Here is a 56,030-nt window from a genome sequence, read left to right on the forward strand (position 1 = left end):
AGTGATCGACTGATTCCTGTCATCTGGGATAGTTTTTAGTACAACATGCATGACAAATGTTCCCATCACTTCCATATACACATCTGTATGAAATCATCACCTCCGAAAACACACTGCTTCTACAGCATGGTACCATGATAGGATGCCACCTTCTTCAGAACTAAATATAACAGTACTACTTGTCAGTAGTACTACAGCAAAGCAATTTGGGAATAACAGCAACCCAGCCACAAAGTGGCAGAACATATAAATGGACAGAGTAATGTCAACAGATGCCTAGAAACCTAGTGTGCACATTTGGCCAGTTTCTCCAGAACACCTACAGACCTGCACATTTTATGTGCCCTTAAAATTAGCTTAAGATCAGCTTCATGAAGTGTGTTTCTATGTCTGAACAGCCACATTAAAGTAGAAGTGAAGCATTTAGATGAGTGGATCTATTTTGATTAATTGGTTATGTTTTGTTTTTAATTTCATGTTTAGTTTTTTGTTAAAAAGAGCAATCCAAGGCATTTGTACAATGGAGCATCAGTAAAAAAAAAATATCCGTTTTCCAAATGAATTTTTTTTAAATCCGTTTTCCGAAATAATTTTTTTTTTATTCGTTTTCCGAATTAATTATTTTTTTTTAAAATCCGTTTTTCGAATTAATTTTTTTTAAAATCCGTTTTTTGAATTAATTTTTTTATATCCGTTTTCCGAATTAATATTTTTTTTTAATCCGTTTTTTTTTTTCCTGTGGGGATTATCTCGTAATGCTTTTTTTTTTTTAAACACAGACTGGTTCCGGGTCAGAGTTCATCACAATGGCGTCATCCACAGCGCTGGATATTCATCCATTTATTGATTTTTACTTTTCGAGTTAGAATATAAAGATATTAAGGTCGGCACAACTTTAACATTAGTGACTGACAGGTAAACAGGATTCTTTAGTTCAAAAGGACACAGTCGTCGTAAAGCATACTCGGAGCTTGGAGTCCTGGTTGAATTCATTAGCAACCAACTACAATACTACAGGCAACTTCACAGATACTGATGGATAATAATATATATAACTATAACATAGTGTGTATGTGAGCTAATGATGGTGAACAGCTACAGGACAATAACCAGTGTTTATTACACAAAAAATTTATTCGGAATACGGGGTTAAAAATAAATAAATAATTCGAAAAACGGATTTTAAAAAAATATTATTTCAGAAAACGGATTAAAAAAAAATTTGAAAAATGGATTAAAAAAAATATTATTTTGGAAAACGGATTTGAAAAAAAAACTTAATTCGGAAAACGGATTAAAAATGTTTTTTTTCGGAAAACGGATTTAAAAAAAAATTATTTCGGAAAACGAATACTGACTACAATGCTCCATCCAAAGGTTTTAGAGAGAATATTACGAGACAGATTGTCTATATCTGTGCACCTCTAATAACCAGTTTGGCTTTAAGGCTAAACATAATACTGATTTATGTATCTATGCACTGAAGAAGATGGTGGAAAACTATAGAAGACAGAACTCTACTATATTTATTGGTTTCATTGATTCATCAAAGGCATTTGACCGTATAAATCATTCTAAATTGTTTTTAAACTTACATCAGAGATTAGTACCTGACACTTTTATAAGGATCCTGTCTTATTGGTACTGTAACCAGAGCATGCAGATTAAATAGGGAGATGTTGTCTCTGCTCCATTGGGGACAAGTAATGGCGTTAGACGGGAGGACTTTTATCACTGTGCCTTTTTAACTTCACAGAACACTCCCAACAAGTGTAATGTGAAGTGCAGCTCGTCCACCTGCCATGATCAATCTCCGCCAGCCGGGAAATAACCAGCCATACATATCACCCAGGCAGGCATCGGTGAAGAGGCGTGTGGGAGCGGCTGTGTGTGTCTCTGCTTGTGTATTGGTTGAGGTTACAAGAGGTGAGGTCAATTAGCATATGTGCGAAACATTTAAGGTCAACATTTAGATTTAAATTTACCATTTAGATTTCATTTTTAGATTTAGATTTAACATTTAGATTTAGATTTAAACATTTAGATTTAGATTTGACATTTAGATTTAGATTTATATTTAGATTTAACATTTAGATATAAGATGAAGCATTTAGATATGCTACATAACATTTAGATTTAGATTTAAACATTTAGTTTTGGATTTAAACATTTAGTTTTGGATTAAACATTTAGATTTAGATTTAAACATTTAGATTTAACATATAATATTTACATTTAGATTTAAGCATTTAGATTTAATATTTCGATATAAGATTTAGCATTTAGATATGATATACAACATTTGGATTTAGATTAAATATTTAGACTTAGATTTAACATTTAGATATAACATATAACATTTAGATTTAAAATTTAGATTTAGATTAGATATTTAGATGCTTTTTTACCTCTATATATGTGGTTAAATATTGTGTTAAATGTAGGACAATGTGCTAAATATGAGAAAAGTGAATAGTAAATAATGAAAATGTGTTAGCTACAACTTTTATACAAAATTTTTACACTTGGCACCCCATATCTATCTATCTAATGATCCTAATTATTTATCTATCATCTAATAATTTATTAATCTATCTATCTAATTATTAATATAACTATTTGATTATCAATCTAATTATTTATATCTACATCTATCTATCGTTCTATATAATAATCTTAATTATTTATCTATCATTTATTTTTTTTATCTATCATCTAATTATCTATTCATCTTCCTTCTTGGGCTTTTATTTTGACGCTTTTACTTTTACTTCGTGGTCATGTGACAGTCCTTATTCACGTCTTAAACAATCACAGTAAAACAAAGCAGAAAAAAAAAACAATATATGCATATTTATATATTACTACCTTAATTATTGTCACAAACATAGAGTACAAAAAAAAAAAAAAAAAACCACCATTACGTTTGTGTGCTAATATTTCAATCATTGAGTGTGAGGGCTGCAGTTTGCAGTTTCTATCTTTGTGTGCTTGAGTTTTCTCCAGCTCATACAAGTCTGGAAGATGTAGTATCTGTTAGTGTCCCAAGTTCTCTAATCTCACGTCATCCTTTATACCAGGACCACTGTCAGTGCACATCAGGACCAACACAAGACAATCCTAGCCCTTGTTCACTTCTGTGGAACTGCAGAGTCTCAACTAGACTGAAAATGATGAAAAACTTATTATTGCATATCATCATCATGTATGTTGCACTGCACTGCAACATCTTTGCTTTCCAGGACTGGAGGTGGAAAAACTTGATACATGGACTCAAGCCACTTCATTCTTCATATACATTCAAATGAATAATTTCCTACAGCAACTTCCTTTCTACAAGTTTATTTAACTTTTTACTACAACACAATGTTTCACATACATTACAGTATATTGATGAGTTTATAGAATATAAAAAGAACGTTGGTACAGTGGTTCTTCATATATCTATGTGGACGCTACAATTTAGGCATACAGAAATAAATAAAACTAACATTCCTCTGAACAGTCAGCGTGCATCTCTTCTTCCTTCCATATGGCACGCTTGTTTACTTACAGATTAACAATATACAGCACATGTAATCTAGATATGTTGAAATTATATTCTGTGACAGTAAATTGTCTACACACTTCACCCCTAAATAAGCTCTACTCACATGAATGAGGATGTCAGGTGTAAGACCTGACTAGGTTTGTTATGGATGCTTTAATGATACATATATACAATTGTTTTGGATTTACAATTCCATTATTTCATTTAATATTCAGGAGAACTGTCTACCTGAAGTTAAGTCTTCAAGAAAGTGGGTGGTAGTGATGTTTCCATGGTTACAAATGACTGTGAGAAAAAAACCCCTTAAATGTCAGCAACATAAATAACATGATCACATCCACTGGTGCAGAAATTAATAAGATACAAACTTTGACAGAGAGTTGGCCCAGTTTTGCAAACGTCAAAAAATGACGTTTGTGATACTTACACATCCATCATTTGACAGTGAATCCAATCAAATTGTTCTGAATAATTACTTCCATGAAAAATATTAAGAAGAATTGAACAGTACAAGATTTGTTTTTCATATTTTGTAGCACAGTTACCTCTCAATTCACTGTATACAGTATGTATTGATTCCCCTTTGTATATTGTGATCTCATCTACTCTTCAAGGAGTGCTGCAGTTTTCTATCCTGATTGGCTGATGAGGATTTTACAGAAAAATAACAGCAAGCCCAAAACCTGCCAATGTATCCTATACTGGTGGCTTTTCAGCAGCAATATCACCAAAGGAACTCAGGAACCCAAAACTCCTGATACAGTGCATCTCAGAGGAGGATATTTTAGGCTGTAGCTTACAAAGGTTCCCTGACACATATGGGGCAGTTATCACACTGTTGCATTCCCAATTTTGAGTCTACATTTGCTTGAGAGGGTTAGGGTTAGGTCACCAAGATCTTATCTCTAATCATGTACTGTTTTACAAGGATACAAGTTTAAAATAAATTGTAGAATAAAATCAAAGCTTTAAAAAGTATTTAAGTCTATCCTTCAGGTTGTCTCATTTCTGTAAACATCTAAAACCTGCTGTTAATCTGCATTTACCAGGACAATATCATCGTATATTGTATGCAGTGCAAAAATCACTCTAGAGGTAGTGATTAAATGTGTGTAAATATAAGGTTAGGTTTATTGTGAGAAAAAATCTCCAGTTACTGTTCAGTAAGAGGACTCACATCTTGATATTGCATGGTTAGAGAAGCTAAATTGATAATCGAAATTGCACAACAGTATCCTAGCTGCGACATCACAACAAAGCAAAAAAATGGCTTGACTGCAGGTAAATGCTGTATTTCTTGAAATATTTTTCCACGATTTAGGATCAATTGTACAATTGAAAAAATAAAAAATAAAAGCACTAAAATGGTTATCAATTCAATTTAACCATCTCTCTCTTGCTGCTTTAATCTGTTGGAATCTATCAGACTTAGCTCACAGCATACCAGCTCCAGACACATGCAATGATTTGAAAGCTTACCCACTTGGCAACATGCACGCAAACCATCTCTGGCAAGGTGGCGTTATGCACTCAACTACTATTTAAGACAGAGGAAAAGGGTTACGTCTGCCTATGGTGCCCTTAGAAAGATCAGTGTGAGCAGTAAGGAATGTTGTGGATTCACACTGATGGTCAAAAACCTTGACTGGAGTTTACTGCACAAGTATTTACATCGTATCTGTATGAGCCTTGTTTTAGTAGCATCGGCAGGAGAAACAATGTCTGTTTTGCTTACAAAAATGATGAAATCCAAGTGTAAAGGGGCTTGTAGACAATCTTGTAGGCAAGAGTCTTCCCGAATAGAGCAAAAAGGCATTTTTATCTAATCTGAATGGTAATGGAGCAACAGATATTAATCAATAATACAGTGAAGTGACCAGGAAACAGGTTGCATGCAACAGGAGTGAGGGGTCCTTGGGTGGGTACAGTGTTCGGTCGAGCTCTGCAAAAGAAAAGATAGACATATCACCCAGGGTTTGGTTTTGGGATCGACTGCTGTGAAATGCATGTCTTCACATCTAGTCTTCACTACACCTGATTGTGGTTCGCTGTGTATTTGTGATTTACCATTGAATTAACTTGCAGCAGTCTCATGCTGAATGGTGTACTGCCTGTTTGAATCATCCACCTTGCTGCTGCAGTGACCATCACTCCTGTCAAAGCACACACACAATCAGAACGCTGTACATAACCAACCACAGTAGATCTTTAATCCTGATTTCACAACAATAAGCTTCAAGAAAAAACATACCTGTCAAGTATCCCGTTTTAGCCGGGAAACTCCCGTATTTTACCCCTCATTCCCGCCATCTTCCTGTATTAGTATTTTCCCATAAATACAGTATTCCGCATTTTAATGTAATAATAATTAAAACATGCCTTACTAAACTGAACGGCATCACTGGCCTCACGAGAACTTCCACCTGAAATGGCCTGAGTGACAGTTCTCACGAGATTAGTGCTGACAGCGGCAACAAACCCAGAATCAACTCAGAAAAGAGATGATGAATGAAGACGTTCCGGCGAAAAAAACAAAGAACTGGTGTAAATACGTTGTGAAACGTGACACAGAGTTTATCTTCATAAAGAGCAGCAGGATGTGACACAGTTACACGTTCTGTAAGATTAATAACTGAGATTTTAACGTCTCCCACAGCGGAAGGAACGACGTAAGTCACCATGAAAAATCAGCCAATCACAAGCGCCACAAATATACACTGCTTTAAAAAGTGTTGAAGAGTAGTGTAAAGTCAGCAACAAATGTGTTTAATAAGTCATTAGTGAATACCAGAGAACCACATGAGTGAGCATGAGAAATTAAAATAAAATATATAATGAAAATAAAATGTTAATGTCTAACTTAAAGACAAGCAATGTGAAATTAACAGTAAATATACAATGTGTTGACTTGTATATAAACTGTAAGTATATTAAATAAACACATGTGCTTCATATACACATTTATGTTTTTATTTAGGCTGTTTTATAATTGAGGAAGTAGGGCTGAGTGATATATCGAGATTCAAGATGTATCGAGTTTTCTATTTTGGCGATATAGAAAACTATAATTTTTTATATATATATATATATATATATATATACAGTATATATATATATATATATATATATATAAGTTGCTGCTTTTAATTCTCAGAACAACATGTAAAGCTCAGTTAGATGGATTATTGAGTGGCACATATTGTGCAGCCGTTTGTTAATAAATGTCCCTGTGTGTCATTTTGCATCAGCAAATTTAACCCAGAATTGTTTTTCTGGTCAGACTTTATTTGATGAAATTATCTAGATTTATATCATATATCACCATTTTGAGAAAATATATTGAGATATAAGTTTTGGTCCATATTGCTCAGCCCTAGTAGGATTGTTCACAGCATTCCAATGTTATTAAAGGTCGACCTACCAGATTCTAATCACACAATTGTATTTAGTAAGTGGTTGACAAGTGGCTGTTTTAGATTTCTTGTACACTTGTCTTAAAATATAAGTGATATTGGAGCTTGGTTGGGTGGGTGGGACGGATCGTAGTTGGCGCCATAAAATTTCCCTTATTTTCAAATCCAAAACTTGTATGAGAAAAAATGTACAAAGGGTAAAACATTTTTAGGTTTAAACCTGTAAATCAAGGGTGTATTCACACCAATACTTGGTCCGTATTTATCACATTGGTTTGGCTCAGTTTGCGTTCAGAGAGCAACTTCTGATCAACTCCAAACAGCCTCTAGTGCAGTTGCATGAGCTAACCGCTAACCATTACTTGAGTTATATAGGCAGAAAACCAGAAACCTGAAGAAGAGGCTCTCAACAATAGGTAAAAGCAAGCGCTTAAAAGTGCGCAGAAACTTCTGCCTTCTCTGTTGGTTCTTTAACAACATTCAACAATGGAGATGTGCTTTGGGGGGTTTTAAAGCTCTGTTTTGCACCATCACCAGCTCTTCCACCATCCTGTGCTGATACTTCCTGTGTTTAATGCACTCTAGAGAGTGGTTGTGTTCACGGTGCTCCAAATCGCTCAAAGCTTTGATTGGAAACACTCCAAGAGCGACAAAAACAACTGATCCAGAATTTGCCTCTTTGATCAGCTCTCGACTTTGTTTGCGTATTCACACCGCTCAAACAAGGCGCTCTATCTGAGCAAACAAATCCTAGAGCGTTTTAATCACTCTAGGATTCGTCAGTGTGAATGCACCCTAACAGTTGGTGAATTAATTTATTAACCAACATCTATGAGTTGCTTATTTATAAATGTACTGGTCCAAGTTATCTTCAACTGTACCATTGGTGCTTATCCCAGTTTATTGATCATTATTTTAATAAGTTATCTTACCTGTTATCATTGATATCTCTGGTTTCACTGACATTGTTACCTGTTGAAAATAGAGGGATTGCAAGTCATTGATGCATAGTGGTTGGTCATTTTATGCATGTAGCAGATGGTTTGAATCAATTGATGAAAAACACTAAGACACTAAATTATGTTAACAGAATAACATACACTGTAGGCAGACACTTGTGCATATGTGTTCCTGTACTCACCATTGTCAATGTTGAGTGGGTAGGATTCCAGGGTGTCTCCATTATATCTTCCTGCTCTGTAGCCCAGAGCTGTAGAAACCCTGGGAGAAACAAAATAAATATCCTCACAGTGTCAGAAGCCATTTGATGCATCTCTTTTGCTCTTGGATCAAATTTGATCCAGTCATTAAAATAATGAGGGAATGATTTCCAAGTATTTTCTAGAACAAAAAAGTTATAAAAAATCTAGAGGATTTTAAGTTGAAGATAAGCACATCAATTAAAATGAATTAATAAATCCATCCAAACACCCATCAATCCATCCAATAACACCACCAGGCCGAGTCTACCTCTTTGCCAAGTTTAGTCAGTACAGATTAACACAGGCAGGGGCGGGTCCACCGGGGTGGCATATGGTGGCAAATGCCACCAGACAACAAAGCCTTGCCATTACTACTGCCACCCTATTTTGTACACACTGGCACGCAGCTATGCGGCCACGGTTCGCCGACCGGTAATGCCCCGCTGCCACTTCCTGACTGTGGAGCCAACATTCTAAAACACCAACAAAGAAGACGTGGAAGTATCGCGAGAGCAGAACGGAAGTGTGTTGTTTACATTGGCGCACAAGAATAAAGAGGTAAAAACATAGCTGCCAACTCTTATGCATTTGATGTGAGCACACTTTGTTTCACTCCAAAAGAAAAAAAGCCGTTCCAAAAGGGAGTAACGGCCCCGAACTCTCTCTCCCCTCCCTCCCTCCCTCCCTCCGTGACTGACGTTCCGCTGCCTTCAGACATCGGTGAGTGTTTGTGCACAGGTTTTGCTCGTTTGAGTGTGTTTTGTGCGCTGCAGCTTGTGTGTTGACGGATTGTGTAGTGTGTGTGAGTCAATGTGCACTGACGTGAGTGTGTCCAGCATGTGCTGAATGTGCACATGTTTGGGGAGCATATGTATATGTAGCACCATAGTCCATGTACCCTTTGTTCTTTGGTTTTTTTTGTTTTAAAACCAAATCAAAAAAACAATTAAATGGTGTGGTTATTTTTGTTTTACACAAATTCATCATATGCCCATTAAAGTACATTTTTATACTTAGTTATATAACAGTGCATCATTAACATGTCAATCTTAAAATAATATCAATAACATGCCAGTGACAATTTTCCCCATCTGGTTACAGTTTGTTACAGTGAAAACAACTGATTTAAAGCCATATTTTTGTAAAATTAAAAACATATTGCGCCTTAGTTATTTAAAAAAAACTACTAGACACTTTTTATCACTCACACAATTCCAAGTCTTACACTTTGTTAAATGTTACAGGTTCTTCAATGTGATGGATGTGACAATTATCCTGTTTATTTTCATGGACAGAAGCTGTTTTTCTGTGTGGATGTTAGTCTCCACTCCAGTAAATATCAACAGTGTCAAGTGTTAGCACTAATAAAAACTGGCTGAGATATCTTATATTCTAACTTTATTGTACTTTTTATATGCCCTTCCCACCATAAATGCATACGACCCAGCACTGCTCCCTGGTGCAGACACTTCAATTTATTAGTGGTATTTGCTTTTTGTTTAAACAATTAACAATCTTATTTTAGGCACAGAAAATAAAAACAAATATTCAACAGATGTACAGCTTCTGCTGTAACCCTTCGCAATTTCCCTCCACTAGGGCACTGTCCTGCACTTGGACCACAACGCATCTGTCTTGTTATTAAAGCTTTGAGAGCTCTCCTTTTTCCACCATTATGCAAAGCTCGTTTTTGAACGTTCAGTTCACCGTGATGATCAGTGGTTGTTATAGTTCAGTCATTTCAATGTAGGGGTGACTGTCAGTAATATTCTGCCTCCTGACAGAGTGTACTCATGGTTAGAACAGGATGTCTTATTTCAATATCTTAGTGTGACCTTCATGTGAACTTCATCCTGAAGCAATTTGACATTTGACATCTGAGTGGAATTAGCGCCCCCAGAAGGCTATAAGCCGTGTGGCATACAAACGAGCCGTCCGGCATGACCACATCCGACCACACACCTCCTTTCTCGCCGTGCAGGCGGTGTTCTGTCCTAAACTCTCCTCTGGACTCAGTGGAGGAGGTGGGTGAGAGGAGCATGTTAGCTAAACTGGGTGCTATCAGGGACAATCCCTCTCACCCTCTATACCAGATTGTAGGGGCTCTGAGACCTTCACTCGGCAGGATGGAGTGCTACCACGGGTCCTCATCTCATCATTAAAAACGACTCTATAATAGCACCTTGTGACATCCATCAAATCAGCGACCTGCATTACAGCCACACCAGACTTAACACGTGCAGCCACGGGTGTCCTGCATTTTCTCTCCCTCACACACACTTTACTCTACATTTTCTTATTCTGTGGCTGTAAATATTGACTATTGTTTATTTGAAATTATTTTCTTATACTAAAAAGGTTTACTTGAGCCATTTTCTTCTCCACTGTGTTTTGTGTCAACATTCAGTGCAGCAATGATCTGTGTGTGAGTTTGCACCTGCCTGTGGGTTGTACTAGGGCGACCGTGGCTCAAGTGGTAGTGGGTCGTCTTCTGATCGAGAGGTTGGGGGTTCGATCCCAGTACCTGACTATGTGTCGAAGTGTCCTTGGGCAAGACACTGAACCCTAAGTTGCTCCCAGTGGTCGACTAGCGCCTTACATGGCAGTGCTGTCCCACTGGTGTGTAAATGTGAGAGTGATTGGGTGAATGAGCTGATATGTAAAGCGCTTTGAGACTGCTTCAGTGTGGTGATGTAGCGCTATATAAATCAAGTCCATTTACCATTTACCATTTTACTACTTTCGGCGTATAAAACAGTCAGCGCAAACAGTTCCTGGTTTGATAATTTGCATTGCGTCCACTGCATTTACCCCTCCAATTTTTTGGTAACCGTTGTGAGATCTGCCTATTTTACATATTCATCAGCGGGAAATGCGCTAAATGGATTGTGGGCACATTGGGACACGCAGTCCTGATTTCCTGGGGTTTGTACCCCTTATTAGCACGTAGAGTGATGTTTGCACACGTTTTAATACCCCTAAACATTTAGCGAATCAGCCCCTGAGTGTGCCCAACCGAGACACAGTGCACACAGCTGATGCGCACCATGTCACCATGTTTGTCCTTGTGAGATGGCTGACTGCACTTTTTCTGTGGAACACTACTGGCTCCATTTTTGCCTCTTTCATCTGCCAGGTTCATCTTACTGAGCCACATCCCTGAATAATGAGAATGTTTGAGAAGTTTGAGGAAGCAAGAAAGTCCCGGGATGCAGCATATGCTGATATGCTGCACTTATAGCACTGCATTTAAATGAGGGAGAGAGTGAGAGAGGATGAAGGTGAAATTACGCAGATTTAATACACAGGTCTCTCAGGCGGTAACTGCGCTCTTCTAACTAACATGTGGCAAATATGGTGTTCGTGGATTAGGTGCTATTTGCTACTGGTGGTGGCAGCGAAGTTTACGTCCATATCACACATGCTCTGTAGATCGCACAATGTTATTTTTTCTCTCATTTGCCCCAGTTTAATAGTGCAAACTCAGCGCAATCTTTTTGAGGATCTGGAACAAAATGTTTGAACTCACGTGTTACTCTGAACAGAGTTGGGGGTGGTGTTGGTGCTAGAGGACCTTTGCGGTGTCATATTGCCATGGAAGAGAGCGTTGCTGTAAGTGTTGCCATGCTCAGTTGCACGGATGTAGGTGTAGAATGGGTTGGTTGGAGAGCAAATAGGCAGCTGCCTCGGTCTGATTGGTTTCGCTGTCAGGAACATACAGTCTTGCTTTAGATTAAACAAGAATTTTTAAATGACAGCAACTTAATAATTTGGGTTTTTGACCGCAGTATGCCAAACAATCAATGAAACAATACCAATCTGTGCTGCATGAGGGCGTCTCAGTGCATTCTTTGCCCTCATGGCATCTTTAATGCGGTCAACCTCCTGCTGGTAGCGGCGGCGGTCCATCATTGCACCCTCCTTGGCATCCCTCAGTGCAGTCTCCAAGGCCTTAACTCTCTCAGCAGTAGACCGAAGACGTTTCTCCAACTTTGGAAGCTCACAGCGCAGATCTGCATTGTCACGAACCAGCTAAGGTGACAGAGAAAATGAGAAAGTACAAGGTTGCACACTGAAATACATCCAAACAAACAACGTTAATATAGTACTTCAGCCTTTCAATCAACCCGCAGACCTAGTCAACACCGTATGGTAGGGAAGCTCATGTTATCATTAGCTCCTCACCTGTTTGTGAACCTTTGTAAGTTGGTCCAAGTTATTCTCAAGAAAGGAAATCTTCTGCTTCTGGGTGCAAGACCCCCCACTATCATCAGGTTCCATTTCGGAACTCTGCAGAGAAATGACAGATTACAAGATTATGAAGATAGCTGGTGGCCCCCATTCTTGTTAAGTAGAAATCATAGAATAAATGCATGCTTCTTGTGCTGTAAAACATGTTCTTCATCATCAGTTTTAAATATCAGGCTTTGGGAAGTTGGTTTCAATGCAAAGATACTCATGTAACAGGGTCTTACTTTTTTAACCCGCGACGTAAGGTCTTGAACGAACAGCTTGCGCAGGTTGTGGAGGGTCTGGAGTTCGCGGGCCTGAAAGAGAGAGGAAGCAGATTTGTCTGTTAAAGGAATGAGGAAGACAATAATGTTGGTTTAATTGAATCTGATGAAAATATATCATTACTGAAAAGGAGTATGTTTATAATGACGAGAATAAAAATCAAAATGTGACGTGCCATGGGAAATGGTGAACTTGTTTTATTGCCGAGCGCGTCCTTGTTTCGGGGTGTGGAATTCCAACAGCTGATCAACCTATTGATTGTCTTCGCCTATCCACACACTGTTATTGTTTATGGCCAATAAACAGCATGTTGTAGTAAAACACATGGCTGCTTATAGTATAGGCTCACTTGTGATTTTGTGTGAGTTTTTTTTTTTTGGTGAAAGCAAAAACTCAATTGATTTGGAAAAAAGATAAGTACGTTTAAAAAAAAAAAACTGGGTGCCATTTTTTCTTCACATTTTGCTGCCGTGTACCAGGACAGATACTGTACATATGTAGAATGATTGACACTGAACATATCTCCTCCTTTGAATCTCAAATGTTAAAGGTGGTTTACTCAGACACTTTTTATGGTATCTTAATTTACTATGCTCCTGGCCCTGCTGGTGTTTTTCTAAATAAGCTTAATAACTTTTTATACTCTCCTATAAAACTGGAAAGAGTTTTAATCATTGGTGATTTTAACCTGCATGTAGAGGATGATAGGTCTAGCCCAGCAGTGGATCATTTATCTATGTTTGAAAGGTAGGCCGCACCCACAGTAAAGGTCACACCCTGGACCTGGAGTTCTCTCTTGATCTAAACGTTGCCAACGTACAGTATGTGTCAAGGACGTCCACCTGAGTGATCATAGTTACATTTGCTTTGATCTAAATGTCCCCTCCATGCCTAGGTCTGCCCCCAAAAGGGCAATGAGGAGGATCAACACAAAGTCCACGACTGGCAAATTTCGTGCCTTGTTTGATCATCATGCTTTACTGGAATGCACCAATGTGGATACATTCTTGCACTGTTTTAGCACTCAATGTATCACAATCTTGGACCGAGTTGCTCCTTTTAAATCCATTAATGGACATAACGGGACCTAGTGGCCCCCATGGATCACGGGATGATGAGTCACGCACCCTGCACAGCCCCACAGTGTCTAAGCTTGGGAGAGAGGAGGAAGGTGTGAAAATCGCCTCCTTCGGAGAGGCGACAAAGGCGGCAGGCCTTTGGTAGCCCCAGCTGAGGCCACGGGCAGCAGCAGAGTCCATAAGGGCCGTGTCCTCTTCGCTCAATGAGACAGAAGCATCGTGAGGAGGAAGAAGGGGGGCCTGGGTGGACATCAGACGTGCCGGCCTACGACGGAGGCTGAGTGCGTTGAACGCCGTGCAGCAAGCCCCAGTGCATCCTGTCCCCTCGGTTCCCATCGCCACTTGAGGCAAGCAAGAAGAGCAGGTGGATTCGCTTTTATGCTACCACGTGGTGGCTAACACAGGTGCTAACAGGATGCAGGACAACGTGTGTCGGACATCCAAGACGTCGGGGACAGCGTTGACTCTTTTTGAATGGCAGCTGGGTAGCTGGATTTTGGCAGCTCGGGTACCATGGTACGGAGCTGGAACCGGGCCTTACACGGTGGTGAAGGCTTGGGAGAGAGACCCACGTGCGCCTGACCTGGAGGGCGTCGAGAGCCGTGATCTGGGACAGCATCAGATGTGCTGGGGTCCGTGAGCTCTGGCCGTGTGGCACAGAGCTAGCAGCAGAACTGTCACCGGGGTCGTACCGGAGTGAAAGGCCTCTGGAGGCTAACATGCACACCGGGGCAGAGTCAAGTGGTGATGTCCGGGAGCTCTGGACCTGTTGGTGCAGAGTTCAGAGCGCCTAACAGACACCGTGAGTGAGAGAGCCGCTCGAGGACCAACGTGCGCCGAAGCGACAACGCTGAAGGAGAGCCGACAGCCAGAGCTGGGGCTCTGAATTTCACTTATCTGTGAAGGAGCAGCACTTACCGAGCAGAGCAAGCTAAGTGCTGGTTGCTTCTCGACCTGTTGTGGTCCACGCAATGCGTTTATACTTCCCAGCACCCGGCGACTGGAAAACCCGAAGGAATCCGCCCGTGGACAGTTTAGCTGACAAGAACGCGAAATCCGACCCCAGAAGACAATTTCTACAGACTAAACTTCAAGAGGAAACTAAATATGCCATAAATGTTCATGATTGTTGGTTTGTGTTGTTAGAAGTTAAAAACAAGTAACCACATCTTTTATATCCTACAAACATTCCTGTTTATATATTAATTTAGATTACACCATCCAAATGTTAAACATGTTTATTTTACGTGGAAAGTTTCAAAATGTAATTATGTATATTTTTAAATGACTGAGTGTTCTGTCTTTCTTCCTGCATGTGAATTTGAACTATTCAAAAAGATCTTCCCATACACACACACACACACACGATGTTGATGATTTTGATGAAGGTATCTTAAGTATGTTGGTGAATATGACCAGGACTATAATAAACTCACGACAGTCTCCTCCAGACCCTTTAAGTCCTGTTTGGTCTGCTCATGGCGTTCGTGAAGGAATCTAACGGGAAAAACAATTATAATCAGTGTAGATCAGATAATTCTGGGTACAACTTCAAAGCAGCCTGTTGTTATGAGCACCCACCTACATGGAACTACAGGTTCTTGCAACATCAAAAATATATATACATTCTTTTCTCAACTGTTTATCTGCTTCACATTAAAGATTCAAACCAGTGAAGGCTTGACACTCCTCCCACTTACGAGAGCTCCTCCAGCCGCTCACTCTTGGTGCTATCCTGACTCTTCAGGTGCTCGAAGTCAGCTCGGACCTGGGCGAGCTCCAGCTCCATCTTAGAGTTATGACTAAAGAGGCAATACAAACATATTCAGAGACCAACTCTCACCCTGAATAAATTATAATTAAAAAAAAAATCAAATTTGAGTGATCACAAACTCTGTGAGTTCATCGATAAGTCTTTGCTTCTCATTGATCTCATCCCGCAGACGGGACAGCTGCTTGTGGTGGAGGCCACGGTGAGACTCTCCCTGATGACGAATGGAATTCTGCGAATAAGAGAAAGACATGATGATAAATAAAATGTTCACAGTTAAAAGGCAATGTCACAGGAGACTTAAAACCAAGATAAATAATAAAGATAATAATCAAATCTTTAATCAAGTCTTTAATAGGCCAAACAACCATTACCATCCATCACTATTCATTACGAGACTTCACGTACAAAGCCAAATTGCTGCCTTTAACTGCTCAGAAACGGCCTGATTTGTTTAAAAAAAAAAAAAAAAAAAAAGGTTTCTAATTTTCTTTAATGTATCATTTTAGAAATTTCTTCATCAGTCAGTACCTTTGTAGTTCCATCCTCCATCTCGCCCTTCTCTCCCTCCTTCTCCTCATTCATGGAGTTGTCTGGAGAGAACAGATGAGAGAAAACTTCCAGGGAACACTACACTCAGTGGTTTGTAACATTTTTTGTCCCGTGTAATTCCTTTGCATTTTTGTCAAATCATGTGTACCCCCTCTTCATATCATAAGTATGTCCTCCATAATTTCATTTGCTTTTTCATTTGTGCATTAGAGAGCTCTCCTAAACACTTTCCTGTGTCTTAACATTGGGTCCCTAAGGCTTAATCCACAAACTTTCACATGATTTACTTTGATAGTAAGTAAATCCTGTCTCGTTTGTGCAATCTAGCGAACTAATTATTGTTGCCTAACGTCAGAAGTGTGATTAAGGGTGTACTCACCCTGCCGACTCAGACAGTTCCAAGCTCACAGCAGGAGTCCCCCCATCCCCTATCCCTCCGCTGGCACAGTGCAGCGACGCACTCAGTGCACTCGTTCCACCCAGACAAAAACATCATCACGTTCGTTTACAACATTTGCAGGGCATTACGCCATCATTAAGAGACTCTAGCGGTGTCCATAGCGGTTAATATCTTTAGGGTGACCATACGACCGGATTTACACAGACATGTCCTCTTTTCACGTCTTGTCCGGACGCATTTTATGACCAGACCGGGTTTCCCAGGGACCCTGAATGCATCTTGGGGTTTAAAATACCGTAACCCCGCTCATATTTGCTCTGTCTGAGAAAGATTCTGAAAGCTAAGGAGTTGCTCTTTACAGCTAGTGTCATGTAATTATGGTAATTTTACTCACACATGACAGAATTATTGAAGATGCCGCTTTGTTTTAACAAAAATGTCACACACGAGGAAAAGAGAAGGAGCAGCAAAGTCCAAGAGAGAGAGAGAGATTAAAAAAGACCAAATACCGGTGGATCCAAGGGTGTAGGTATGATTTTGACATAGGTGAGGACATAGCCCCCCGCCACCCCCACCCGGTGCCGCCAGGGGAGAAAAATTGTATGCGTTATTAAGCGGTATTTTGACACTGTGTTATAACGATATCAAAATTTTACTTCATAGTGCAAACCACTGCATTAATCTTTGCAATAAACATAGTACATGAAGGACATTGCTAACTGACTATTATCCTTGTTGACTATACTGATGTTTCCTTATCGACTAGTCTATTACATGTACCCCAGAACAGTTCAACTTAAGCACAAAAATAATTTACAAGGTCAAAACACTGTCTTTAATAATATTGTGTGTATGTGGTTAATATTTATCTGAAAAGCATTAAATACTAGTTAGTATATCCTCAGGATTAATCAGTGTGGGATAACCTCCTGTTACTGTATGCAAAATAAAACTTTGACTACTTCGTGATACAAACGGAGCAGCCATGAAATCATTAGCAGGTAGTAAAACATCACGTTAAAAACACCTGCAATAAAATAAACTAGTACACACGAACAGCGCGCACGCACACAAACACGCGCAAGTGACCCGTCTCACCTGTACTTGGGAGGCGGTGCTGAAGTGAAAAATGATTTAACCTGCCTTTTTTCCCCCTTTAACCTTAATATTGGAAGGGACATTTTTATGGGGCCATTATTGTAACAAAACTATTTGTGTATGCGTAATAGAATCTGTGTCTGAACATTGATCAATGTGTATGTAAAATTAGGATTTGCAAACAAAGTTGTCTGTGAGTAATCCAATCTGTGTGTCTGTACCTTGATCTGTGTACGTGTGTTTCAATCTGTGTGTTTGTACCTTGATCTGTGTATGTGTGTTTCAATCTGTGTGTTTGTACCTTGATCTGTGTGTACTGTCTGTGTACTGTCAACAACAAACCCAGAGTCGCTTAATGGGGTCGTAATGCGACGCGTAAAATGTAAATGCACGTGATGACATCTCTGTCTGTGGAAACCAGGTAGAACAAGTGAGCTGCTGAGCACATCCTAGCACCATGCCAGCGGAGGGACAGGAGAGGGGGGATTCCTGTTCCTGCTGTGAGCTTGGAACGGTCCGAGCCTGTAGTGTGAATACACCCTAAGTATGCGTGCATGTGTGCGTGCGTGTAAATGGTTCATGTTACCCTGGTCCTGCAGCTTGGCCAGCTCCTCGCTCAATGAGTCATGGCTCTCCTCAAGCAGTCGTTTCTTCAACTCTATGCTCTGCATGTACTCTGTCAGGGAGCGGATCTTAGCCTCATGCTGCATGAACACAAGGGAAAACACTTGAATCATTATTTATTTAGAGTGAGATGTGAGGGTGAGTTGAGAAAGATTAGATGAGTAGCAAAATCAGACGAAATTGGATGATTATCTACGAATCATTGCTCAAAGGGGCAGTATTATGAACAAATGACTTTATAATGGTTTTGCTACAGTGATATACAGTACATTCCTTTAGCCTCAGTGAGAGGGCATAAGTTGAAAAAGTTTCCTTCTTCCCTCGTGTAACCCAGGTAGAAAAACACACTATTTAGTTTATGTTAATATAAGAGAGTATTTATTTTATTAGTTTCAGTTGTATATGTCAGCAAACATTAAATGTCCTATTGCACTTGAATGCATCACTCAGTTCACATGACCCCACGTGGAGGGTACCAAGCCTTCAACAGCCAATCAGGGGCTACGCAGATAACGTTCAGCCTATCAGCTCGAAGGTGAGACGCATGTGTGTTGTCCTCAGCCCTTTCTGGCCTCAACAGCAGCTAGAAAATACCCAAGTTAAACGGTGAAAAGAGAAGGATAGTGTCAGCACACTGACCTACTGGAAGTCTGGAGCCAAGACCAGACAAAGGAGAGACGGGAAACGTCGGTAAGACGAGTCAATACCAGATGAAAAAAGAGTTAGCTGATAGTTAGCATCATCGTCAATGCCCATGCTAGCTCTGTGTCTCGCAGGCTAAAGCCACGTGCCTTCCCTGCAGCAGCAGTTGTGAGAAAGACAGATCAATGGTCAGGTTTTTTGAGTGGACGAGAAAGTCCAAGGACAAGTAAGACATCCCGGTTGAGACTGATGGCGAGCTAGGAACCTTGAAGAGAAGACACCGACAAGGAGATCTACACGTACAGACTCACACGCACATACATTCACATCACACTTCCATGAAGCTTTAAGAACAGGTGCACCTGCAACGATTTAAATTTTAAGGGCCCAACGGACAATCCTATTTTGTTTGTTTTTTGTGTGCACACTTTTTCTTTTATTTTGATATTATGGGTAAATTGTGTATTTTTATATAAATATCAATTTTCCCAATTCATTGTAACAATACAAGAGTTGCTACTCAAAAGTTACTCCTTGTCTGACCCATTATTGCTGCTCATCCACATAGCTCCTCACAAATCTGGGTTTTCTGATAGTAGTCCAACTTGTTATTATACTGTAATCCCTTTTATCATCGGTAAATTGGTTACAGAAGTGGCGAGCTAGCCAGGAGCTATTTCGGTTGAGCACCAATATTGAAGTATGAATTTCATACAAAAATCTGGTGTCAAAATTCCAACCGCAGTTATTGTCAGTGGAATAACTCAAGTATCTGAAAAAGATGAACAGGTGATTGACTTTCTAAAAGAGTATGGTAAAATTGAGAGGATCCTTCTTGTCAATGATTCACAGTCCGATTTTCATAAAAACCTGATCATTGAATATTCCAGTGGTTCATCCTTAGAAAGTTTGGAACCTCTCTTACCGTACACGAGCAAAGCACAAGATGACCCCACCATTGTCTATGAAGTTAAGACATTGAGTAGCGCTTTTGCTATCAAGGTAAGAGGTAGTGTTACTAAGTCATACTTAGCTGAGCTTAAGGAACTAGCCGTTGAGTGGCAAAGACTATAGTGAGGTGTTGAAAGAGATGATGTTTCAGATTGGGGAAGATGTTTAAGCCATCCAACTCACAACTGAAGAACTCTCCCCCGCACATGTCGAAACCACTGTCGTATCTCCTCCCACAGCTAAAGAGAAACAGGCTGAACCCTCATTCTCAGATGTCACACCCAACAACTATGGTGCCACTGACCATGTCCCCCTAACAAATGGAAAGAGAGTACCGTCCCTGTCAGTAAGTGATATGAATCCACCTGACATCCAGAAGGTCATGGTTGAGCACATAGTAAGGAGGCAAGATGTCATCCCATACATGCAATCCCAGGTGAGACTACGTTCCTTCTCCGGAAAGACTCCCAGACCTAACAATGAAACAGATTATGACACATGGCGCACACATTGAACTGGTCCAAAATGATCCCAGCATGTCCCCCCTGCAAATATCCAGAAGGATCCTTGAGAGCTTGCTCCCACCAGCAACTGATGTAGTCAAGGGTTTATGACCGGAGTCACTACCTACAGCCTACCTACAGCTCTTAGACTCTGCCTTTGGTACCGTGGAAGATGGGGGGGAACTCTTTGCTCAATTCCTGAACACCCTCCAGGATCCAGGCTCCAACTAGCCTTAAACCTGGCTACAAAAAGAGGAGGAGTTTCATGTGAAGAAGTAGACAAACATCTCCTTAAGCAGTTCTGCAGGGGATGTTGGGATAACACCCTGCTCAGTGCCCTGAAACTTGAACAAAAGAAGAGCAGCCCACCCCAGTTCCCAGACCTCTTGTTAATGATTAGCTCTGAGGAAGATCGACAGCAAGCAAAAACCAGCTGCATGAAGAAACATTGGCATCACAAAACAAAGAGTTCAGTTGCAGTTCCATGGTGCAGATGTTTGTGAAACAGAGGGGAAACATGAGAGTAGTACTAGTGACATCGAGGACCTGAGAAAGCAGGTGGCAAGTCTGCAAAGCCAACAAACTACATTCATGTCACAGAAAAAGACAAGAGGGGCTAGTAGCAGTAACTCTACAGCAAATCAGCAGGGCAGAAAATCAAAACCAGCTGACACAAGGTAGGGTGACCGTGGCTCAGGTGGTAGTGGGTCGTCTTCTGATCGAGAGGTTGGGGGTTCGATCCCAGTACCTGACTATGTGTCGAAGTGTCCTTGGGCAAGACACTAAGTTGCTCCCAGTGGTCGACTAGCGCCTTGCATGGCAGTCCTGTCCCACTGGTGTGTGAATGTAAGAGTGATTGGGTGAATGAGCTGATATGTAAAGCGCTTTGAGACTGCTTCAGTGTGGTTATAAAGCGCTATACAAAATCAAGTCCATTTACCAAAGATGCATTGGTCTTTCTTGACGATGTCATAGTATTCTCCAGAACCCTTGAGGAGCACGAAGAAAGACTCATGACAGTGCTCACTCATCTTAAAGAGTTTGGATTAAAGTTATCCCCAGAAAAATGCGTCTACTTCCAGACATCAGTTTGTTATCTGGGTCATGTAGTCTCCAGAAATAGCGTTGAAACCGATCCCGAGAAGATTTCAGCTCTTAAAACATGGCCTGTCCCCCAACATCGTAAAACCTCTCCGCAACTTAACTTCAATACCATGACCCAAAAGAGCCCCTCGGAGGTCGCTGGACACCAGCTTGCCAGCATGCTTTCAAGACAGTCATCCAAAGCCTCACTACAGCCCCTGTACTAGTCTTTGCTGACCCCGAGAAACCCTATATACTGCCCACCGACGCCAGTACCACTGGACTCGGTGCTGTGTTGTATCAGGAGCAAGAGGGCCAACTTAGAGTCATAGGTTATGCAAGTAGAGGGCTGTCACGAAGCGAGAGCCGCTACCCAGCACACAAGTTGGGGTTTTTGGCGCTCAAGTGGTCAGTTACAGAAAAGTTCAGCGATTAACTTTACAGCAACCACTTCACCGTTGTAACAGATAGCAATCCGCTGACATACATTCTGACCTTGATGCGACCAGCTATAGGTGACTAGCAGCACTGTCCACATTCTCATTCAAACTCCTCTATTGTCCAGGAAGGCAGAACGGATATGCGGATAGATTATCCCACAGACCACATGGAATGCAAGCAGACAATCAGAAATCACAAAAAGAGACAGAACGCATACAACAGGTTCACTCAATATCACCTTCCCGATCCAAAGAACATCAACGCAGTAGATCAGTTTGTTGTGAAAGCAAGCTTACCTACGGTGTTAGTCCGGATGGTGAGAGAGAGGGAGATCCAGACCGTGTTGCTTTAGTTGAGGTTCTTGCCATGTCTACTAGTGCTGTGCCCAATAGCTATGAGCAAGAAGAACAGTTTGGAGGTCTGCCAACCATCCCTCATCTAACTGAAGAGGAGCTAGCAGATAAGCAAAGAGCCAATCAATGTATAAAGCATGTTATCTCCCAGATTGAACATGGAGACACACCACCCCCCACTTTACGCACCCAACTTCCGGACCTTCCACTCCTCCTCCGAGAACTAAACCGTCTCGAGTTCCATAACAATATCCTGTACAGGCGACGCCAAGTGGGTTCCCATGTGGCAGGTGCGTGCTGAGGAACGCTCAATCCGAAAGAGCAGCTCCCTTAGTCAACATTAGAACTACTCGACCCCTTGAACTTCTCTGTATGGACTTCCTGTCACTTAAAGCTGACCAATGAGGGACCAAAGATATCCTGGCAATCACAGATTGCTTCACTTTGCAGTTGCCATCCCAACACCCAATCAAAGGCCCGCACACTAGAAAAGTGTCTGTGGGAGAACTTTGTGGAATGAAATAACATAATAATTTATCGCTGCAGTGCAGGCAATTTTAGGCAATTCGGAGAATACGGTAAATGGACTTGATTTATACAGTCAACCATTTAAAGCTACTTAGGCGATCGGAAATAAAGAGTGGTAAACTAGATGCATCCCTAAATCCTTTGATGATACAGTTTCCTCACCTGCTGCGAGGAATTCACTAAGATTGCAGCAATGATTACTGCATGTGCAGAAGTGGTGGAGACCGCCCTATTTAAATGAGCATTTTGCTCGTTGAATGTGAAGACGTGAGTGCACAGAAACACACAATGACATTTGAGGAAGTTAAATTGAAGGCAGATGGACTTCTCTGCCTGCTTCACAAACATTCAATAATGTAGAAAACTAAATAAACAAATAATTCTTCTTTTTAAAACAAATTTAAAACCTAATGATATTTTTTCCCCCCGAATTTAATGTGGCTGCTCCGTCAGGTCCTGTAACTATGCTGTGATCAGCAACAGGCAGATTTGGGCAGAAACCGTCCTATTGATGTGCCATTGATCTGAGGTAAAGCAGCAACTTAGTCTGTCAATCAGTCTGCTCCATTTGAAGATGATCTACTGACCATCATATAGCAGGTCTGAGCTCCTGAGTAGCGCTGTGTCACCAGACTCTCATATGTGAGCATTGTGCACATATGAGATCAGATGCATAAAGTACGCATCTGATCAGCTGATTTTGGCCTGATGCTCCAGCTTCCATCAACGCAACACAAGAGTTTGACGGTCAAAACATCACTGGAGCGGTGCGTCCATAACGCGCACAGCATCCACTCCTCACCACAGCCACACCAGACTCCACACACCGGGTGTGCAGCTTTTTATTTCCCTCAAACACTTTACTCTGATTTTTCTTATTCCGCGGCTGTTAAATATTGACTATTGTTTTATTTAAATTATTTTCTTATACTATAAAGGTTAACTGGAGCATTTTTTCCATCTCCACTGTGATTTGTGTCAACGTTTACCTCAGCGGATTATTTTTCGGTGCTAAAACAATCACCACAAACAGTTTCAGATTTGATTAATTGCAATGCGCCCACTGCGTTCATTTATTTGCATTTCCTGCTCCCATTTTTTTTGCGCCCCTTATGAGATCAGACTACTTTACATATTCATCAGAGGGAAACGCGCTAAATGGATTGAGGGCGCATTGTGATGCGCAGAAGATGTGCAGTCCTGATTCCCTTATTAGAGCGTGGAGTAATGTTTGCACACCTTTTAATACCCTAAAACTTTAGTGAATCCGCCCCTTAGAATTAAGTATCCAGGGCACATACACATACAGTATAGCCTTGGTTTCAAATGTAACAATAGATTCCCGACAGCGTATGGTGCCTGGCCCCATTTTTTAAATTTTTTTAAACGTAATACCGCAAAGTAGTCTACATCATTGACACCCCCTGTGGTGCCTGTCATTTGCATTACCTGGGAGATGAGCAGCTGGCAGGAGGAGAGCTCCCTCCCGGTCTCTTCCATCTTGCGGTGACACTCCAGCTGCATGTTCTCCAGCTGCCTGCAACGCTTCACCATGCTCTTCACCTCTGACTTGATCTTGCTGATGTAGAGGCGTGCCACTGTGAACTCCTCCTCGATTGCACCACTGATCTCCACCGGCTGAGAATTGCATTATTCAGAAGTTTCAAAACCAACAGGATACTCCCATGGGTACGTAAATTGTCATAGAGAGTACATGAATAGAAATTTAAAACAGTGTGACAACATTGTAAACTACAATACAAATAGAGTAGCAGTGAGGAGCTTCCATTCACAAATTACATATTGGCCCTGTTTACACGACAACGTTTTGCTGCTGTTTCAGTTTTTGTTTCCCAAAAGTTCAGCATTCACATGGCAACGTTTTCAAAATGATCTCTGTTTACATGAGACTGCTACACGCATAAAAAATTATGTACTATACATGCCAGGCCAATAGATTGCGATATGAACCAAATGAAGCGCATGCGCTGTGATACTTTCGCCGAAAACAAGTAAGAGTGTTCGTGATACTCTTTGAAATTTAAACTGTGCTCAGATTTGAACAGAATGAGGCAGCAATAGGTTCAGGCTTAAAGAGAGATCGGCCTTTTTGCTGTTCGGGATGTATTCTGTTGGCTATGGGCAGGGTCAGGTCAAACTTTGTAGATCTGATTAAAACTAGCATCTGAGACACTGCAGCCTCAGTGAACATGCCCGTGACACAGAAATTGTTTACACGGACACGGAGCGGTAAGCGTTTTCAAAAACTTCCACACTGGAGCCTGTTTTTAAGCACCAAAACACTGTTACCGTGTAAATGCGCCACCAAAACGCAAACTTTTGTGTTTTCATGAGAAAACATTCTCGTGTAAACGGGCCCTAAGACTACCCTTTAATGGTGAGCAAATTCATTACATGGCATGTCGCCCTGCTCTCACACACTTAAATGTATCTCCTTTATTGATTATCCTACTTTCCTGTCTCTAATTTTCATTCAAGCGCAGCTAACCGATGAAAATGAACTAGATAAATGTCCTTCCACATCAGCTGAAAATGCCAGTAAGCTAATTATGTGCTCACAGATTATTGTTTTTATTTAATATATATTATTCCTCAACAGGCTATGTACAATTCTGAGACAAATTTCACTATAAGGCTACATATGACATCACATTATGATGTTTTTAAGTGTGCAGGAGTAGGGAATACATGGCTTCAAATTAAATGTCTAAAGGGGTACGGGACTGTGAAAAGTTTAGGAACCACTGTTCTGTGTGAAACTCTTTCCAACAGTGTAATTCTTCTCACCAGCTTAATCTCGCCATTGCCCACGATGGTGCTGAACTCGCTAAGGTCCCTCATGAGTCCATTGAGGACATCGGCGATACGTTTCCTCTGCTGACTGCTCACCTCCTGCATCCGAGACAGCTCTGCCTCCAGCTCCATCAGACTAGCCTGTAGGGAAAAGGAAAAAAGTGGATTCAGCTTTGTGTATGAATGAAACACAAGGTGTCCGTAAGCTCATCGATGTGACCACTTATCTACTGTATGAATATTCCTATCACCATTGTAATTAGAGCCACCCACACCATTAGGATTATTAGCCAAGTATTATTTTAGTCACTGATAATACCACACATGGAACAAGCTGTGGAACACTTTGTAAATTGCCTTCTTGCTATCAGAACCAGTCTTTGCTCCATCACCAGTCTGAACTACTGGGAAATACTGATTGTGGGTTCGACTCTCACTGGTGATCTCATCATTTATTTGTCTGATAAACTGGCATCCTATCATAATTAACTCTGTCTTGGACCCTAAGTCAGCTGGGATATAATACATCCCTGCAATTGCATAACCTTAATAAGTTTTTCACAGTATATTGGTTTGTACAAAGCACTTTAAATTGTCCTTTACTGAAATATGTTATACAAACAAAGTTTTAACATGCCAACAATCTCGTATTATTGGAAACTGTGGTGTTTGTCTCAATCTAAAATTCCTCCAACTCAAACGTACCATCTTCTGAGCCAGCTGGTTAGCCAGTAGCTGGTTCTGCAGACCCTTCTCCTCCACCTCCTGGCTCTTGTGGTCATAGTTAATGGCCAACTCCTCCAAAGCCTGCAGTACCTCCTTCACCTCAGCCTTGGCACAGTCGCTCTCCACCTGAAGCCTGCTGAGTTCTGCCTGGACCTTGTCTCCGTCACCTCTGGAAGAGGCCAGGAGCTGAAGAGCAACAGAGAGAGAGGAGACATTGATAAGATGAAACCGGTTTGGAGGCAGTGAGAAGAAACAGTTTGTGTCACTGAGTTTTTCTCCTCTCACCTCATCCTGGTCCAGCATCTGCTGCTTCAATTTCTCCACCAGCTGGCACTGCAAATTAATCTCATCATCCTAGACAAAACATGCATATTTACAATTACTCTCTACAACAGTGCAGCGCTCACACTTATTCAATTATCTGTGATGATTGACCATTAATAAAATTTAATTCATAGGGATAGATCTACTAAGACCTCAAATAAACATGCAGAGAGACAGCTGAGTGGGCAAAAAGCGCAAAATTTGATTTGAAGCCGTTGAATCGGAGATGAGCAGCAGATCACTCTGCTATTAGCAGATAACTGCATAAAAACTTGTTTCTTTTAGTGGATAAATTGAATTTAGTGACTTATGTAGGCTACAAAAGTATAAATGAAGGTGTTGTGATATGAATGGAGTTAGAAAAACAATTTTATTGTCTATATCCATTTGTGTCTGTAAGGATTTTAATGGCTGCTCAAATCTGTCCCAAAACCAACACCTTGGCAAAGGCCTAAAACTGTCCTATTGTTGATACTGATCATGAGTTGCTGTAGCAACAAAAAAGCATTCTTCAGCATTGGAAGATGGGCTGCAGGAGGTGTGGTGCTGTGTCACACACACTCAGACGGGAAACTCGCTGTGCAAATTACACAGCTGCTCAATGCTGTTTCTGAGCCGATACTCACCGTCAATACACTAGCAAGAGCAGTTGTTGTTGGTCTAAACCCCAGAATGTCATCTGAGGGAGAGCAGAGCACACGGCTGCAGGTGCACAGTGCAGCTAAAGAGAAACGAAAGCTCTGGTACCCGCTATGACTAAAAAGAAGCAGCGCCACACAGGCTATTAAACTTTTAATTATACGTACCTCACACACAATTTACACTGCCTTTTTGTTTGATATCAATTATCTTTCATCAATTATTTTTTTACCACACTTCGTTGCCTTTCATTTCCCCTCCATCAGGCATAAGCCAACGCACCCATCTAATAATAATAATAATAATAATGCACTGGATTTTATATAGCACTTTTCATAGACACTCAAAGGTGTGGTGGTAAGCTACTATTGTAGCCACAGCTGCCCCTGGGGTAGATTGAGTGATGTGGACGTCCCATAGTGTTACATAAACATCTGCATTACCAAAAGACAAAAAATGTATAGCATTAATTTCCAGGCCATAGATATCACATAATAAAGGCTAGATGTCTTACAGCGGAGTCTGTAACGTCATCACCGTCGGCTATCTTAACTCGGGCAGCTCTCTGATGGAGTCTGCGGTAACTTTGGGAAGGTGAGTGATCTGCAAAAACCAAAATACTCTTATCTCGCTGAAATCTGGACGGATTTACAAACGTTATTAATGCGGCTACAATTGTGGATGTTTGAACATTGTAAAATAGCAGCTTTTCTCTTCAAAAAATGACATAATCATGCAGCATAGTTTTGTAAGACTGAGACCACCAGATTTAACTTGTTAAACAAGTTTGTTAAAAAAATCTTACAATATTATTCCTACAGATATTTACTGAATGAAGATGCCAGACTTTTGCACAGCTATGGATGCTCTAATCACCGTTGTGTTGAAACCAAAGCCCGTGGGGTCACCTGTAACATAACATATTACAATACTATGACTATATTTAGGTTAATAAGTATGATCAGCATTAGACAAGTGAAGGTTGCAGTGATTTTGGTGAAACTGTGTATCAGTGATGGATTTAGATATTTTTGTATTATTCGTTTTTGTTGTTGCTGCAGTGTTGATATTTGTAGACGCTCCCTGTTTCTCCAAATACAGCTGCTTTTGATAAAAATGATCTTGTAGCATGTTGTCCACCTCACACCAATGGTAAAGAAGCGTAATTTGTGTGTTGATGATGTTTCCTTAAAGAGTTATTGATGCTGGAAGTCCAAATATTGTCTGAATATCGTCGTGAATATCCTGCCAACTTTACCAAACTCCGGTCTGTGGATCTTCCCTGTGTGGTGAGCTTAAAACATCAAGCTCTCGTCCACAAGAACAAGACTTAATTATAGAACAGAAAAATGCTGCTTTTCTGGTTTTTGATTTTTCTGTATTTTTGTTTTGGTTTTAAGTCAGTAAAACCAAATAACCACACCATTTATTTGTTATTTTGATTTGGTTTAAAAACAGAATAACCAAAGAACAAAGGGTACATGGATTGTGATATTTAAGGGAAACTATGGACAAGAGCTTCATGCTTTAAGCTCACCAAAGAGCAACGCATTAATCACATTACTAATAAACTAGTGAATTGATACATTATTAATACACAAATAAATCAAAACAAAAAAAACGGATGTCACAAAAAGCACACATGATGTGTGATGTGTAAAGGAACCAGAGGTGGTGTAATGAATCTACTAGTACTCCTTGTTTCTTGTGATCAATTTTTGTGTGTGTTGACTTGTGGTATTCCATCCATCTTCATACCCGCTTATTCCCATTTATCAAGGTCGCAGGGGTCTGCCGGTGCCAATCTCCGGCTGACTTGTGGTATTATAACATGTAAAATGAATATTTTTACTGCCCTCAAAAAAGCTGTGTAATTCTTTTTGCAAAAGTGTCAAATTGCGGAAATTCTAACATCTATTGTTCCTCACACCAGCCTCAGAGTCGATAATCAGTAACCTGTTTATTTGTACTATATGGGCCATAACACCGCAAAACAAAACGTAAGTGCGAGCAGTTTTTTACGAGCTGAAACATGAGCAACAAAAAAATGGCGAAAATGTAATTTGGACCAATAACCTAAATCCAACAGGAAGTCTGCAATTTTTAACTATTTGTATTTTTATTACTGGATTAGAGTGAGGTTTGTTTGGTCTGTACAATAGTATGTATCAGTTTATACTGATTCTTCTTAACTTATTCAGTGCCAGCCATTTTCAGAATTTCTACCCCCCTCAGTGCCAGCCGTCTTTGAGCATTTTGACTGATTTTTAAAGACCCCCAGAATATTTTGTACTATGACAATCTGAATTCTGATAGCCAGATCTGAAAGATTAAAGTCTTTAATTTCATCACAAAAATTAATTTTGTTTCTAACTTGTTTCGTTCTTCTGTAATCCGCAGTTGAATAGAGGCAAGTGTCACACAAATCGCCAGTTTGTGACAAAAAGCCGAGAAAAACGGCTTTTTCTGAAAAATCCTATTAGTGACTTGGAAGCAATTTTTTTTTTTTGCTTTAGGGACACCGCAACATTGATTTCCATCTATAAAACTACAAAAACAACACTGAAACCGGGCTTTTGATGGCAACAATATTATTATTTTGCTTTCTATGTCAGAGTGAAATAGTTTGCTTATTGTATTTTGGCATTCCTCCAAGTCTCTCCCCCTGTCATTCTCCACATGCGCAACTTCCTCCTTCTCCCGGACATGTCGCGAGAAGGAGGACTCTCAATTGTCCACTTAGTTCCACACATGCTCTGGTCGAGTATGCGCTGCTGTTAGCTGCTGGGAACTTCAGCATCAACTCTTGTAGCACCATTTTCTCTCCCGTAAACTCCTTTCCTCTTCCTCTGAGCTCTGCCCATCACAGGTGATCTCTCATCCAAAGGTGCGCTGCAACCACCTCCATGTCACCTATTATTTTGCTATCTGGCTCACAGTTGAATGTTTTGCTTACTGTATTATGTATCTCCTCACCCCGTCAATCACATAGATGTAACTTCCTCTTCCTCCCGACATGCAAAGATGACCCGTTTGGCCGGTTAGTTGACGGTTTTATCTCACGATCGCAGCATAATCAATAATCCACTCAGATCCACACATGTTCTGCGTTGGTATGTGGTTAGCTGCTGGATACTTTACAATATCACTCCGTAGCACCATAATCTCCCTTGTTCCTGCTTCTTCCTCCTTAGCTAATGGTAGCATCAGTGGCTAATCTCTCATCTAAAGGTGAGCTGCTGCCACCTTCAGGCCACAGTTCGTCACTTGACTTAAACAAATGAATAATAAATGTCATTCCCTGTCCTTAGGCCCTCCTTCGGCAAGGAAAAACTCAAAAAACCCAGTGGGAAAATGAATTACACACAAACATGTCATGTACATCCAAGGTGCGCATTAGGTTATAAACACGTGGTAAAAATATAAGCATTTAAAATGCCATGTTCGCTGAGAAATGCGCATGTTTTGCTGTTTGCTTTGAGCACAACCGCTGGCATTACCCGCCAATAACTTCCGGGAACTATTTGAGTCTATTCCGAACTTCCGTTGGCGCAACTCTCTCTCTAAACGGCTCGGTGTGTGTGCGGCATGTACATCCAAGTTGTGCATTATGTTATAAACACGTGGTGAAAATATCAGTGTTTATAATGCTGTGTTTGCAGAGAAATGTGCATGTTTACACAGACTTGGCAGGCATGTGTTCACAGTACAGAGCCAGAGAATATCCGGACACCTCTCTCCCCTCTTATGTCCGGTCTAACCAACGTTCAAATAATATTAAAATAAACGTTTTGCAACATAATCACCAAATAAGTCCAAAATAATAGATGCACACACTCGGGCTGTTCAAAAAGTTTTAGCTCGATTAGATACTGCGTCAGGGAGATACTGTATGCGCTCCACTCACACACACACACACGCACAGAAACATTCCTTGTATTTATAGATAGATAGATACCTAATACACATTTTGATATATGATATGTATGTTTGGGGCGCACAGTGGAATGGAGGTTAGCAAGAAAGTAAGAAGATCCTGGGTTCAAGTCCTGGGATTGACATTTTGGTCCTTTCTGTGTGGAGTTTGATTCTCCTTTGTGCTTGCGTGGGTTTTCTCCGGGTACTCCGGCTTCCTCCCACAGTCTAAAAACATGACTGTAAGATTCATTGGATTGTCTGAATTCCGAGTGAATGTCAGTGCTTGTCTGTGTGTGTGTTGCCCTGTCCAGGGTGTACCCCACCTAACGCTGAATAAGAGCTAGAGGTAGGCACCAGCAGACCCCCACAATACTGAAAAAAGGAGCAAGCGTGTCAAAAAATGGATGGATGGATGGATGGATATGTATGGTAAATTTTTTCTAGTATAAGTGAAAAATGACAATAAAACCAACAATTCCGAGTCTCAACCTGCAATCAAATTCAGCTTTTTTCCGTTGTGACGTCATAGGAGGGACTGTTTCTGAGACGCAATAATTTAACATTCAGAGCTCGGATTGGGCTGTGCCTGTATCTGTGGATAGGTCTGGTCCTCCTAAGTCCGAAAATGTAGGGCAGAGTCTAAATTGGCCCTGCTGGAGAACCTGGAAGTCACGCTCAGAGTCCAACCTAATGGGAGAAACAAAGTCGAGGTAGCGGACCTTCCTTGCTTCAACACGGTTTCTATACTTGTGCCTGTATGCACACAGAAGCTGTGGATAGAGGCGTGAATACAAAAGTTCCTCCTGTGTCTGCATCTTAATCAGGTGCCCGAGCCACCTCATCTGGCTCTTCTCAATGCGGAGGAGCAACGGCTCTACTCCAAGCTCCTCCCGGATGACTGAGCTTTTTACTCTATCTCTAAGGGAGAACCCAGCCACTCATGACGACTTTTTGTACCCGCGATCATTTAGTTTATGAAGTTCACTATTTAAGTTTTGGAAATATAACAAAAACAACAAAGAAAATAGTTGAACAGTTTTTGTGCTGAGATTTTAGGGTTGAAACAGAGGGGGCTGTTTTCCTTTTCTACCTTGTCGTCCAGGTGTTTGTACAGCTTGCGTATCTCCTCCTCGTACTTCTTCCTTTCCTCCTCAGAGATACGGACCACAATAGAGGATGTGTCATTATCCAGCACAAGACGCTCATCCACATTCTCGATGCGGTTCACCACATCCGATGTAATACGCTCGGTTTCAGGAACGTCCTCACCTTCACAGAGGAGAGATGTTGCAGTTGTGTTTCTGAGGTAAATGGAATTCAGATATGTTGACTCTCACCGTTTCTCCAGCGATTGAGCTCAGCCTCCAACTTCTGAATGTTCTCCTTCAAGGTCTTGTTCTTCTCCTTCTCCTTCTCGTACTTCCTCTTCCATTGCTCAGCCGTCAGCTCCAGGTTAATGGAGGCAGTGTTCCTGATAGTCTTGGCACTGAGACAAAGGAAAGGATAGAGAAATATAAATTAATTAAAACCTTCCTATAATTTAGACAAAGTGAGTTACTTTTTTACTTAAATGTTTCTTTTTATCGGACAGTGTATTTTGTCCGGTAAGGATGTCTTCTTACCTTGCTGTTGCTAACAGTAATGGCTGCAAATGCAGCTTTCCTCGGAGCTGTCAAAGCTGTCACTTGCTTCCTTGTGTAAGCATTAAAAAGAGCTGATCTGGCCGAGACAATTTCAAAACAAAAGTTCCCGACCCGGCACTGTCAGTCCTCTGTTCTCGCGCAGCCGGCCAAAAATGATGTCCCAGGTGTATCAACCATAATAGACCATTGCAGAAGACATGGGAACCTCATCTTTGTTAATGATGTTGCTCACACGACTCTTTTTTTTTTTTTGGCTTATTTAATCCAACTTTTGTATTCCTTGTGAGTAATTGTTTTGGGTATGATAGCAAAGTTTAAACCTGTTGATAAGATTGCCTTATCTGTGTCTGTGAGTGTGCGTTTTAACAAGTTAAATATACTGTATATTTGTCATTTGTGCTGTGTGCTTGTTTTTTCAATTTTTTCTTTTTTATGAGAAATGTGTTATTATCTCCTCCAGGTTATGGTCCAATGTCTATTGTAATCTGAATGTGTCTATTTGCTCCTTTATTTCCATGTTGATGATGACTACTTTTATTTGCTGTTATCCTTTGTTCTATGATAAGGCCCTTCTTTGCTTTTTTTTAATAATGTTTTCCGTGTTCCGCTTGAGATAAAGCTCTTGATGTTTAGACCAATGCCAAATTATTGCTTCGTCTTTGCATCTGAGGTTGAGCCTCAAGTGGTTTTTCTGGCGTGCCAGCTTCTTTTTTTAACTTTCCAGATAACGGAGGAGATGACGCTGTCATATCCGAATCGTCCTCGTAATTACTTTTCTCTGACTTTCAGCACTCGAAAAAAAGAACATCATAAAGAACGCGAGGAGACAGAAAGAAAGTTCACCAGGACACAAAAACAGACAGCAGAACAAGAAAACAAAAATATCTGCCATAACAGACCACTACAGAAGACATAACCACATAATGGACTGGGACAAGGGGAATGTTCTCTCATCTAAGAGGTACAAATTTAAAAGGTGGATTAAGGAGGCCACAGAAAAAAGAGGCGTGGGAGCAACATCATTAACAGAGATGTGGGGTCATACATGCTCCCACACACCTGGGACACCATTCTTGGCTGGCGAAGCAAGGATGGAGAACTGACATACCTTGGTCGAGGACATTTATTTTGAAATTCTCCCGGCTCAATCAGCTGTTTTTAACGTGTTAAAGCTGCAGTATGTAGAATAATTTTTTAATCAAGACTAGTTAAAAATCTAGGGACTTTATCTTGTGTTATTGGAGAGTTGTGGAGACTCTGACATGAAAACACGTATCAGTCTCTAATTACTGTCCTCGATTAGCAGTGGCTGCTGCCATGAGCCCCTACCCAACCCCAGGCTCAAAGGTGGCCACAACAATCCCAGCTGCAGGTCAGAGTGAATCTGTTATCACTTTCCTTCTGACACCAGTACGTGATCACGAACGTCCGCTTTGAGTCTGTGCGAACCTACGTGAAGTCCATTCTGCTTGAGTATGTTTCGGCCTTTAGACTGTTGCTTCTCCACGTCTGTCTTCCTTTTTGGCTTACTTTGCCATGTAACCATTGTGCCTAACGCCACAATAGGGACAGTACCTGCTGGCACGTCCGCCATTGCACTTTTACTACTGTGGGACGTGAATGCACATCAACATTAGTCAAGCAGCCAATAGTAATGCCCAAAACAGCTAATGGAGCACTTTGTAAAAAAAATATCTCATTGACTAAAAAAGTGCGTCATGCTCCTTGTTTTCTAAAGCCTAAATACAAAGCCAAGAGAACGAGCAGTGTCCTCTCAGAACACATTGAATTACAATATGCTGAAAGATTATTTAGATTTTTTTTTTTTTTTTTTAATAAAGATTAAAAAAAACTTACATACTGCAGCTTTAACACGTCACACGAGGAAACAAGTGACAGCATTGACAGCTCTGAGGAAGGTTGCAGTGACAGCCAAGACTGTTAGCAACAGTAAAGTAAAAAGATACCATCACACCAAGCCCCGACACGTTCCAAACTCCAGGAATCTATATTCGTAACAGAGTGCCTCACATTTGAAGTTAATGTACGAAAAATGGAACGGGTCAGTGGCAACTTGCCAGGCTCTGTGACGCTCAGTCACGAATGTTGCTGAATGGGCATATACTGTACATGTACTGCATTTGGCACCACACACATCAAAATGCATTACTTCAATCACTTCTTGGACAGTTCACATCAATCCACAGTGCTCCATCAGGTCATCGGGCTGCTGTTATGGGACCCCTGGCGCCATCGGCCCCTCCCACCATCACCAACACTCACTCACACACCACATTCATAGTACGCAATGTGGGTGAAGTGCCAAAGGACGCAATGATAAATACCACTAGAGCGACGGCCGCTGTGGCACCGGGAATTCTTAGTGGTCTACCATTCAAGTACTAACTGCCTGCTTAGCTTCTAAGATCAGACAGATCAGAAAATGACATTTCCACCTTGGAGATAAAATAAATATATAACAATAAATGTTGTCTCCTTCTGGACATTTGAATATTTTAAAAGCTATTTTGCCAGAGCAGTGTTTCCCAACCAAGGGTCAGTGTACTCCTTGGGGTACTTAAACACCTTGTAGGCTAGGGTACTTGGAAATATTTATGAATCCCAGACAGTGCTCAACAAATACATTCACCAATTTACTTTATTAATGCACATGAAATTAGTTCTTTCTATAGTTTTACTAGTCAATACTAGTTGTATCAGCCTAAATATGATTAATATTAACTGTAAATGTCAGAAAATGCTAGAAGGCTATTCAGCTTTGTTTACCATATTTTGTTGACAGTTTTGACAAAAATTCTCAACTAATGAGTCGAATTTCCACCTCTGCAATCTACAGACCCATTAAAAACCATTGATGATATAGTAGTAAATGCTTTATAATATTGATAACCGGATCAGGTATTTAAATCTTTGGAAAATTTTTACAACAAAATGACGAGTGCAACACGGTAAAACAAATATGGTGACATGTATGAGTTACTATGTTGTTCCAGCTACAAAAGAGACTTCAGAGGAGCCTGACATCATGTTAAGGCACCCATATTTTTGGTACACTATTACAAACCAAGGATTTTTGTCAAAAATTGTCGAGGCCGACAGATATTGCCTAAAAAGCAGAAGCGACATCCATCAGATTTCCGTACAAAAAGGGGGAAAGATGCATGACTTGTGGGTATAGCAACACCTCAAAGGCATCAGGAAGTCTACAACATTCCAGACTGCCTGGTAGATATGGATTCTTGCAGTAAAACTGAGGAGAGTTTGCTGGTCTGAACGCTTCCCAACGAATTGTTTTGAGGAGCCTGACACTTCTGATTTTGCTTTAAAAATGATGTTGAAGGCTGGGATCAGCAACAGAAAGAGGTGAGCACTCAAATCTTCTCAAACACTCCTTTTTGCACACTGCTTTGTGAGATGTATTCTTACCGTGATGTCTTGCATATGCCAAAAACTCTGCTAAAGTAAATTCCCAACACATTTATGGTGTTTACAAACTAAAAGTTGTGGCAAAACAATGATGAATGTTCATTTTAAGGATTACACAGAAAGATCCGAACACGGCCAACATTTAATGTCTCTCAGAGAGATGCAATATCACGGGGGAACACCGGACAGAAACTAGAACTAGAGTCTTACACTATGGGGCGGATTCACTGATATCTTAATTAAAGCGTGGTTGCTTCCCTAAATCCTTTGGTGACACAGTTTCCTCACCTGCTGCAAGGAATTCACTAAGAATGCAGCAATGATTAGCGTACGTGCAGAAGTGGCGACCGCCCTATTTAAATGAGCGTTTTGTACGTGTTATGTTGAACATGGAGGTGAAGGAGAGCCGAGTGAGCGGAAGCTAGATAGATAGATAGATAAATGAATTATTAATCTCGCAGTGGGGAAATGTGCGTGGATGTGAGTGACGGAGTGGGTGCATGCACGTGGCTAATGCGTGCGTGTGTGTGAGGTGAGCAGCGGAGGAGAGACGTGTGTGCGTGCCTATGGGTAGTGTCCGACACGGCCACCAGGACAGGTAGAGACCTTATTTTCATAGCGCAGCCAGATAACAAAGTGCAGCTCTACAACAACAAAACAGCCTGTTCTTCCTACACGGTACCATCTTTAACAAGCTTGAGGTGCACCCGAGTGATCCAAGGAGGAGAAACAGCCTCCAGCCATGGAGAGTGCGGATCTCCGCTGTGTCCCCCAGCCATGGTGGGGAGATGCAACAGGAAAGGTTTTAAATGGCTCTTAAAATTGTGAATTAATTCATCCCAAACATATTAACTCGAGGTCTGAAAATGCCATCCCTTGGTCATCTTTCCTCTCCACTGCCCCATCTCCTCCCAAATATCACTGCTGCCATCACTGCGAAAAAAGCCTTGACAGTTACCACCTGGTTATGGGCCATTCTAAATTATAAACAGAGGCAGCAATGAAGTCCAGCTTTTATGAATTGCATTGCTTCCCCTGCATTCATTTATTTGCATTTCCCCCTTCCATTTTTTTGCTGCCCTTGTGAGCTCCGCCTACTATACATATTCATTAGAGGGAAACACGCTAAATGGAGTGAGGGCACATTGCGACATGCAGCAGCTGATTCCCTGGGGTTGGTACGGCTTATTAGTGCGTGGAGTGACGTTTTAATACCCCTAAACCTTTAGTGAATCCGCCCCCATGTCTTTACCTGATTAAAAATGATCGTCTCCAGCAGCTTTACCTTAAACTTAATGGGAGTAAATTGACCTACCGATCAACGTTTTGTGTCATCTTTGTCTCTGCTGTTACTGTGCGGATCACTTGGCTGTGTGCCAGCTGGAATGTAGCAAGTGGCCCCAATAAACAAACTGTTCATCTGATCTTCAGAAAACTTTTCTTCCCTTTCAGATCTAAAATGCATAACATTTGCACTACGATGCTTTGCGCATACGCAATTGTCTCCGCTTCATCTAAAAAAAGAACAAAAAATAACCACCTTTCTTGTCTTATAACTACAAACATACCTAATATTCCTAATATTTACATTTTACATTCAGAACCACAACTGGACAATAACATGTTTGGTTTAAGCAGCACTATTTTAAGTCACTCACTTTATTCGGTGCTTGTCATTTGTTTAAAAATTTGTCATAATTTTTTAAATGAGTTAGCAAATAAACAGTTATTAAAATTTCAATGAACAGTATGCCCTGAATTTAAAGGGCTGATAACATGGTACTGCACAGCCACACTAACAAGGGATTTTCATTAGGATTAAATCCACAGCTGAACTCACCGCTGCCCAAACATCAGAGTGGACTTGGTCTCGGTATCGTTATAGCTTGAGGGAGAGCAGCAGATGAACATGGTGGTGCGACAGTTCCCACCGAGGGAGTCCTGCAGGATGCGGGTCATTTTGCTGTCACGGTAGGGCACATGAGATTTCTGCAGCGAACACATGGAGGAGAAAAAAAGGTGGGATTAAGAAGGATGAACAGATGATGGTGCATCCAGCTAGTATGATGAGTAGATTGTAGAGATGTTTTGCAATCACAGACTTGTGACATTCACAGACTGTGAATGACCCATTCAGAAGTACAGCGAAAAAAAAAGGTTTTGATCATGTTGACATGCTCTGGGGTCAGCTAGTTAATCGCTTCAGCAACTGTTTGTTTCAGCAACTGTCGACTGGGATCTTGAAGGCAGAAACAAAATGTGTATCCATCATCCAGATGTCAGTCTATCCCTCACCCCTCCTCCTTGCTTTTCCTCTAAGACACTCTCACACAGACCGTTTGGCTATCTTCATGACTGCAAAGTGGCCAATTGTTGCACCTTTCAGTATGTGTAGCAGTGTCGACACGCCCCCATGATTTAATTTTTGTTATCGGTTAACGGTTAGCCAGGAGCAATCCCTAGTAGATTGCAAAATATTTTGCATTTGAGGACAAATTAACAACTAAAACAGCCTCAATGGTTATAAAATACAGTTTTATTTCAACCTGTAAACAATTTATAAAGAATATTTTATTACTTCAACCGTGGGGTGCAACATCAGTAATATAGTGAATTAATCCAAGCTCTTGTTTTAGAGGGACTGAGTGGGGACAAATGGGATAGTTGGGTGAAACAGCTCACCGTGCCTTCAGCCAAAGCAGAGATGACATTCCCAAGTGCAGAGAGAGACTTATTGATGTTTTTGGCCTCATCCAGGACGGCACCTGCAGCTCCAGTCTTACTGACCTGGAAGTAACATAGAGAGACATTTTATTCAGACAAAAAGAGTATCGCAAGAATAAAGTGAACTATAAAAAACAAATGATTTCCAGGTGATTAAACTCAAACATTGTTAGGGACTTCTACCTTTTCGCTGCCTGCCAGATCCACCAGGTAGAGCTTTCCACTTAGCTTCTGCTCAGTCTCCACGTGCTCCTGCTTGATGTTGATCAGGAAGATGCTGTGGCTGCGAGAGCTGTGCTCATTCATGTCTGTGACAAAGCAGACGACGCGGCATCAGTCAGTGAAGAAAACAAAAGAAACAAGACGGAAAAACGTGTTCCTTCACTTGTTAAGAACAAGGCACAGTTGTTGACATGTGGAACGAAGCAACTCCGTCAGTAACTGGGCAGCGGCACATGCTCACACACACCCTGCATCGCGCAGGCTGCACACAACCATACACGTCACACACATTTCTTCACTCCCCTTCTATATTTCTCATCACATCATTCATTTAGGGGTGAACACTTGACTAGTCTATGCTTCACCTGAGCAAACATTCACACATCCTCACACACGTAAACCCTTACCACTGACGTGACGCCTCTGAGCATTTGACAGGTAAGATGGGGCGGGGTTAATTCAGTGCTTACGTCGCACATTGAAGATCGTGTGATTATGGGTTATTTTGATAAATTATTAATTTACGTTTCTGGGGGGTGTTTAGGATTGGCTTTGAAAAATGCATTTGTTTTTTTATTGGAAAATTCAGTTATCCTTTGAAGAGGATGTAAGTATTCAAGCAATTTCACCCTGAGATTAATTCTGGTTCTGATTTTGTTTGCATTTATTTGGGTCCAAAGTCCCAGAATGGGACAAAGGAACTGCAATGTTTACAGAAACATTTGTTACAGATCACTGTGCTTGTCCTTGAATGCATCATGCCTGTGTGTGTGCATGCGTGTGAAGCAGAAAGACGCATCAGGAAACACATGTGTATCAGCGTGGATGAGCAACCTATATGCGTGTGTATGGATAAGAAATGTAAAGTAAAGCCCATTCATGACTGCATTGAAACATTTCCCATAATGCCTTGTGTTCTTGACTGGCGCCATTTTCCTCGCCATCACATTCAAAATGCTATCTCTCGGCAATTTTTTGATGGATTTGCATCAAATTCATTGAGATTGATTTTTAACTGGTTATACTGATTTGTCCTTTCATACTGGGTTTTTAACAAATATTACTGTGTAAACTGGCCTTCTAACTGGTTTTACTGGTTATACTGTTTTTTTTCCTGTTCGACTGCAATATCATTGCTATTGCTAGGCTAATGGTAGGTTACTGCCATAGACATGAAAACGTAGACTCCTCATTGAGTGCTGTATCATACGTCAATGTCGCTGCCATATATTGTTTGTATATATATGTTCGTAAATGCCCCCTGTATGTAAATATTTTCAGCAATCATTCAATCATTCATTCATTTTCAGACCCACTTATTCCTGTTCAGGGTCGCGGGGGTCTGCCGGTGCCAACCTCCGGCTCTCATTGGGCACTGGGCGGGGGTACACCCTGGACAGGGCGCCAGTCCATCGCACGGCAACACAGACCACTTACCACTTACTCTCATTCACTCCTATGGGCAATTTAGAGACTCCAATGAACCTTACAGTCATGTTTTTGGATTGGGGGAGGAAGCCGGAGAACCCGGAGTTCCAGCAATCAATGAATAGTAAAATAATTCATCAAAATCAGTTAAATGTAAACACACGTTACTAAAAATTTAGGTAACAAAAATGATATTTAGTGTGTGTTAAACGTACAGGTTTACATTTTAAAGCTGTAGGAGATTTCAGAGGCACACATATTAACAACATATAAAAAAAAACATGTAAACTAATCTACCGGCTGCAATTTGTTCAATAAAATTATAATTTACATCGGGTTTGCTTCGAGCTCGGGCCTACAATTTAACGTCGGGTTTGGGTCGGATCGGGCTTTATGCCCGCGGGCCCGGGTTGGGTCTGGCTGGATTTTTTGGGCCCGATCTAAACTCTAATACTAAAGCTACATTTATGCTATTGCTAGGTCAATGTTGATGCTGCGTTAATGCTATTGCTAGGCTAATGCTAAGGCTACATTAATGTTATTGATAGGCAAATGTTAATGCTAGGCTAATGCTACACTAATTCTATTACTAAGTTATTTATATTGGTAGGATAATGCTAATGCTAAAACATTTTAAATGCAATATCTCAGCTATTTTTTGACTAATTTGCACCAAATTTCCACAAATTGACCACCTAAACTCAAAAATTTGGGATACCGACCCCGGCCACTTCTTCAGACCCTGCGACGTGCTTGCGGCTCTAATTGATCATTGTTTTTGGTTTAATTCTACCACACCCATGGGAGGGGTTTACCTGTTAACAGCAGTGTGGGAAGCTGCATGTGGTCAGAGTTTCTCTGGAGTTGCATGTGGGAGCAACAGGCCTTGGACAAGGCAATTTCTCAAACCTGTCAGCTGAAAGCAGAGCTGAAATCAGGTTGTGTTTTTTTTTTTTCTCTCATGCTGTAAATATATTTTTTCCAATGTGAATATTGAGCACCTGCAATGTTTTTGGAAAAATAAAGAAAAACTTGACTGGATCGTTGTGGTTGTTCTTTTGAACTGAAGTAGAACTCCGTCACAACAAGTAAGACTATCAATGGACAACAGCCACATTTTTCTAAACAGTAGAGATCCTTAATAACTAACTTATTGTCAGACACAATCTAGCTCTATTATCATTATTATTATTATTATTATTATTATTATTATTATTATTATTATTATAGTCATTTTGTGTAATGTTTTAGACCATTAGACACAAGTGAAGATTGGCTTTACTCTGTAGAGTCAATGGTAGCTCCTAGCCATTCATACAACATGTGTTCGACCACATTCAAGCAAGCTTCAGTATTTATCAATTCTGATGCGAGCGTACGCTACGATTAGATCTCAAGTCAGGTCTGATCTCGTGTACGCAAATCTTAGTGTGTGGATTTGTGGTGCAGTACAGTCAAATGTGACCAAAAATAAAGTAATAAACAAACCTCAGCTGTCATTTAATAATAAGCAGACATACTTTCAGAACTGATAAAAACGGATTATTAAAATATAATTAAACAAAATAAATTGAATTTTCAAAAAGCCCACTTTATTACTGATACCACTTTTTTGTTTTTCTTTCCATGGAATATCATATAATAGCACTGGTCAACGCTATTTACGTCCGAGCAGGAGCGTGTGCGGCGCACACACACGAGAGTGCAGCACTGCTTCTGCTCTGTATTGGACCGGAGGTATAGTATAATATAGGGTATAGTATAATATAGGGTATACTTTAAAATGTAAAGTATACCCTAAATTCTGTCAGTAATATTCAATCAGTAATGTGATGAAGTATAGATGAAATTGGCTCAAGGCATAATAAACACAGTCAAGCGACGACATTTAGTGTTTTTTAAGGCTTTGCTTTAAGGGTTTCCTTAATTTATTTTAAGGGTACATATATTAATTTTTCACTTTTTAAAACAGTTTCTTGTGGTCTAAATGACAAATCTGTGCTGGTGTTTGGTTAAAACATAACATGAATTAAGCAAGAGGGGAGGTTTAAGGCCTTGTATTATCGAGGTATTTGAAAGCGCTCTATTTTGGGGGGGTGTCCCTGGATTTGCATAGACCTCCCCTTTCCCCACCCCTGTCTTCCGTGGGGTGGCACACACTAAAGGTGCGTTCACATCAAACGCGACTGAAGTGGCTAGATTACATTCAATATCAATGTAAATGACACAACTTCAAGAGGACCTAGTCCCACAAAGTTTATAAATTTGAACATTTTTAGCGACAACTCCCCCATCCTTCACTGTGTGTAGGATGGGGGAGAAATAAAGTGCGACCTTTGGCAAAATTTCAATTGAACCTTAAAAACAAAACAACATTTAAACATTGGGAGTACAAGGATGGGAATATTATGACAGCAGAACCTGGAACAAGACTGCAAAATGTTGCAACTATTTTTATTTTATTTTTATTTTTAATCTAGTTTTAGTTCTCTTCTTAGGTCGTGTACCAATTTTGAGTATGTGGAGTTCCTGGGAGTCCTGCACAACTATAATGAATTGCTCAGAATTCTACATGTGTTATAGATTTGCAGCAGTAAAATGTCCCATTTCCATATTTTTTAGTTTATATGGGTTAATATACCAGTAATGTGTTCATATGCATGTTTGTTTGTGTGTGTGTGTGTGTGTGTGTGTGTGTGTGTGCGGAGCCCTGTGACAGGGGGAAAGAGAGAGGTTTGATAACTTCTTCTCCGGCCGTATGTTACAGCACTTATCATTAACAGCGCCGCTTTTACGGTTTAAATTATCAACTTATGGAGTTACTAAAGGATGAGTTCACTCAGAATGTAGGCTTATTCAAGAAGTTAAACCACTTTAATTTTGACCCAGTAAGTTAAGGAAGCCTCCCGCTGCAGCCGTCTCACTATAGTGGGAGGGAGGGGCTGCTGCCTCGGCTCTACACACAGTGAAGGACGAATGTGTTGTCGCTTGAAAGGTTCAATTTTTTTTTTACTTTGAGCGACTAGGTCGCCAGGACCTCTTGAAGTCACGTCATTTACATTGATTTTGAAAGTAATCTAGTCACTTCAGTCGCATTCAGTGTGAACGCACCTTTAGTGTGTGCCATCCCGTGGAAGAGAGGGACGGGATCTTTACAACTCCAGGCACACACCCCCAAAACGGATCACTCTGAAATAGCTGGATTACCAATATAGAGTATTAAACCTCCTATGTTGCTCGATTCGTGTTATGTTTTGACCAAACCCCAGCACAGATATGTCATTTAGACCACAGGGAACTGTTTTAAAAGGTGAAGAATGGGTATAATATGTCCCCTTTAAATTTTAAAAAGCACACATTTCTGATAAACTGTAGTGTTTAAAAAAATATTTTAGATGTGAAACTCAAAGAGGAAAACCTACTGGTCACAGCAACGTGACGATTAGATTTGCCTTCGTCAATGACATCCATGACCTCATCAGGGCTGGAGACGAAGCGCTCAGTGCATCCCTGTGTGGAGGAGAGGAGAGTTCACTTCATCTAAAACATTATGCAGCAAATACAAAAGTTAGAAATGTGGACTATACAGTGAATGAATGCCTCTATTACAAACCTTGACAAATGGCACCTTGTTCTTATCTTCGTGCACAGACAGGTTGGTTTTTGTCACTGAGAAATATGGACACATCAATAAAATACTAGCATATGAAGGGAATCTTCTGAAATGCAAACAGCCTGTATAATTCTACAATAATTGGGTGTTTGCATGAGTTTCCTAGTACTAACCGTCCAGCAGATCACGGATTTTGTCCATGTAGATTTCAAAGTAGGAGACCTGAATGAAAAGAAACAAATGGGAAAATCCTCATAGCACTTAGATCTTGTGTTTTCAATCAGAGACAAGTCTACTGATAGAAGAAAACAGTTTGAAAAAGTAAGTAATTTACTATTGCCATTTTGTTTTTAAAGTATAGAAGACAAAGAGCCACATCCACAAAAGGATTGCACTGAGTTTGCAACACTAAACCAGCGCAAATGAGAGAAAAACTGACACTGTGCGATCCACAGAGTATACGCAAAAAAGAGTATATGCAAACTGTGCTGCAACCTCCTTTTTCAATGTAAGTAAATTAAGGAATACTCATTACCCCTGTGCAAACCAAGGGCAAAGCACATCCACCACTAAGACCTGTGCCTGTATTCACAAAGTTTCTCAGAGTCCTCTCAGAGAGCGCCTATCGTAGCCTTAAAATTCTTAGTAGGGATGTAACGATTAATCGTAAGGCAGTTAAAAATCGATTCATAGGTATCACAGTTCACATCGATGCTGTGAATATTGAATCGCAGTACTTTTTTTAAACAGCAGAGGGAGCTATCCAGAAGTGTTGGCGAGGGACGGATTCAATCTTTTATTTGTATAGCGCCAAATCATAACCAATGGCATCTCAAGACACTTTACAGTAGAGCAGTCTTAACGACGGACTCTTCATTTTATGGATACACACATATGCATATATACGTATATACACATACATATGTATCCCACACCCAACATGAATTCATCATGGCGGCAAGGAAAACCTTCTGTTAAGCAGCAGGAACCTTGTGTGGATCCCATTCCTATGATGAACAGCCATCCACGTTATGCTGTGTTGGGTGTGTGCAGAGGAAAGGGTGGAGACAGAGTTGTTGAGACTCTGTAACTCCACACTAAGGATCCCACGGACCTGCAAGACAAAAGCCAGAAGGAGTACAGGAGCAAACACACAAGGGAAGAAGCAGACATAGAGGGAGTGTTCGAGAGAGAAATGGGACCGGAATCTGCTACTACTTTCTTTGTGGCCGCCTTCTACTCTTAAACATATTCATAAATGATTCCTTATTCCTTTGGCACTGAAAGGATAACTGTAATATTACGTGAATATCTGTAAAAGTCACGTTTTTCTATTAGCTCTGTCTGCTAGCATAGCATCTCTTCTTCACTGCAAGATATCTGCATGCCAACCGACCACTGGGTTACCAGCGCCCTCTGACCCAAATATAGCGCAATGACTGTTTTTTTTTTTTTAAGTCCAATTGTTAAGGCACAAAATACATTTTCAGTTTCACTTTTATTAAGAAAAAGAACTATTATACAGTTTTGTATTGTTTACTATAGAACCATAATTTAAATTAATAGGCTTCTTCTTCATTTGTTTTATTCCTTTATTTATTTCATTCAAGATTTATTTTTAGTTAAATTGCATTGTTTTGAATAGTTTATCAAGGGATTCTTTTGACAATGAAAAATAAAAGGAAAATAGTATAGTATTTTCCCAAAAAAAAAAATAAAGGAATATTTTTCAGTCATATGTACAGTCCCATGTTGTAAAATAAATCGTGAGAGAATCGTATCGTGAACCCAGTATCGTGAATCGAATCGTATCGGGAGTTGAGTGAATCGTTACATCCCTAATTCTTAGCAAAGAATCTTAGCTTAAAAGTGATTCAGAAAGTGTCTGAGAGCAACTCTGAGCAAAGAGTTGACAGAAACTTTTATCTTAGTGAGGAGGTGTGGTTGACCCCTTTGCTGGGTATGATGTAGTCTGCTAAAATCTGAGATTGGTGCTCTTACAAATGAATGGAGAAAAAAATCAACAGATCATACTTGGACTGCATTAAGAAATGTGTAATCATGAAATTAATTCAAATCAGCAAAATGTAATTAATTTGTGCACAGTTTAAAATGTTTGAACCTCATTCACATGCCGATTATTATTTTGATTTATTTATTGTAGTTAACTGTCTATGTTGGTAATTTTACCACTTTATGTATTTGATACTAATGGTGGAGCAGACAGCTGTCATTGATTACTGGCCCTCATCGTTCCTTCTACTGTGTGGCACAAGATACCAGTGTGGGGTAACAGTGTTACCTGCTGCAATCAAAGCGAGGGCGGAGATTACAGCACACAGAGTAGGGAGCGAACAAAACGTGCCGCAATACAAGGCTGCTATTAAGTTACACTGTGAGAGAAAAATCAGAATGAGAATAGTTTTATTACCAGTTAGAGTTTAAAGAGAATATCTTGTCGTCCTCTATCTCTCTGTTTCTGTCTGTTTAAGACACTGTTCGGCTTCTTAAAAGTCCTCCTCACTACTCCTAACAGTTTTACACCTTAGGAGCTCTTACAGGGCCTAAGATGCTTTGTGAATTACTTTTATCATTACAAGGAAAAATTCTAAGAAAAATCTTAAAATTTGAGGAATTCTAAGATTTTTCTGACTGACATCACTAAGAGCTACTTTTAGTCTTAGGATGCTTTGTGAATATGGGCACAGCACTATTTGCCATTTGCAGTTAGAGCAGCACAGTTGTTGCCAGTGAGACCCGAGTATTAAATCCGCACAATTTCACCTTCAGCCTTTCTCACTCTATCGCTCATGTAAATTCAGTGCTTTAAGTTGGTTGGTATGCCACGGTACGCAGTACCAGAACTTTGAAATATTATCTCACTGTGTACTGGGAGTATTTTTAAGCATATGGTATCTGTACTTTTTCTTGCTTCCTCAAACTTCCCAAACGTCCTCATTATTCATAGGATGAACCTGGCAAACCATCTGAATCAGGGGTGGGCAAACTTTTGACAGACGGACCAGGCCAGCACAGAAATGCATACATTCTTCTTCTTCTTGTCTAAAGTTCAAATGTATAAAATTTCATAACAAATCAACCATATGCGTTACAGATTTGCAACTTTCACCCAAATTTAGCCCCAATTCTAAAGAAACGTTTGTACATTTAAGGAGAGACAGACCTGTGAGTAGAGCAGAGCTTCTCAAAGTGTGTGGTAGAGAATGGAGACATGACAGGTTGAAATTTTCAATTTTATGCCAATCTTCTTAAAAGCTCTTTCTTCATGGACAATAGAGATCATTACTCGGCAAATTTAGAATCCTAAAATGTATCAGAAATTCAATTAACACTCAATTAAGACTGCATTAGATATGCGACTGGAATCAAAATGTAATGTGGAACTAAAATGCAAACATCATGATTTACGTCGGCATGTGAAGTGGAGCAGAACCAGAAACAAACTTTTATAGCTGATTTAAAACATTTATTTACTTTTTAGTTTTCTTAAGCTTTTTGGCACAGATTGCAAACAAAGTGTTGTTGTTTCCTGAATATTTGGACTGCTGTACTTTTACATTTGTTTTTTTATGCAGGTAAACAATTTATACATATACTTGCATTATGAAACATGATGATACTTGTTCCACGTGATCCCGCAATAAAACGTCAACAAACAGCTTACTTTGATTATCCAACGTGGAAGAACTGTTTATCTGGCCAGATATCCAAGTTTCTGCTTCTAACATGAGTAAGTTCTTCTGCCGCTTCTTTTTCTTCTTCTTCTTCTTTGTGGGTGTGTTATGGCGGCGACTTAACTCTGCCTTTCATCTTACATTTTCTGTCCATACCGAGTAGGATGTCAGGCATCACAGGACTAAGTCAAATGAATGCAGTCATAATTATGATATTGTAACGGACTGAGAGCCAATGTAGTTTATTCAACGAGTGTTGTGGTTTCCCATGGCCATGAAGGCATCATTGTTACGTGCAGCTTTCTCTGCCAATGTTTGTCTTTGTTTACATGTGTTCTGCGTGTTGATTGGCTGGGTGGCTGGAAAAGGGCGGGCATAAGCGGAGAACATTTGGTTCCCACGGGTGTTGAGATAAATGATGGAGCAAGATGGTTCATTTTGTGTTTTAATTGTTTATTTTGGCTTCGGCGGGCCGGATTAAAAAGACCAACAGGCCGGATGTGGCCCGCAGGCCGTAGTTTGCCCACCTATGATCTGAAAGATGCTCAGTAGATCATCTTCAAATGGTGCTGATTGACTGATTGACAGACTCCGTTGCTGCATTAACTCAGATCAATGGCATCAACAGATCAATAGGACAGTTTCTGTTCAAATCTGCCTGTTTTTCATGGACTGATAATAGCAAAGACAGCACCTGACGGAACAGCCACATTAAATTAGGGGAAAAACTATCATTAGGTTTTAAAGTTTTTGTATAATTATTAAAAGTTTTTGAATTACATTATTAAAAGTTTTTGAAATACATTATTAAATGTTTGTGCAGCAGACAGAGAAGCCCACCTGCCTCCAATTGAACTTCTTCAAATGTCATTTAGTGCTTCTGTGCACTAAACTCTCCAAGTTGAATGAGCAAAATGTTCATTTAAATAGGGCGGTCTCAACCATCTACACGCACACCTATTTGCGCTGCAATGTAAGTGAATTCCCTACAGCAGGTGAGCAAACAGCGCCACCTGGTTTACCACCCTCTATTTGAGATCTTAGTGAATCTGCTCCTGACAGTACAATGTGATGGTACAGTTGTGCATATTGTGTTGTTTGGTGTGTAATCAGTTAAGCCATACTGTTGACAAAAGTGGAGGAAATTAGGTTACCCAGCCACCGCCCCAACCGTGATGCTCCCTGCCAGCGACCACCCACGCAAATCTTGGCGCATTTAGCTTTTGCACTCCATTCTTTGTGGATGTGGCCCAAAGTAAATAAAAAGACCTTAATATGGAATTCCAAGTTTTCATCCATGGAGAAGATGTGGTTAAATATGTCCTCAGCGATGCGAGGAATTATTCCCATCTGCTGAGTGTCGTGCAGCTTGCCCTGCAAAGACAATGTACAGATTAATGTTTAATTAGACTGAAAACTGACTAGTGTCAATCCTTGTGGAATAGATGCATGCAAAAGCTAGTCTAAATTGAATTTCAAGACAATATCCACAACAGCCAAAGAAAAAAAAACAAAAATGACAATTATCCTGTTTATTTTCATGGACAGAAGATGTTTTTCTGTGTGGATGTTAGTCTCCACTCCAGTAAATATTAACAGTGTCAGACTATTGGCTAGGAGGTTCATGTCCATTGACTTCTGTGCATCTATAAATCAATGTCTGTCAAAGAAAACATGGTGAAGTTACTTTGTTAATCTTACAGAAATGAAGAGGATATAATCACTGTGCTTGTTAAGCATCACTGATGTGGACACAGAAAAGTTGATAATACTAGCACTGAGTATTTTCTGCATTCATTTTGTTTTTAATGATTTAAAGTTAATTTGCACAAACATTTTAACATATTAACAATATTTTGGTGAAGCAATATTTTGTATCAGGCTTTCCTTAAAGACTTAAACATAACACAAGGACATGTGACTCGTTGTGGTCAGTGTGTGTTAAAAAGAGCCACTGTGCAATATACACGTCATTCATGTGAAATTGATTGACAATGTTTTGTAATTCCTGTGAAATGGATTCAGTGCAGTAGATTAAATTCTGAATTTATTCAGTGACAGTTATCGTGATGTATCTTGGATTAATTTTCCCGCAATATATTGATTATCGCGATAATATTGTTATCGCAGGCAAAATCGCGAGATACCTGGCCCTATAAATCAGTACGCTTTATGTACATTGAATTTTTTCTAGATCCGCCCCTATTCACAAGACCACCATTAATATAAAACTACTTTAATATTCCACTTCAGTTTATGCTTACCAGTTACCAGTTAAGTTAATGTCTTCATTACAATAATTTGAAAAGGTTCCAAATAGTAATGTATTGTATCTAGTCCCTTATGGGTTGTGGTGGTCTCGTGGTTAATAGGGCCTATGTTAAGCTAAATTGACTTTTCTGTGCTTTAAACATCATAAAGTGTTATTTGGGCTTCATTCACATGCCCAAAGTGTTTTTTTCATTGATTCCCTCAATCGTTAGTTAGAGGGTGATTTGCTCCTTTCTTACTGCAGGAGAGCCCAAACACCTCGCTCCAATATGATGATGTGTTCCCACTTTGATGACGAATTTGACATCGCACTGAGTTGGAGAAACCGCGCCTCCAGGAAGCTCTCTGCCGTGATTGACATGTAAACAGACACACCCACAAAGGTGAGCATTTCAGCGTCTTTCGCACAGTGCTATGTATGTATTTTCTACAGCCGTCTCCTGGCCCTACATCACCGTGCGGGGAGGAGGAATTCAGTGTCCTGTCTAGACACGCCCACTCATGAATATGCATAAGTAGGCTGCAATTAAGCCTGTTTGTGTAGAGTTGCTCAGAAAGTGACTTTTCAGAGGCTAAAACTCTGGAAAACAGGCGAGTTTGGGAAAATAAACCTCAAATACTATGTTTTTGGAGTTCTTAGAACAAATGGAGATGGGTGAAAAATAGCCCGATATGGGACCTTTAAGTAAGCGGGCTTGTAATTGGAGAGTCACCGACTCGAATCTCAACTGGGCCATCACTGTGGGATATTGAGCAAGTCCCTTTTAAGTTTAACTGCTCCCCGGGAGCTATACCATAGCAGCCCACTGCTCCTTAGGGCTGGGTTAAATGCAGAGAACAAATTTCATGAATGTACTGTAGCTCTACATACATATGTGACAGTAAGGATGATCTATCTATCAATCACCCTTGCTTATGTTTTAAGTTTACGAATGTGATGCATTCTTTATTATTTCTAAATTTGCTTGTAGTGAACGTTTGCTTTGGCATTAATTTTTGGCCTTTTTGCAAACACCCAGTAGCTGCTGCTAGCTTTTGAAATTAGTCATTTCAAAAGCTAGAAATGACTAATTTATCAGTTATTAAGCAATTTAATGGTATCTTTTTCAGCCAACAAATATCAGTATCGGCCCCAAAAATCTCGAATCAGTTGGTTTCTACACAAAATGTATTTTGTAAAAAATATGTTAACCATAATTAAAATTTTTCATAATCTGATTTTAAAATCTTATAATCTTTTTTTACTTTAAAGCATGCATCAATGGACTGACAGATAGTTATGAGATGTCTAACTGGAAGCTTAAAAAGGCTGAGTCATGCATTTCCAAGATCAGAAAGAATCAAGTATCCTACCAAAGACAGCCACAGAGGAAAACAAACACTACATTGACTGATTCAACAAAACTGTACCTCCATGGTGTGAGTTTTCCCAGATGCTGTTTGTCCATATGCAAAGATGGTGCCATTATACCCACACAGCACATCTGCAAGTTGACAAACAGAAAAAAAATGTAATGAATGAAATGAAAAGTGTTGTGGCAGGTCTCAATTTATTCTTACCTTTGACAATCTGTTTGGCACAGCTATTGTACACCTGCTCCTGGGTGGTGTTGGTTGGAAACACTCGATCAAACACAAAAGACTTCCCCTGTGAGGAGCATGTGCAACTGTTAATGATGTTGTATGAAATATGCACAGAGACTTCTGTTTGGAAAAAAATGAACACATTCTCCACCACAATGAGAAAAATCAATTAAATCAGCAGAAAGAACTGGCTTTCATTGCTTTCATTGAAAGATGTCCAACATTGATTGATATTGGTTGATGCAAACACACGTTCTATTTTGATCAGCTGCTCACCAGTACACTATGGGAGATGAGGTCAGCCATGTGACGTGATCATGATTTGACTAATCTGATGCTCTTAGCCCTCTGACTCCCTTCAGACGGTTAAAAGCCTCCTCCAGATACAAGAAGAGAGATTTACTGATGAGAAAACCATAAAGTCTGCCTCCTCCTACACAAACTGTATGATAGGCTCTAAAATCCATGTACCCTTATTCTTTGTTTATTCCGTTATGAAACCAAATCAAAATAAAAAATTAACAGTGTGGTTATTTTGTTGAAAGTGTCTATTTGTGCGGTGGCCGTACGGATACCCCCCGGTGCTATTGGTACGTTTACCGAAGTACAAGTACGTAGCGTCTTAGGGTTAGGTTTAGGTTATAACTCTAAATCGCAACAACATTTCGGATTACGGTTAGGTTTATTCTTAGTCACGTGACCTAGACTGGCCCATGACTGACCTATAATGTGACCTAAACTGGCCAATGAGAGGCACTGCGTATAAATAGATTGTCGGTATATTGATACGGCAACCGTACGGATAGCTACTGTCTATTTTGTTTTACTGACTTAAAACCAAAACAGAAATACAGCAAAATAAAAAAAAAAACAGACGAGCAGCATTTTTCTGTTTTGAAATTAAATCTTGTTCTGCTTGTGTGATATTTGGATATGGACGAGAGTTTCATATGTTAAGCTCATCACACAGAGGGGACCCACAGATGGGGGCGGACTTTTACTCTGCTGCGTTTGATAAAATGAGCAAGTTGTCCACCTCACACCGATGGCAAAGAGGCATAATTTATGCTGTGAAAAATTACTGGTGAGAACCTTGGATATCGTAATGTATCGTGAATTAAATTTAGCGGTGATATATATCGATTATTGCCGTATCGTGATAATATCGTTATTGTGGGCAAAAAATTCCGACATATTGTATTGCGAGGTACCTGGCGATACCCAGCCCTAGTCGTTAATAAGAGGGGAAAAAAGAGAGATTTTAACTGTGGCTCAAATAAAAAAATGTGGCCGAACCTGTGACTTCTCTTTTGGAGCAGCCTAACTACCCAGCATGTTGACCAGCTCCTGTTCCTACAAAAAAATTGACACTCCCAAGCACGAAGCTTGATGAACATTAAAAGGTTCAGTTGACTAACTTCTGTGTTGAACCCTACTGTATAAAACCACAAACAGTTCTGAAAGCAAGCAGAAGAAGGAATAAAGACACAGATGCTGAAATGGGGAGAATTAGTCTGGTTCATAGACAGGGCAGGGAAGCTGACAGGAGGAAGAACAAGCAGCTCAGTCAGTGAGGTTGTATGCTCAGAGAATTATTATTGATCTTCTCTTTGGGAAATTAGAGAGATCAATTTCTCGCCCTAATGTCCTGAGGAGAGAGAATAGTCAGGGTGAGCAGCTTCCATTGCTGCCAGAGAAAGTTCCAGCATTGTTCTTTCATTTACACATTTTCATTTGACCATCAGAGGACTCAAAATATTCATTCAAAGAGCAACATCAATACAGAATACAGAACTTTCTTCATTTTCTTTCTCCCCCTTTATTTCTATTCAATACTGTTTCAAATGCAAAACAAAACTGTGTTTAACCTTCAGTGATTAATAATCTGCCTCTGCTGTCACAATTATTGTTACATATGTCTGATAACTAATAAATGCACAGCCAAGTGTAACTGAAGGGTGTTCTGAATTGTGCTGAATTTTAAATATACAACAGTACATTAGACTAATCACTTATTAATACCATCAAGTTAGTTTGCCTTTCTATGAAAAGATTACATTAATTAATGACATACATATTATGAAGGGATAAAACAAAGAAAGAAAAATAAACCTATTTGTTGCCACGTTGTGTCAACTTAAAATGGCAAATGCAGATATGGAAAAAAAACAAAAGGTTTTGTTTTCCACTAGAAATATTTAGATCTATTTTTTTTAAATAATTTTGTATTTCCTATAATTCTTAAAAAAAAAAAATAATTAATCTCTCTCTCTCGAAAGCAATTACTGTGTGGTGGTCTAATTAATTATTCAAATTTACAATTAAAAATTTTTTTAAGTGAAAAAATTCAGCCAACTAACTGATACTAGATTTGTACTATATTGTACAGGGATTTGGTGAGATTTTTTACACTAAAAACTCAATTATTGTAATATTTTTATAGGCTAATCATAGTGCAAATCAACAGATTTTTTTATTCATAGTTGATACATGAATGAAAACAGTGAACAGAGAATAGAATTTAGTTGGCTGCTCTCTCCCACAATGGGTCCTCTGACGGCCAGGATTTAGCAAATCGGCCATAAATTTGACAAACAAAGGGCCAGACCAATCAATCAAACACAGCAGATGGTGTAGGCCAGTGTTCCCAACCTTTTCTGTGTCATGTACCCCCGACGCCTCTCTTCAGATTAAGAGAACCCCTTCGTCACAAACATTTCTTGTTTTATTTACATGTTGTTAACATTTCTGCCTCTGAAATCTCCTACAGCTTGAAAATGTCAACCTGTACGTTTAACGCACACTAAATATTAATTTTGGGCATTACAATTAATGTATATCAGAGAATATAATTACATCAATTTTTAGTAATGTGCATAATATGTTGGTAACAATTTAGTTGGATATTAAGGCCACAATATTATTTATTCCATGAATAGAGTTTATTGTCAACGGCTGGAAAAGATGTTGGATGAGCATATACAGTGTCTGAAATAGGCTTGAAAATGACTCAGAATGTTGAAAATATATTCATCAATGTTTCCAAGTACCCACTGCAATGTGTTCAAGTACCACTAGGGGTACACGTACCGCCGGTTGGGAACCTCTGGTGTAGGCCACATTCATTCAGGAAAACAAAATAATGCAAAACATGCTCATTATATGTCACATCAGTTTGAAAGCAGATTTACATGCTTAGTTTCCCAGACTTTCCTGTCCGGCTCGAACAGATTGATCGACCTAATGATTTCTACGTGAAGGGCCTGCTGCGCACCAGAAAACGGTCTCTGTTCATACTAACCCCGAAGATGACGGTGTCATCTCCCTGGAACTTGGGCAAGAACAGGTCCCCACGTATGATTTCCGACTGGTTGAGAGGACGGAAGCGACACAGCACTTTAATGTTGCACTCCGCTGGGACGTCAGCCATGGCGCAGATAGGATGATGCTGATGGGAGGATGCTGATGCTGATGCTGATGCTGATGCTGGTGCTTAGGCTGGTCCAGGCCCTGATCTCACAAGGCAGAGACAACGACGAGGGATGCGCAGAGGCTTCTTTTCCGAGGATTAGACAGGCTGCAGCTATGGACGGGTTACTTCTGACAAGCTGGGATTCGCTGGGAGGCAGGATTGCGCAGCAGTTCGGCGATTGCGTGTCGCAGTGAGGCGGAAGAGCTAAAATGGACGTCCAGCTGTGAAACGAAGTCTACATTATTAAACAATCCTGTGTGGTGTAGATCTCGATCCTTTCTGGTGTTCTTTGGTGTATCTACCTCCTCTTCTCTGTCCCACGGTCGGTGGTTGGGTTGAAGGTGAGTCGCTGCTGGAAGGACAGTGAGGTAAAGCTGCTGTGATTGGTCTGCCTCGGTCACTGCAGCGCCTCCTGTTGGCGGCCTTTGGAAGGGCGTGGTCTGCATCCGCCTTCTGATCATCACTGAGACACACAATCAAGAAAGCTACATTTTTATTTTTTTAAGAATAGAATAGAGTAGCTTTTAATTTGCTATTCAAAACAATTTTCCAATGTGGATTATACATTAAATTCTGTTGCATCTAGAGCTTGCAAAACCGGACAAGAGCACAAAAGAAAAAACATAATTAAATAATGAGAATATATGAAGAATGATAGCACTATAAATTAGTATTTCACTAAAATGTTCTGGCATAAGAATTTAAAAAACAACAACATAAAAAATAGAATCAATTGCACTTTTCCTCGTATCTGGCATTTTTCAGTCAATAAAGGAAATTTGTAGCCTTAGATTGAGTTCAAGAG

At 40.2% G+C, this 56,030-nt stretch overlaps 1 protein-coding gene across 1 annotated transcript; it reads right to left on the reverse strand.

Moving 5' to 3' along the window:
- Positions 1-3,525: 3,525 nt before the first annotated feature.
- Positions 3,526-55,206, reverse strand: kif5aa (kinesin family member 5A, a). The gene is made up of 29 exons (XM_028451942.1): positions 55,055-55,206; positions 51,730-51,817; positions 51,580-51,653; positions 49,168-49,272; positions 44,377-44,425; positions 44,204-44,259; positions 44,013-44,100; positions 39,124-39,248; positions 38,899-39,003; positions 38,057-38,205; positions 32,464-32,612; positions 32,217-32,395; positions 26,531-26,599; positions 26,225-26,431; positions 25,514-25,660; positions 24,155-24,343; positions 18,167-18,284; positions 16,062-16,123; positions 15,653-15,762; positions 15,460-15,561; positions 15,196-15,256; positions 12,641-12,712; positions 12,351-12,455; positions 11,981-12,197; positions 11,695-11,869; positions 8,105-8,184; positions 7,896-7,935; positions 5,618-5,703; positions 3,526-5,492 (listed from the first exon to the last, which is right to left on the reverse strand). The coding sequence occupies exons 1-28, from the start codon at positions 55,181-55,183 to the stop codon at positions 5,625-5,627; spliced, it is 3,129 nt and encodes a 1,042-aa protein (XP_028307743.1). The 5' UTR covers positions 55,184-55,206; the 3' UTR covers positions 3,526-5,492; positions 5,618-5,624.
- Positions 55,207-56,030: the final 824 nt, after the last annotated feature.

This window comes from Gouania willdenowi, chromosome 7 (genome assembly GCF_900634775.1).
Source record: "Gouania willdenowi chromosome 7, fGouWil2.1, whole genome shotgun sequence".
NCBI classification, from domain to species: Eukaryota; Metazoa; Chordata; class Actinopteri; order Blenniiformes; family Gobiesocidae; genus Gouania; species Gouania willdenowi.

Excerpts from the sequence above, each read along its gene's own strand:
- kif5aa (XM_028451942.1), bottom strand. The coding sequence starts at position 55,183 with ATGGCTGACGTCCCAGCGGAGTGCAACATTAAAGTGCTGTGTCGCTTC. Across the intron at positions 39,249-44,012 it reads TCGTCACGTTGCTGTGACCA|ACATGAATGAGCACAGCTCT; the intron begins GTAGGTTTTCCT and ends GCTTTGTCACAG. Across the intron at positions 15,763-16,061 it reads TGGAGGATGGAACTACAAAG|AATTCCATTCGTCATCAGGG; the intron begins GTACTGACTGAT and ends TCTTATTCGCAG.